Source organism: Bufo gargarizans, chromosome 6, assembly GCF_014858855.1.
Source record: "Bufo gargarizans isolate SCDJY-AF-19 chromosome 6, ASM1485885v1, whole genome shotgun sequence".
NCBI classification, from domain to species: Eukaryota; Metazoa; Chordata; class Amphibia; order Anura; family Bufonidae; genus Bufo; species Bufo gargarizans.
The window spans coordinates 321,710,254-321,782,342 of NC_058085.1; the positions used below are offsets into that span (position 1 = coordinate 321,710,254).

Here is a 72,089-nt window from a genome sequence, read left to right on the forward strand (position 1 = left end):
ATGATTGCATGTTATAGTTCCCTATGGGAACTATAAAAAAAAGTGTAAAAAAAAATGTGAAAAAAATTGAAAAATAAAAAATAAAAAAATTCAAATCACCCCCCACCCTTTTTCCCAAAATAAAAATAAATGAACTAAAAAAAATAAAAAAATACAAATCATGGGTGTCACGATGTGTCGAGAACGCCCATAGTATAAAAATATATTACCCATACAGCAAACAGTAAAATGGAAATAAGCATCCAAATGGCCTATTCGCCGTTTTTGGTCGCTTTATTTTCTACAAAAAATTAAATAAAAGTCATACACAAACCAAAATTGTGTCAATGAAAAGTTCAGATTGCCCTGCAAAAAATGAGCCCCCATACAGCTCCGTACACATAATTACAAAAAAGTTATAGGAGTCAAAATATGGCGACAAAAAAATAAAACAGATTTTTTTTCCCACTTTTTAATTTTTTTATTACTATCAAAATGCAAGAAAAACTATAATATATATATTATATAATATATCGCCGGATTCGTACTGACCTGTAGAATAAAAGTAACTGGTCAGTTTTATCGTACATGGAACATCGTAAATAAAACTATGGTGGAATAGCTTTTTTTTGCAATTTCACCCCATTTGGAATTTATTTCCCACTGCTCCCACTACATCATATGCAATATTAAATGGTGGCGTTGGGAAGTACAACTTGTCCCACAGAAATCAAGCCCTCATGTGGCTATGTGAACAGACAAATAAAAAAGTTATGGCTCTGGTAAGGCAGGGAGCGCAAAACAAACACGCTAATAAAAACACAACCCTCTGGGAGTGAAAGGGTTAAGCTACATTATTTTTATAAGAAAAGAATTGAGCTATAATAAGTGTTTATAAGGTCAGAGATAAGGAGCCCGTCAGCTCCCTGCCTGACGGAGCAGAAAGAAAATTTAGAACCAGCTACTAGAAAAACTTAAAGCAGTCCGGAGAAAATGGCTCAATATTTTTAATAAAGACCAATTGAAAAAATTATATTTAGCTCAAAATGAGTACAATGCAATAATAAAAAATATGCCACCAAAGGTGTACATAGCTCTTAAGTCCTGTAAGTTGTAAGGTTAAGCATCTATGGATCGGACTTGTTTTTCAGCACGTCCCACAGATTATTGATTGGATTGAGATCTGGGGAATCTGCAGGCGAAGTCCACACCTTGAACTCTGTAATGTTCTTCAAACCATTCCTGAACAATTATTGCAGTGTGGCAGGACGCATCCTGCTAAAAGAAGCCATTGCCAGTAGGGAAAACCACCGTCATGAAGCGTTCTACGCCATCAACTGCAGAATCTGAGTGCTTAAATCACTGCGTTTGGAGTAATCTCCAATCCCATTCATTGTGGCTGGGTGTCAGCTGTATTATACAGCCAGCACCTGCCACATATGGAGTGACCTTAGCTTGTGAGCCTGCCCTATACATTTACAGTGCACCAACGACGTAGAGTTATGTTGTAGTTAAAGGGCTGTCCCTTTGGACCCTGCCATTTCTCTGCCTCCCTTTGGCCTTTACTTAGGTGCAGCGATGATACGCCTGTATACACATATTGCACCCAGTCACTGGCTCTGTGTGGCATCTCCACTCTCAGTAAAACTGGTGGCATGGAAATGAAACATAAAGGGGAGATTTATCAAAACTGGTGTAAAGGAAAAAAGGCTTAGTTGCCCATAGCAACCAATCAGGTTCCACCTTTCATTTTCCAAAGGAGCTCTGAAAAATGAAAGGTGGAATCTGATTGGTTGCTGTGGGTAACTAAGCCAGTTTTCCTTTACACCAGTTTTGATAAATCTCCCCTTTATGTTTTATTTCCATGCCATATTTTCCTTGCCATTTTGGAAAGTTTGTCTTTAAATTAAGAGGCCGAAGAGGTTTACAGTTCAAACACTTCTCACAGCTGAGGGTTTAATCGTTTTGTATTCAGTGTAGCCATTGTCTGTGAGTTAGGGCTCATTCACACGAGTGTGTGCGCCCCGTGCCCATATTGCGGACCACAAACAGCAGGTCCGCAATATATGGGTACCGGCCATGTGCACTCCGTATCACGGATGCAGACCCATTGACTTAAATGGGTGCACAATCCTCAAAATACAGAGCGGTGCAGAGCAGAGGCACGGAGCGGAAGCCCACAGAAGCACTACGAAGCACTTCCGTGGGATTTCGGTCCGTGTCTCCACACCGCAAAAAATAGAACGGGGTGCGGTGCGGACCATATATTGTGGATCGTCGAACATTCAAGTCAATGGATCCGCATCCGCAAATGGCGTGCCCAAGGACAGTGCTCGTGCATTGCGGTCCTTTATATGCGGTCCACAGCATGGGCATGGGGCACACACTCTAGTGTGCATAAGCCCTTAATTAAACATCCTGGACTCCAGACTGATACATTTTTCCACCCTTTAAATTTAAAAAGATTGTTTCTGTTCACTGATGGCAAACAGAGATCTTGAAAACTGAGACATTGAAAGCTGCAGTGCCTTTTATTACACACTGAGGATCCTTGGAACAGTTCTGATTCTTGTTCTTCACTGCGGTGTCGGTCGTATTTAACCCTTTTCTTGCTCCAGCACTTTGGTTTACATTAGGTCATTCGTACAGTCCTGCTGCCGGTGGTACATGCAGGAGGTGTGGTTCTATCGCTAGGGAGCTGCTGCTTCATATAAAACACAGCTGTCCTATACTTGACAGCGAGAGAGTTGGACGCTGCAAGAGACATTCACATCCCAGAGGGAAAACCTCGTCGTCAGTGTCCTAGGACACGGTGGCTTCTCATATACTGGAGGATATTTCAGGGTGTTTACAGACCATCAGCAAGGCAAGAGAACGCTCAGGACCTAGCAGGAATCAGATTCGGAGTCCTCTTCGGGGCAGAGGTAAGACCTAAATCAACATGTGCTAGAACTACATGGCGAGTTTGGTCACACACCACCAAGATCGCATTGTGACATCCCAATTAATGATTGTGAACGCGGTCGGGTTACTACACGTGATGAGTCCGCGACCAGACCAAACCTGTTAAGATTTTGGTCGCAGGTCACAAATCATAAGCGACTTTTCCAATGTATGTACAAGCTGCATGCCACAGGTCAGCAATTTTTATGTTATGTCTAAATTTCATGGGACCCGCAGACAAATCCCACTTGTATTCAACTTGATGTCGCCATGTACGTTACAAGAAGAAGAGATCAGAGGAAGATGGGGGGTCGGGATTGGTGTAATTTGCGATAGACGTTCCTTTTCAATGTCATGTGAAACATTAACTTCAAAAGTGTGTCGCACTAGAGACAAAGCAATGTTCACATTACATTTATGGCGTGTTTAGATTGGCACTGTGTATATTTTGCCCAGTTGGCATAAAATGCATCAATAACTGCTAATGATCAATATATCGCGATCTTGCGACTGCCTAGACACGCCCCCTTTAAAAAATCTTGGAATCTAAAAATAAATAGGGCATAATTTCCATAGCTTGAAAAATAAAAGTCATGCCAGTGTGCCAGCTAATTAACAACTACAGGAGCTTTGACAACCGTGCCAGACGCAAACCGGTGCCATCGATGAGCAGGCAAACACAGGCGTATTTAGCGTATGCAGAACCGCAGGAGACCACTGCTGAGCGTTATTCAGTGTTTTGCAGCTCGGCATGTTACTTGACAACTCTCTTACTGTTCTACATGCTGTCAGAGCACCCTGAGAGTTGTAGTTTCACTAGAGTATCACTGGTGTGACACAATGGTGATAATTGCAATGACATGGAGATTAGAGTGCAAGCATCAGGGATCAGTAGCCAATGTGAATGTGTACGGCGCTGCAGCATGTGTCAGCTCTATATAAAGAATGATAAATATAGGGTAGGTTTATAGGGTGGAAAACGTAACCCAAGGATTTCCACTGTAGCGAATTCTCCAAAAGGGTGGTATTTTTTTTCCCTGTAGGCATAATGGCGGAACGACAGACATTTTTTCATTTCTGCTGGTCACGTGATCAGATGCAATGGATCCGATGTCTCCTCACCATGCCCTTGACCCAGATTTACTTTTGTGTCTGCACCTAGAATGTCTAAAAAGTTGTGCAATTTCGCTTGAAAAAGGGGCATGGATTAGCGGCAAAGGACATGGCTTACCTTGAAAGGGGGTGTGGAATAAGATGCAACATTTTGCCCCCAAATTGTCCCACAATGCTGGCGGAAAATCCTGTCTTAAAAAGTCAGAGAAGAGTGTCTGTGCCTGGAAAAAATACTAAAAGTGGCGCCGTCTTGTAGTTGGGTCCAAATTGAAGGAAGGCAGGGCCAGCAATACCATATTGTGGCACATCATATCACCCCAACAGAGCCAATTACCATAGTCCATCACAAAATACATCCCCAAAAACTTCCACTGGATGGCCATGAGGAGGGCCCAGGCATCGGCCCCTGGGCATAGAACCAGCGGGAAATTTCCCTGCAAGGTCTATGGCCAATCCGTCCCGGCCATCTATAGGATTAGTAAATCTGCCCCCTTATGCCCGTTACCTGGTATATTTGATACATTTGCTGTAAATGCCGAGTCTTACACCTACCTGGTTGCTCTGATTTGTGCCCAGTCCCTTACCATCCATCTGTAACAATGAGGCTGGCACTGGCGCATCTGACAGATGTAACTTGGCACAATAAAAATGATTTAAAGCGATAGTAATACGCGGAAAGGTCATCCAGCTGAAATCGTAGATACGTGGATGTCATGTGACTCCGGCATTGTTGCCATGATGCAGGACCACGTAGGGCCTCACAGTTCAGTGACTCACACATACTACCCTGCCATTTGATGGATGGTATAAATAATCACAGCCTTGTCGATAATTGACACCGTATCCTCCAGCCAGTCGCAATGCTCTGCCCGTCAGCCCACAACTAGGTCATTGCTCTGCACAGTATCCTATAACTAGGTTAAAAGGGTGGTTTCTGTAAATTAAGCTTAATCCTTGTATAATGGAAATTTGTGCAAATTTATGTTTAGGATCCTCCCCATTCTCAAGATCTCTGCTTTCGGTCAGTGAAGGGTGACTGTTTACCTTCAGAGGAGGCTAACCCATCCTGGTTATGTCCTGTTGACAGAGCTCAGTAGAGTATATTCTCACAGTGGGGGTCATTTACAAAGACCGACGATTTATGCCAGTTTTTGTTTCCCCTCTGCGCTGCCGGAGTATTTGGTCAATGTATGACAAGGCGCCGACATTTACACCTGCTTTCAGGTGTACATGTTAGAAAATTTGCCTTGGCCAATGCTCCTGCCCCGGCACGTCTCACCCATGCAAAAAACTATTGTCATGCGGATGTTTAAATATAGACGGAAAAAGGAACTTGCGACTATTTTAACACCAAAAACTGGCGTAAAAATGTCAGTAAATGACCCCCAATGTGTCTAATTTTAAGTATTATCTTGGTCTTGACATTTTTGAAGCTTTTTTTTTGCAAAAATTGTGTTAAAACCATGACGTGAAACAGGCTGTCGGCTTGGTCAACACTATACAGTGACTATTACAAATTACATTAAAACAAAAATGGAGAACTCCTTTAATTTACCTTCACTTCCACACTACATTGCAGAGTAGAATTGTTCAACACGTTCCTTATTCATAATGTATGTAATTAAAGGGGTTCTCTGGGCTTTTAACATTGAAGACCTATCCTCAGGATAGGTCATCAATATTAGATTGGTGGGGATCTGACACCCAGCACCCTCGCCGATCATTTGTATGAAGGAAAGGAGCGCGCAGTGTGCCAGCGCCGTCTCCCTTCTCGCTTCCTGTTCACCGCTGCTATGTCTATGGCGAGCAGAAAGAGAGGCAGGAGACGGCACGTGCGCACTGTGCGTGCCTTCCCTTCAAACAGCTAATCGGCAGATGTGCTGGGTGTGGGACCCCGGCCAATCTGATATTGACGACCTATCCTGAGGATAGGTCGTCAATATTAAAAGCCCGGAGAACCCCTTTAATGTTTAAAGGAATTTTCCAGAATGCACCTTAATTACACAAAACACGCATGTAGAAGGAAGTTTGTAATATACTTACCGTTTCAAAGATGCATGGATTGACCTCTCACTTAAAGGGGTTGTCCCATCTTGTCGTTTTCGCAGCAAGATGGGACTAAGCGCTGTCCCTAGGTGTCAGGCTTCCGGAAACAGCCGAGTTGGCATAGTGGTGAATGGGAGCTCTGCAAACAGTGTAGCTGAACAAGGAATGCTGCTTCCCTAATTTCTGGAGTTGGAAACGTAGAGATGTGATAACCCCTTTAATAACCCTTTTTTGAAAAGCCAGAATCCGCCGACATCTGATCCTTTACCAGGTTTCCAGTCTGGACTATAGATCAGACTCCACTTCTGCTGTGGATGGGGCCAGAACTATTCCTCTCCCTGGCGCATGCGCAGATGGGATGGATTCAGGAGAGGGATAGTTCTGGCCCCGTCCACAGTGGAAGTGACGTTGTGTCCATAGCCCATGCAGAAAACCATAAAGGACGTGATTTTAATGGAAGCTGGATTTTCAGAAGAGGTACGTCATGTGACCAGGTTCCCGATCCACAAAACTTCGGAAAGTTAAGTACGCTATATTACAAACTTTCTCCTATCCTCTAATCCGCCAATTTCTGGGCCTCTGTGCTTTCACACAGCTTCTCAGGCTGGAAAAGGGGGAGTGTCTCAGACTACCAATGCAAAGTGTGTACCAAGTAGTCTGAGAAGTACTGTGCCCATGTTTAAGGAAAGCAAAGGAGCCCTTGAACTGACAGACTGGTGACATGATGAATGATAGGACAACACCAGGAAGGCAATGTTAATTTTATATGCCAGACTGGAGGGTAGTTTTCGTAGAACAAGAATGTTTGTATTCACTGACGAAATGCAGAGATTTTGAAAGTGGTGAGGAACGGAAACATAAAGCAGCAGTTTTATGAAAGTGTCTAAAAACTGTTTGATAAATTGAACTAAAAAAGGTTAGTGACATATGACTAGACATACCCACTAACAATCTGAAAGTCATTTTCAGAGGAAGTCTATGGGGGAGATTTATCAAAACTTGTGTAAAGGAAAACTGGTTTAGTTGCCCATAGCAACCAATTAGATTCCACCTTTCATTTTTAAGAGCTCCTTTGGAAAATGAAACGTGGAATCTGATTGGTTGCTGTGGGCAACTAAGCCAGTTTTCCCTTACACCATTTTTAATAAATCTCCCCCTATATGCTTGTTGTATATGCCAACTAATGGTAATCCCAGATGTGGCAGGGGTTTTTCTGCTGCTGATTTTGACACCGCTCATTGGCAAATACAAGGCGAATCCATGACAAAATTCCCCTATGATTACAATGAATTTTGTTCGAAAATGCCTACTCAATACTCCAGATTTCTCAGTTTCCACCATCAGTATCTAAGAGGCTTCCATTGCCTATGGCCACCCATCCCAGGGAGACATATGTGAAGTGTATGATGAGTTCCTGTCTCTGCTCTTATTTAGATGTGTGCAGCTCGTGCCCCACTGAGGAGGAGAGCTAGCACACCCCTACCTTGCGCACACCAGAACCGTTCCCACGCCAACAACCCCATCATGGACATTTCTGCTTCCTGTCAGCATGCAGGAGAAACAGATGGAACAGATGGTCCTTCAGAATCACAGGGATCAGAGGGAACATCTGATGGACTCGTTAGGGTCATTCTGCTGGGAGATCCTGGTGTTGGGAAGTCAAGTCTGGTCGGCATATTCAGAAGAGATCAAGACAGGGAATCAGCAGAACAACAACAAGGTGAGCGAAAGTAGTGTCTGAGGCGCAGACTGGTTTGATTATCATTACAGTGCCCCCTATTGGTCATATCTTGTGAAAAGACTATCCAGGTTTTTACCATAACTAACTATAATAGAAATGAACGTGGTGGCCAGGTCTAACTACTGAATTTTAGACCCTAAATCTTGATGCCAGTGTTGTATGAACAGAAATGCCATGGTTGTGGACTCTCCCTGGTCAGAAATGTGGTGTGACGCTAATGGGCCTGATGCACAAATGCAAATAATGATGCTGGTCTGTTATAGAGCACTGGGGACCTATGCTAAAAGTAAGCCCTCCCTGGAGTGGAAGCCCAGTTGTGACTGATGCCTTTGTACCCTCTAGCTACACCACTGCCTCTTTTTGAGAAATCCACCTTTGCAGCCATTTTTATTGTTCAAACCAATATAAAAGCAATGCAACAACTGTGGAAATAGTGTATTTTAAAAAATCCACTATTTTTCTTTGGATACAGCTCCTATTCATACCCGACATATGTGTCTCCAAGATTACAGACTACAAGCAACCCATGTATTGTCTGATCCTGCAGTCATGTCTTCCTCCACTATTTCTGTTGATACAGACAGTAGAGATGTAAGAATATAGAACTGCAGGATCAGACTACACAGGGTTTGCTTGTAGTCTGTAACCATGGAGACACAAAATGATACAATCTTTCATGACACAACTACTTCTAAAGTCACTTAGTTTTGTAGATACAGTGGAGTAACTAAGGCTACTTTCACACTTGCGGCAGGACGGATCCGACAGGCTGTTCACCCTGTCGGATCCGTTCTGCCGCAAGTGTGAAAGTACCCCAACACATTGCTTGCAACAGTATATACACCCCTGAGAACTTGTCTACCTCATGACAATGCAGCTTGAATTTATGAATCAGATGTTGGTGAAATATATTTAAACACGACCTGTAACCTCTTTTGACATGTCTACTACTTACATTCATGATGTAATAAGAATTCTGGAGCATCTATTCTTATGACTCTATGATGTGCCATTTCTTTATTATTCCTCCTAGACATTATAAATGAATTGCTAGCAGTTTGCAATGAAGGTCCAAATGGGTGGTACTAGTTGGGTGTGTGTCCCTGCACAGTTTGACTCTATCCAATGAGTGCTGCAAGTTTTAGACTGTGCAGGGACACACTCTCAGTTGGTTACACCCACTTGGACCTTTATTGCAAACTGCTAGCAATTCCTGCATAACTTCTATCAGGAATAATAAAGTAATATCACAACATAGAGTCATGAGAATAAATGCTCCAGAATTGTTATTACATAAGGAATGCAAGTAGTTACTAAAACAGACATGTGAGAAGAGGTGACAAGTCCTCTTTAAGCCTGAGGGGGAAGGGGGGGTTGGCCATTGAATTAAAAGGCAAATCCACTTGTCAGAGCTTTACAATATTGTCTCTTTCAAAAAGTGTGTTATTGAGCAGGTTCTCAGTCACTAGCTGATTGCAGGGGTCCCTCACAGGCATACCTTGAAGCTCCAAGGCCTCAATGGAAAATCAATAAAGGCCTACCACCTTTCTCTGTGGCATAGGAGAATATGAGTCACCAAGGCTGACCTCTACCTCTGCAACCCCTTCTTTTGAGCATCTGGAGAGACCAGTGGTGCCCATTAAAACCAAAGGATGCCAGTGATCCTCCAGAGCATTATCCACTGGGAGGTTCTCTTACATCCATCATATGGAAAAGGATATGTCCATTTTTTTCATGGTCTTGCATTGTGGCAGGGAGATCCAGCATCAGTAACCACTGACCCTTTCATTCAGAGCTGTACCAGTGCACCCTGACGGTGGATGGAGAAGACACCAGCCTTCTCTTGATGGACATCTGCGAGATTCAGGTAAGCCGCTCCATTAACCAACTCAAATCTGTAGATGAGACACTCACCTTTCAGTTGTGTTCCTTATGGCGCTGGCCTGAGGTGGGTGGTCACATAAGAATCGCTGCAAGGTGCAGATTAATAAACTCTGTATATTCATTTGCCTTCAGAAGCGAACAGATGGATGTACTAGAGCTCTTCGAATGGGTCACGCTTACATCATTGTATACTCCGTCACAGACCGCTCCAGCTTTGAAAGCGCCTCGGAGTTACGGATTCAGCTCAGGCGCACACGTCAATATGAAAATATTCCAATAATCTTGGTAGGAAACAAGACAGACCTTGTCCGCAGTCGAGAAGTGTCTGTAGAAGGTGAGTGATTAAGAGAAAGTGAAACCTGTTTAAATATATGGCAGCTGACCAAGGGCTCCCTTTCCAGCTTCAGTCATGCTCTGCCAAAGTACGTTTCCTCCTACCTGCTCTTCCCACTCCAAGGATCTCCCCGATATCTACATCTACATAAAGCTTCTTTTTTCCTGCTTTGTAGCATTTTACTGTTTTCCGAATTAAGCATGCAATGTAAAGCATGGTGTTCTGGTTTCCCGTAGAAAGTTATTTCTATATGTATACATGAATATACACCTTCTGGGCTAGACTATGCTGATATAATGTAGATATACACTATAGTATCTTTCTTAGAGACAGCCCATGCCTTTGATATGCGGCTCTTGCACACCACCAGACTGCTCATGTGGGCCCTTCCTCAGCGGTTGAGGGTCAGACCAGGGGAGTACCAGAGGATCCTCAGGTGGACCCAAACTTTGATACCACAGGAAAAAAAACCTTTTGGCTGCCTTTAGAGCCAATCACTTGACTCTAGGGTCTATTTCTGTGATTCAAAGCCTATTAAACTTTATTGGTGATATGGGGGTTAGGCCTCAAGAATAATTTAGTTTAGTAGGCCCCAGGAACACCAGTCTGACACAGCAGAGGTTACATTACATTCAATACAGGTTGGATATGGCAGAGCAGGTGAACAAGCAGACCAAACACCCATTGAACATCATGGGTTTATTAAAAGCACTGAGAAAACACAGATGGCCTCAGTGTTCTGTCAGTGGTTTTTACTGGCCATTGGTAGGAGATTGGTAGGACCATTGGTAGATGATTAGTAGCACCATTGGCAGAAGATGTTCTGGAAATCCCTTTTCCAGCCTAGCAGTGTACGTGGAAGACTGATGACACACAGGGGGTAAAAAACAGACCAAAAACAGCTCCTTCAGGGACCTCTTTATGAATGAAACACTGACTATCTTGTCATGGACATCATCACTGATATGTGAAAGAGGTCTAAAAAACAATGAGTAGCTGAAACACAAAGTACATTAATAAATAGCAGAACTTGCTGTGATTAAAATCTGTATGGTAAACATCTCAAATGTTGGCAGTGACGTGTGATCTTCATTTACACAGAGGGCAGAGCCTGTGCCGTGGTGTTTGATTGTAAATTTATCGAGACTTCAGCTGTCCTGCAGCACAACGTCCAAGAGCTGTTTGAGGGGATGGTGCGTCAGATACGGCTACGGAGAGAAGGGGCTGATCCAGCCGAAAGCTTCCGCATACGAAGCCATCGCAAAGAAAGCCTCAGCAAGCGGGCACGCAGGTTCCTGGACCGGCTTGTAACCCGAAACAGCAAGACCGTTTTGAGAGTACATTCACGGTCGTGTCATGACCTGTCTGTCCTGTGAGAGGTTCTTTGATGGACAGTAGGAACCTAGAACACTTCAAGCAGAAGGTATAGGCCATGTGGATGCAACACCCACCCACCTGAGGTGGAATATCCCATTTGGGCCCAATTATGGCGGTTTCCGTCAACATTTCAAAGGATGTACATTTTTTTTCCAACTGTGTCTTTTTTCAGCACTTTTCACTCTCATTTACACTATAGTCATGTGATTAATAAACGACTATTCTCTTCTTTATTATTTACCTCTCTGTATACACAAAATCCACATCTCCGCTGCGCATGAACTTAAGTAAAGGAGCTGGAGTCACCCTGAGACTCACCTCTCCTCCACAATCTCTCCATCTTCTTCTTTTTCCTCCCCCTCTCTCCTCTTGCAAGATTTTATGGAATTTTGCCCAGCTCCCTTCTAATCCAACACTGACCAAACAGTGGAAAAACTGAGCTCAGTGTTTATGGAGAGAGGCCGGGAGAGACTGCACGGATAGAGGGGGTGAGAGAGGAGGAGGGATGGGAATGACTTGCAGATCCCATGTCTTAGGCTCAGTTTCCTTGAAGAGGATGTTAACCATTTAATGAGTGGAGCAGCGTGTCTTGCCAGCATCTGATTATCCAGAGCGTGTGAAAGAGGCAATTGTGGGTGCGGATGGTGAGGATGCTGAAACCTTATGGATGAAAGTTCAAACAGATATAAACCTGAAAAAATAATACTTGGTGTAATCGATAGACCCCCTAACATCACAGAGAAGATAGAAGCTCAACTGTATAACCAAATAGAGCGGGCTGCAGTGGTCATAATGGGAGATTTTAACTTCCCAGACATTGACTGGGGTCATGGTTCTGCCTCAACCGCAAAGGGGAGAAGATTCCTCAACTTGCTGCAGGACCACTTTATGGACCAGTTTGTAGAAGCTCCCACTAGGGCCAATGCTCTGTTGGATCTGGTAATTTCTAATGATGCAGAGCTTGTTGGAAATGTTACTGTTCAAGAAACACTAGGTAATAGTGACCACAATATGATTATATTACCCCTACACTATAAGAAGCAAACTCTGTCAGGCAGAGCACAGAATTTTAAAAAGGCTAATTTCCCTGGGTTGAGGGCAGCCTTTCAGGGCATAGACTGGGTGCAGCTACTGTCACATAATAATACTGAGGATAAATGGGAGAACTTTAAATCCAGATTGAGTAATTGCACAAAATGTTTTATTCCTTCAGGTAACCAGTATTCACAGCTAAAATTAAACCCCACATGGCTTACAGCTACTGTAAAAAGGGCAATAAATGACAAAAAAAAGGCATTTAAAAAAATACTAATCTGTGGTGTCAGATGTAGCTTTTGAAGTTTACAAAGGGCTTAAAAAAATCTGTAAAAAGGAGCTAATCGGCAAAAATACAAAATGAACTGCAGGTGGCAAAGGAGAGCAAAACAAATCCCAATTTTTTTAAAAAAATATATAAATGCTAAAAAACTAAGGTCTGAGCAGGCAGGTCCCTTAAATAATGTTAAAGGGGGGTAGTCACTGAAGATAAGTAAAAGGCAAAGTTACTAAATGGGTTTTTAGTTCTGTATATACAAAAGAAGAGAAAGGAGCTGATATCTGTGGTGCTGGGGCTGTTAGTACATCCAGTGATATACTCAATCGGCTAACTGTAGATATGTTCCAAGAGAAGTTAAATAAGGTAAATGTGAACAAGGCTCCGGGTCCAGATGGATTACACCCAAGAGTGCTTAAAGAGCTCAGTTCAATCATTGGTACAGTGCCAAGTGATTGGCGCAAGGAAAATGTGGTGCCCATATTCAAAAAAGATCTAGGTCGTCCACAGGTAATTATAGACCAGTTAGTTTAACTTCTGTCATGGAAAAAATGTTTGAAGGACTCTTAAAGGACTATGTACAGGAGTATGTGACTGTAAATAATGTCATGAAAGATAACCAGCCCAGGTTTACCAAGGACAGAAGTTGTCAGACTAACCTGATTTGTTTTTATGAGGAGGTGAGTAGAAGCCTGGACAGAGGGGTGGATGTAGTGTTTCTGGATTTTGCAAAGGCTTTTGATACTGTCTCATATGTTTAATAGGTAAAGTAAGGTCTATAGGCTTGGAAAGTATAGTTTGTATGGATTGAAAACTGGCTGAAGGACCGTGTCCAGAGAGTTGTGGTCAATGATTCCTATTCAGAATGGTCCAGTGTTATAAGTGGTGTACCCCAATGTTAAGTGCTCGGTTCTCTATTATTTAATTTATTTATTAATGATATCGAGGACGGGATTAATAGCACCATTTCTATTTTTGCAGATGACACTAAGCTATGTAGAACTGTACAGTCTATGAAAGATGTCCATAAAATACAAGCTGACCTGAACACTCTGAGTGATTGGGCATCAACTTGGCAAATGAGGTTCAATGTGGATAAATGTAAAGTTATGCATCTTGGTAGTAATAATCTCCATGCATCTGGGATAGTCACTTATAGAGAAGGATTTGGATGTCCTTGTAGATGGTAGATTAAATAACAGCATAGAATATCAATCAGCTGCTTCTAAGGCCACCAGGATATTGTCATGCATTAAACGAGGCATGGACTCGCGGGGCAGAGATGTAATACTACCACTTTACAAAGCGTTGGTGCGGCCGCATCTGAAATATGCAGTTCAGTTCTGGGCACCAGTACATAGAAAGGACGCACTACAACTGGAAAAAGTACAGAGGAGAGCAACTAAACTGATAAGGAGCATGGAGGGTCTTCATTATGAAGAAAGATTAAAAGGATTAAATGTATTTAGTCTTGAGAAGAGACGTCTAAGAGGGGACATGATTAACCTACACAAGTTTATAAATGGGCCATACAAAAAATACGGTGAAAAACTGTTCCATGTCAAATGCCTTCAAAAGACAAGGTGGCACTGCCTCCGATTGGAGAAGAAAAAGTTCAGTCTCCAGAAGCATCAAAACTACTGTAAGAGCTGTGAATCTGTGGAACAGACTTCCTCAGGACGTGGTCACAGCAGGAACAGTGGACAGTTTTAAAAAGGGTTTAGATGAATTCTTAAAAGTAAATGACATTAATGCTTATGAAAAATGTGTAGAAATCTGAGTCTCACTTCATTCTGGGATTCGCGTCCCCACCCATCCCTTGGTTGAACTCGATGGACTTATGTCTTTTTTCAACTGTATTAACTATATGTAACTATGTTTCCAACACAGAACTGCATTATAATGTGTAGTTTTGTAGAAGAAAGAAAATTCTGTATTGCCAAACTCTGTGTTAACAATTTGAGTTCAAACTTTCTTCCTCAAGGTTGTTCACACTTACTTGTAAGTTTTATATACTTTTTTTTACGACTGTCCAATAATCTAGAATTTCTGACAATCTGGCAGCTAGCAGGTCCCATTGATGGTGGATTAAAGGACTTTTACTGTATAAGACTGTATCAGTGTTCTGTGTTTGGGTGTACTGTTTCTATGGAGATTTGGACACTCTCTAGTGTAGTTATATGGAGGGGTGGAAAAAGAGAGTGATCTTACCTGCGTCCAGGTCCAAGTCCCAGAAAAGTGCGCTTCCTGGAGGAGAGGGGGGCTGCATATTTTTATTCGAGGAGATTTGGATTTCAGTATTTTGGTACAAGGGTAAGGGCAAGCAGGTTAGGATTGTTGGTGTGTCCAAAATACTAAAAGGTATTTTAATAATAGAATTGGACAGCATATCTGGACACTGTTTTAGGCCTAGTACCAAGCATTTCCTCAGATAAGCTCACTGCTTGAGAAAATTTGGGCCAGGACTAAAAAGTCTTAAAGGGAGTCTGAGACTAGGACATTCATTGTTAAACCAGGCACAATGCCTTACATGGCTAACTCAACTGAATGTAATGATATATTTTGCTTAGCGATCCATTGCTTCATTCTGTAGAAAAAGTACTTTTAAGCCATATGAAAATGAGCTATAACGTGCACCAAGGATGGGCCCAAGCCATTCTGTGCACCCTTGCTCCTCCTGCTTCCTCTGCCGGCCCCTCCCTCTTCTTGATTGAATGGTCCATATAAGACGACTATGCAGGTACCTGGCCTTGTCAATCAAAAAGAAGAGGGAGAAGCTGGCAGAGAAAGCAGGAGCATACTTACCAACATTTCAGTTGGTAAAATTGGGGCATTTAAGCCCCTACCCTGGGAACACCCCTGGTCAGCCCATAAACAACTATTTGTTTATTGGCCCTGACCATTGTCAGCCTGGGACAGCGTGAATTTGCCAGGACAGTCTAAAAAATAGGGACAGTCCTGACAAATTCGGGACAGTTGGCAGCAATGCAGGATGTGCATATGGGTTAAAAGAATAAAGCAATGGGTCACTAAGGGCTCATGCACAATGGTTCCGGGCATTATCCATGCGGTTTCCGCAGACGGATGCAGACTTATTTAACGTGAATGGGTCTGTGATCTGTCCGCACCACAAAAAAATAGAACATTCTATTTTTTGTGGTGCGAAGGCACGGAGAGAAACCCCACGGGGTCCGAGGGCCACGATACGGGCACGGCAGTGCAACAGCTGTCTGCATGAGCCCTAAGTGAAAGGTATCATTACATTCATGTGAGCTAGCCCTACAAGGCATTGGGGGAGATTTATAAAACTATTGTAAAGGAAAAATGGCTTAGTTGCCAATCGCAACCAATCAGATTCCACCTTTCATTTTTCAGAGCTCCTTTGGAGAATGAAAGGTGGAATATGATTGGTTGCTATGGACAACTAAACCAGTTTTTCTTTACAATAGTTTGATAAATCTCCCCCCCTTGTGCCTGGTTTATCAGTGGATTTATGTTGACAGGTAGGGGTGAGCGAATTGCGTTTCAGATCCAAGATCCAAAGTCGATTCGTTCCCGAACTTCGTTTTAATGCTGTAAAGTTTGCCTATGTGAAACCCATACATTTTAATGCTGTATGGACACAGGATTTTGGATCTGAAGTGTGGTTCACAGAGGGTTAACAATAAAAAAAGACGCCGTACTCCATCCTGTGACTGTAAGGAAGATTATTGCCTCAGCTCCCATAGCTTTGTGCGCCATACATGGGAATCCCATGGATCATCCTACAGTCCAGACAGTGATTGTATTATTATTAATGATATGTGGATGGACATGACCTCTGGAGGATCATTGTACAATACTTTATATTTATACACATACAGTACTGTGCAAAGGTTTTAGGGAAAAATGCTGCAAAGTAAGAACGCTTTCAAAAATCTAAGTGTTAATATCAATTAACAAAATCCAAAGTGAACAAACAAGAGAAATCTAAATCAAAACCATTATCTGGGGTGACCACCCTTTGCATCAACACAGCATTAGTTCTAGGTATACTGATTTTTGAAGGAACTTGGCACAGAGGTTTTTCCAAACATCTTTGAGAACTAACCTCAGATCTTCTGCAGATGTAGGCTTGCTCAAATATTTCTGTCTCTTTATGTAATCTCAGACAGACTGGATAATGTTGAGATCAGGGCTCTGTGGGGCCATAGCATCAATTCCAGGGCTCCTATTTTTTTTTACGCTGTCTTTTGCTGTTTTTTTCCATTCCCCTAGAAAGATTTACTAAAAGTTAATCAGTAAGTTATGTGGACCCGAAAATGGTGCCATTAAAAACATCTTGTCTCGCAAAAACAGGCCCTTATGTGGCTACATTGACGGGGAAAAAAAATGAATAGCTCTTGGAATGGGACAATGAAAAAAATTGCATGGCCATTTGTCAGCATTGAGGACACCATTAATCCTGACCAAATCCTAATCTCTATTTGTCATCTCCACACCTTTGGTGAACAAACAGCCGTCTCTTACAGCCAAATACTTCCTTTAGAAATCGGGAGATGCCCATCAGTGCCATCAGCTCAGAACTGGAAGAAACCAGTGGGACACAGGTACACCCATCTACTGTTTGGAGAAGCCTGGTCAGAAGTGGTCTTCAAGGAAGAATTGCGGCCAAAAGCAACTATGCACAAAAACATAGGAACTATGGTGCAAAAAATGTCAGCAGGTCCTCTGGACTGATCAAAAATAGAAATACTTGGCTAGGACAGGAGGCAGTTTGTTCGCCGAAGGGCTGGACAGCGGTACAATAATGAGTGTCTGCAGGCAACAGCAAAGCATGGTGGAAGTTTCTAACAAGTTTGAGGCTGCATTTCAGCAAACAGAGTTGGGAATTTGTTCAGGATTAAACGTGTCCTCAATACTGAGAAATACAGGCAGATACAATACCATCAGAGAGGCATCTGGCTCCAAATTTATTCTGCAGCAGGACAATGACCCCAAACATAATGCCAATGTCATTAAGAACTATCTTCAGAAGAAGAACAAGGAGTTCTGGAAGTGATGATATGGCCCTCACAGAGGTCTGATCTCAACATCATCCAGTCTGTCTGAGATTACATGAAGAAACAGAAGCATAGAAGATCCATGGTTAGTTCTCCAAGATGTTTGGAACAACCCCCCGGCAGAGTTCCTTCAAAATCTGTGTTCAGGTGTACCTTGAAGAATTGATGCTGAGTTGAAGGCAAAGGGTGGTCACACAAAATATTGATTTGATTTTTCTTTTGTTCATTCATTTTCATAATTGATAACATGAACTATTAACGCTTCTATTTTTTTTATTTATAATTTTTATTTTGCAGCATTTTTTTCCACTCCTACCTAAGATGTGCTATTTTGGGGACTGTAAACCAACAACCTTGCTGATTGTTAGACTAAATGGGGTGCTGTGCTTTATCTTTCACAGAGGAAGATCCCTTTAAATTAGGGTATGTCACATGTACTTGTAACTCCCCTAGAAGCGAAAGGAGGATTCTGGGAGTCTGTTTCGGAACAGCTGGAGTGCCGAAGGTTGCTGATCCCTGTCCTAGAGCCATGTTCTTCAACCTGTGGCTCTTCAGCTGTTGCAAATCTACAACTCCCATAATGGTAGTGATTGCCGTTCAGCCATTTACTTGCTGAGGTGGGTCACTACTACATGCCAGTAACTTGAATAGAACACCCCTTGAAATATTACACATACATATACTTGCTCAGCTGGTGATTCTCACTTTTCTATTGACCAACACCAGCAGTGAGTTACTATTTAACCTACTCCTACTGACCTTGTATAGGCTGATTCATCTAATACGCTGTGCTCCTCCATTACTGACATAATGACATCTGTCACTTACACGTTTTATAAGGGCTGCTTTCATCATAAAAGCAATTCTGTGTATTTGGTTTATCACACTGTCTTCCATCTGAAACTATGTGATGGTTGTGGTCTGCTGCATCTCTATCCACCATATGACACTTATCCTGGTCTCACCTGGCATTCCTTTACATGTAAGGGTTACTCCACTTTCTATAAAGGGTGTCAGATTTTTCCACAGGATCTTTTTGACATGTGAGTGATATATGTGGTTCCCCACTCAAGGTTGGTGGAAGGAACAGTTGGACACAGAGTTAATGTTGAACAAAGGCTTTTACTGGACACGCATGAGGCTACAATCAGTCCTACAAGAGGAAACAGTTGTTACAGTCTTATGAGGGGCAAAACGGTTATGGTTACAAAAGTCTCTCAATGAGGGCACAGGCTAGTCAGAGGCAGCATGTTAATACCTCTCCCTTGGCATGCATAGCACTTTCCTTGACATCATTACTCTGGATGGAGTCTCTAGCTTGGCAGCAAAAAAGATGGCTGTAGCTGCTCATAGGCCACGGTCTCTACTTGTGGCATCCCAGTGCACAAAATAAACAAAGGCCTCCATGTTTTTGCATCTCTATCCTCCCAACTCACTGTGCATACTTCATGGTATCTTTTTCTTTTCAACATATAGCAAGTTGCAGCTTATATTTTAGCAGGCTGATTGGTCTAGGTGAGCCTGGATTCTCCACAGGACTGTTGTCTGCAATCAGGATGTGATATCTAGGAAGTATAAGTAGACTTACTCTACTTCAGGTTACCCCCTTTCACCTCAGTGCTCAGCTATGTTCCGAGGTAGTTCACTCTTCTGATTAGTGCCACACACCTCAACTTGCTAGCTGAATATCACACAGGAGTATTGCTTTTCAGGAAGCAGTATTTTCCAAGCTTTTTGTCTAAGCTGGCTGTGTCTCTGATTGACCATAAGGCACTATCTGCACTTATATATAGACTCTCAGGAATGCCCTCTCAGTGTGAGTACAGTTGAGTGTGACCTCCGTTCTGACTCAGCTCACCATTGCCACTGTCAGTTAACATCCTCTGGTCACAGTTCACAGTGTAGTTTCTACAATAATCACAGTGCACTCAATAATCCTATTGACCTTCTGTCCTGGGTATTTGGCTTCCAATAGGGACAGAAAGCCAGGTCAGAGGCTACCTTTGACATCAGCACACAGCAAAATACATCTCTTTACCATGGCCACAATATATTGGGTGTTTTACCCACAATGATGCACTAACACTTAACCCTTTCCTCGCTGTCATCTCACAGGAAAGCTGGCATGCCCACAGCAATAGCAGTCACATAACAGTTCAAAAGTTTAACAGCGTCTATGGTAATCCAAAACAACAGGCGTAACTGTGAAGGATATATGATTTTCTTGTTGAGAGGGTCAAAACTGTTTTAAACCTTCTTACATGTCCACCCACAGCTGTACTCATAATGTTATGTCAATTTTTATCTCCCTTCAGTTTTTCTAAAGCAATGGCATCCAATTCTCTTCTCCATCTGTGTATATTGTATTGTAGTCTCTTATAATATCTGTCTGTATCCACATTGGGACTGTGATAAAGTACATTTGTATTTAATTTACACTCATGATCTTCTCCATCTGTATCAAATTTAGGGTCCTTCTCTATTCTATGTGCATTACAGTACTATACGATCTACAGAACTCAAACTGTATCCACCTATGGCTCATAATCTGGTCTATCTGTATCCACTTATAGCCCTGTCAGACTCATTTGTGTCACTCCATCGATATCTTCTATAGGGACATGTTCCACCCTATCTATATTGACACTAGAACCATGCTCTAAGCCCCCTGCATCAATCCTACAACGATGATCCACTCCATCTGCATATACCCTTGGATCATGCTCCACTCCATCTGCATCCACCCTAAGACCATTCTCCAATCCATCTGCATCCACCCTAGGACCATGCGTCACTCCATTTGTAATCACTTTAGTGCCCTGCCCTACTTGTATCTACTAAATCTGTACTCGTGATTTTGCCCTTCTCAATCTATATTAATTTTCTGCTCATTCTCTACTCCAGCTGTATGTACTTCAGACTCTTACTATATTTCATCCATATCAGCTCCATCTTTATTCACCTATAGCCAACCATACATACGACAACTAAGGCTACTTTGACACTTGCAGTTTGGGCGGATACATCATGGATCTGCAAAAACGGATCAGTTACAATAATACAACCGCATGCATCCGTCATGAACGGATGCGTTTGTATTTTCTGTAACATAGCCAAGATGGATCCGTCATGAACTCCATTGAAAGTCAATGGGAGACAGATCCGTTTTCTATTGTGCTAGATTCTGTCAGAGAAAACGGATCCGTCCCCTTTGACTTACATTGCGTGCCAGGGCGAATCCGTTTGGCTCAATTTCGTCAAGTGGACAGCAAAACGCTGCAGGCAGCGTTTTGATGTCCGCCTCTAGAGTGGAATGGAGACTGATCGGAGGCAAACTGATGGAATCTGAGTGGATCATTTTCCATTCAAAATGCATTAGGGCTAAACTGATCCATTTTGGACCGCTTGTGAGAGCCCTGAACGGATCTCACAAACGGAAAGCCAAAACGCGAGTGTGAAAGTAGCCTAAGACATTTCAATCAGTGTTCAAAGGTTTTAACATTCTGTAAAAGCATGGAAAACTCTATAAAATGGACACTGACTATATTCTGACTATTGGATGCCTGCCCAAATGAAAATGTAAAATTAGCCTCAGCTAAGAAAAATAATCCTGTAGAAATGAAACATTTAATAGTGATTCTTTGGTCTTCCCATGTTCTCCTTGAACGACTTTTCCACTACTTATTATCATATTTCTGATCTCCAAACTCTTGCTCTGCGTCTCTCTAGATATGGCAAAACCACATCTCCCAGCGAGCTCTGGCTGCAACAGTGTCAGAAATTTACTGACCAACAAACCAGCACACGGCTATTCTAGTAGAGTTGCCATGCCAGCCACCTATCAGTCTGTGTTATGAAGATAGTCTGTGCTCACTGCTGTTCTTCTCCTGCTATTGTGTACAGCCGTTGCCTTGCTCACCCACTTCATAGCTCCAATGCTCCAACACAGGGGAGTAGCTAAACACTCATGGACCCTGGTGCAAGAATTCAGCTTGAGGGCTCCCTTGCCTCAGTGCTTTGTGGCCAGGGGCAGGGAAACACATAGCCTTCATGCTGCTTGAGGCAAAAATTGAAACGGCAGAGGTGTAACTTGACCAGCATGCACTTTCTATAATGCTGGTGTCTTCTTATGTGGCAGAAGGTTTTTTGGGCCCCCTCAGGCTCCTGGGCCAGGTAGTGACTGCTACCTGTGCACCCCCTATAGCTATGCCCCTGCTCCAACAGCCCAGTCCCGCTAGCATCCTGTCTCCTAGCCTACAGAGGGGCCTCCTGCACGCATGTGGCTTTTAAAAAGCCTTCCCATGCACATCCGAATTTTCCCCAGCCAATGGATGGTTACCCTGAAGTACTTTAGGCACCTTCACACTGAGCAATAGGTTCTAGTTGGCTAGTTTCCTGAAAAGATGTGCTGTTTGTTCTTTTGCCTGTTCCATGTACTGACTTCTGCCTGACCTCTAGAACTGAGCCTTCTCTGCCTGACCTGGCTGTTGCTTGATCTCCGTCCTGACACAGAACTGCCTCCCTGACCTCCAACTGTTTATCGAATTGCACATACTCTGCCCGCCAGGACCTCAACCTGTCCCTTACTACTGTTCTGCCTGATCCCTCAGTGCTTCGACCAGTGACTCTTGAATCCTTTGGGTTAGGAATCACTTAAACAGAGACTACTCCAAGGGGTAGTGGCATGATGATTCCCCAGAAGTGGAATCTAGATTCCTGTACAGGGGTTAAAGGGTGAAAACCTGGGAGGCCACTAAGATAATTCTCTTAGGAGTAGCCTCAAGTCAAATCTGGAGGCCATGCCAATCAGGTTCCTGGCTCAGTGTCCAAACCAAGAACAAGGTGGGAGATTTAAAACTGGTATTTGCTGCTTGTCTTTCCTTGTGATTAATATGTGTCCTGGCTCCTGTTACTTTGTTTGTACACTATGCCACGTTCAACTTCTGCTTAGAACTCCTGTGTGAGGAATATGGATTAATATTTACTGTCAGCCATGTCCCCACACCCACCATTTGCTGAAAGTTAGCAGAGGTAGTGAGCTCCACAGGAGGGCCCTGCTTCAAAGCCACAGCCATATGGCAGAGAACTTCTTGCAGGCCACCTTTGTTTACAATTTCACACCCCATTCAGACAGCATGGATCCTGCCAGAAAACCTCCCTGCAGGGGGTCTAAGCCATTCCCCAGTTCAATCAAATCTAGCAGACAGCATGGAACTGTCGATTTATAAGGAATTATGAATCACCCGGCCATCGCAGGCACAAACCGGATACATATTTGAGTCCCGGTGGCCACGATGAACATGCCCATTGTCCTAGTGTGGTGGTGGGAGGCCAGGGAGGGGAGATATACATACCTCCCCACAGAAACTAAATAACGGTACCATGTTTGGACTCTACTTGTAGCCGGAACCTATTCTAGTCTGGAGCTATGAACCCTAAAGGGTTTTGTGGGTCATTTAATGCCAGCCCAGAAGAGAGGGAGTGGACCCTTCCCAGAGGAGGGGCCGACTACAGTTTAAAAGGCTTGTGCCAGCAAGCGGGCGTGTCTTTTCTCTGAAGGAGGGTCACATTGTGCCATGTGTTTAGAGGGACCAGCTGACATCACTGCTCTCCATGTGAATGCAGCAAAGGACTAACCATAACCCAAAGGAACATTCATCTATACGGTACCTGACTTGAACTCTGTGTAATCCTGTTTGTACCATATTACAACTATTTGTAACCTCAGGCCACTGTATATATTCATAGTGTATATTGTGTTACCTAGTGTGCCCTTAAGGCGATTAAATATATAATTTAATCTTGTACTGTCTTGTATCTCGATCACAAATCCCCACGTCCGGGTTTCGGCCTAGTTATAAGCTACTGCGGGTTTGTTTCTCACCCTAAATAATCCCGTTAGCGGACCGGGTTTATATCAAACGAGAAGCTGGTGGCAGATTATCCGGGCTGAGAAAGCGCTGTTTCACTGTGGCAGTGAAAAGGCTCTCTCAGCTTGTTGCCTCTGTGTGTCCGTGTGGACAGGAGGTGTCTGTGTAAACTGTACCAAGCTGACCTTACAGGCTCCTCCAGGAGGGCATAACATCACATCTTGGTAACCAGGGACCATACCGCGTCTCGTGAGCTTGACGTAGTTGACGTCAAGCGGGCACGAGGGGTGGTATCCCTCACATATTGGTGGCAGCAAAGTGGGATCAAGATACTAGTGTGAGTGTGAGACGCATACTCCCACACATTAAAGACTACCAGCAGTAGCTTTTGCCACTGGAGTCTTAAGATTAGCTCAACACTAGACAGTCTGAGTGCAAATACAATAAGATGTGTGCATCAGGTTGCAGTCTGTGTCAGTGCTCATCAGTTACAATGACTGCCAGTATCACAAGGAGCAAAGCTACCTCCCGACGAAGCAGAGGCGAAACGCGCGTCGAGGTTCCTATCCTGACTTGTGCTGCTGTCTTCACCCCCCATCATGTCTCGCGGTATACATTGATTTGATTATGACTTTCTGCTGGGCTCAGTTTACCCTTTACTATAGGGTCATGCATTGCTAGATTTAGCCTCTGCTGAATTCCTGTCTTTGGCTAGCGTCTCTATCATCTCTATTATTCTCATTGAGATTTTACTGTCCCTTCTGACAGTTATGTACTTAGGTGATGATCTAATGTCCTATATTGAGCTACAGTAGCATTATTATTATTATTATTGCTTTTTAGCAACTGGATTATTTTTATATATATTATCTGTATACCTGATATGTTTTACATCTTTTGGTGGGTGACAGTGGTATAGGCCAGTAGATTGTGGCATGTGCCTTTCTGCTGGTTCTCTCCCCTGTTATCTTTACTTTTATGTATATCACGATATGTTATATATTTTTTTACAATAAAATGAATTATATTTTTTTATTATTTTTTGTTGTTGCTTGTCGACTAACAACATTGTATGATGGCCAATGCTATGAATGGTGGCGGGGAGGACGCAGTCCAGCGGTTGATCAATGGACCACAAGATTGGAGCTCACCACCGTCCAGCAGCTAAAGGAGCTGATCGCCACAGAGCAGTTCTTGTGGAATTGCCCAGAGGACCTACAGCAGTACCTTCGCGACTGGAAGCCAAAAGGGGGCCTCCGTAATAGCAGCCCTGGTCGATAAATACTCCAACAACAGGACTTCAGAGGCCCGGAAACCTGTCGGCTGGAGAGGGGGTAAGACGTATGCTGCACCTTCTACCCCTGTTCTAGGCCCAAGTGGGCACCAGCCCCTGCTACATTTTCACATCAGTGGGGGAACCTCAACTTTGCCACCTGTGTAAGCAGCCAGGACACTTCAAAGCCATGTGTCCCCAGCGCCCGAGGGACCCATCCCAGTCATCAACCCGGAAACCGTCCACTGTGTTATGTGTGGGTGGGGGGGGGTGGGAGGTCCCTTGACAATTTTCATCCGGTCACCGTGGGCCAGGCCGTGGCCATGGGACTTAGAGACATCGGCGCTGAGATGACTCTGGTACGGCCTGAACTGGTGGCACCCCATAATTTATTGCCCGGGAGATCCCTCACTGTCTCCGGGATTGGAGGAGTAGAACTGTCGCTGCCCGTCGCCAAGGTCTATTTGGACTGGGGCGCCGGTCGATGAGTAAGGGAGGTGGGGGTATCCTCAAATATCCCTGCCAGTGTTTTGCTTGGGACGGACATGGGGCGGCTTGTGTCTAAGTACGTGGCCGCCGACACCTAGAGGTCACACACCAGGGTGTGGCCAGCAAGCATGCTGGGACCTGTTGTCCTCAGGTGTGGCTACTGAGGGGACAAGCAGGGGGCAGACAGCTCCAGGGAGGAGGATGCAAATTAGGTCCGGGCTGTCCCAGGAGAAGTAGGGCTCCCAGGTAAAGCCTCAGTGCAGGGTTTCTCCCCAACTGGGATGCAAGAGGGCCAGGTTAGTCCATCTGGACTGGCAACTTGGTCGGAAGCCAAAGGAAAGCAGGCACTACCAGTGGTGGAAGCGGCCATAGCTGCTGTCACGTGCAGTGAGAGTGCTGGGGCCCCTCAGGGGTCTGATGACTTTCCCCTTTCGACTCAGTGGCTGCCAAGTCAGATAGAAGCCAGGAGACAGGTCCCAGGGACCTGACAGAGGACGTGGCAGTCTTATCTATTCTGACCACATCCTACCAGGGGTTTCAGGTGGTGTTAGGGGCTAGCGACAGCTTGAAAGCTCTCACGGAGCAGGTGGCACGGCCTCCCTTGGACTCAGACTTCCAGAGGGTGGTCTGGGACCAAGGACGGTTGTGCCAGGAATTGGTCCAACAGGGCTTACTGGAGGCGTGGCCTAGGGACCAACAATTTGTGGTACATTATCCGTTCAGGGCGGAGTTTTTGTGGATTGCGCACGAGATTCCGATGGCCAGATACCCAGGGGCCGCTAAGTCAGAGGCCTGGACATGAGATGTAGTCACCCCTGGGGTGTCGGTCATCGAGTGTGTCGTGCGCTTCCAGGAAAAGGCGCAGGCCTTGTCGCGGTTAGTGCACGACAGTATGGGGCAGGCCCAGACCGTCCAGAAGCAGTGGTACGACCAGACGGCTTGTGAGAGGATCCATCAGGTGGGTCAGCAAGCGTGGATGCTGGTTCCCGTACCTCAGGACAAGCTTCAGGTGGCCTGGGAGGGCCCGTACCTCGCGCACCAGCGGCTCAATGCCAGGATGTACCTGGTCACTCTGGTCCACGCCCGGGGAAGGCAGAAGGCCTTCCCCGTGAAACTGATGCAGGTGCATCATGAGCAGAGGGCGGGTGCCCTCCCGGAATGCCGCCCCTTCTGGGAACTGTTCATCAAAACGCCCGGAAGGACGGCGTCCACCGAGATGCCGTTGGGCATGGAGTATGCCCCTGCCACTTCTATGCGGATGGTCAAGCTGCTTAAGGCACTTGAAGGGTACGCGGCCGTGTACTTGGAGGTCATTGCTGTCTTCGGTCCTACATGGGAGGATCCCCGAGAGCCTCTGGCGCAGATGCTCGGGCAGATCTGCCAGGCATGCTTGACCCTTACGCCAGGAAAGTGCCAGCTGGGCATGAGCGAGCGGCCCCGGGCAGGCGGGGAAGCTTTGGAACCAGGGCCCGGGAGAGTGGACACATCCTGGCTCACCCCCCCGGGACAAGCACCAGGTGACGTCCTTCCTGGTCAACGTCAGGTACTATCGGGGGTTCGCGCCCCACTATAGTCGCCTGGCAAGGTCCCTGACAGACCGCACCAGGGAAAAGCTGCCCTCTGCAGTCGATTGGACAAACAACTGCGAGACGGCCTTCCCAGCGCTGAAGGACACCCTTTCCAGCTTCCTGGTACTACAAGCAGCCGACTTCGTGCAGCCGTTTATAATACCGCCTGACACCAGTAATTGTGGCCTCGGTGTCATGCTCCGTCAGGATGACTCCATTGGCCAGTAACGAATGGGAGGTGGGTACGCGGAAGCCTTGCACTCCAGCCGTACCACTTTGCCATTAGCCACCAGAGAGGGTGCGGATGGGCGCACGGGGAAACACAGGAATGTGCTTCCCCTAGTGCCCTCTAAAAGGGGGAGGTGTGAGAAATATGGATTAATATTTACTATCAGCCATGTCTCCACACCCACCATTTGCTGAAAGGTAGCAGAGGTAGTGAGCTCTACAGGAGGGCCCTGCTTCAAAGCCCCAGCCATATGGCAGAGAACATCTTGCAGGCCACCTTTGTTTACAATTTCACCCCCCATTTAGACAGCATGGATCCTGCAGGAAAACCTCCCCGCAGGGGGTCTAAGCCATTCTCCAGTTGAATCAAATCTAGCAGACAGCATGGAACCGGCAATTTATAAGGAATTATGAATCGCCCAGCCATCGCAGGCGCAAACAGGATACATATTTGTGTCCTGGTGGCCACGATGAACATGCCCATGGTCCTAGTGTGGTGGTGGGAGGCCAGGGAGGGGAGATATACATACCTCCCCACAGAAACCAAATAAGAGTACCATGTTTGGACTCTACTTGTAGCCGGAACCCAGGCGGATCTGTTAGTCCCAGAACCATCCCCCTGTGACGTTCTGGTCTGGTTCTATGAACCCTAAAGGGTTTTGTGGGTCATTTAATGCCAGCCCAGAAGAGGGGGAGTGAACCCTTCCCAGAGGAGGTGTCGACTACAGTTTAAAAGGCTTGTGCCATCAAGCGGGCGTGTCTTTTCTCTGAAGGAGAGTCACATTGTGCCATGTGTTTAGAGGGACCTGCAACCAGCTGACATCACTGCCCTCCATGTGAATGCACCAAAGGACTAACAATAACCCAAAGGAACATTCATCTACCCGGTAACTGACTTGAACTGTTTGTACCATATTACCTGTATTTGTAACCTCAGACCACTGTATATTTTCTTAGTGTATATTGTGTTACCTAGTGTGCCCTTAAGGCAATTAAATATATAATTTAATCTTGTACTGTCTTGTATCTCGATCACGAATCCCCACGTCCGGGTTTCGGCCTAGTTATAAGCTACCGCGGGTTTGTTTCTCACCCTATATAATCCTGTTAGCAGACTGGGCTTATATCAAATGAGATATATTTTCACTGTGGCAGCTTGTTGCCTCTCTGTGCCCGCGTGGACAGGAAGTGTCTGTGTAAACTGTACCAAGCTGACCTTACGGGCTCCTCTAGGAGGGCGTAGCGTCACGTCCTGGTAACCAGGGACCATACCGCATCTCGTGAGCTCGACATAGTTGACATCAAGCGGGCACGAGGGGTGGTATCCCTCACATCCTGGTGACCTTACTTTGGTTTGTCTCTGGATTAACCTCCTATCTACTGTATTGGATTCAATTCTCACTCCTGGTGAATTGATTGTACTACAGCTTCTCTTCTCTACTGCTAATCTTTTGCATCTGATAGGTCTGCTACCTGTGAGCTAACATCTGTCTTCTGCCATCTGACTCCACAAATGTAACCTGAGTCCCTAACAGCCAAATCCAACCTGCCTTGCAAATGGCTCTGGTAAATACTTATGGGTAGCTTAAACGGAGTGGTGAAGAAGACAGGTAGCAAATTAAGAGTTTTCTGGCAGTGGACCAAGACAGTGACCTCTATATTCTTCCTCATCTTTGTCTCTTGCTGACCAATTGAATACAACTGCCTTACACCATTCATACTGACTATTACAAGAGACGGGTACTAATAAGCTGTATTTTGGCATTAGCAAGGAATGGTGTAGGCTCTACCACTTCCATCAAGAGGTACAAATGTCCTTTTATAATGCCCACAAACACTCGATAACTTTAAAACAATTATTATTTTACAGTTCCTAGTAGATAATGCTAATGCATTCTTATCAGTATATTGAGCTATAGACCTGTATAACTTGTAATCTTTATTATTCTTCATAGTTTTTGAATTTGTCCATAAAAAATGCTGGCTTGGATAAGATGTCCAGAAAAAATAATCTGGTTGGCAACCCTGACTCAACTGTCTCTGCTTTCCTCTAGAAACTGTCAAAATATTATACAGGTCAACCTCCAAACTTTTAGATCCTTGTTTCTCCCCAAAGTTCCATAGACCTTTGATTGTTTGCAGATCCTATGGAAGTGGTCAGGCTCTGTCATCTACCATCTTTGACCAACTTTGTATGTTTACGGGCATAAGCAAAGTCTATCTCCCATTCATGAAAACGTGTAAGAACTTCTACACTTTTTGTACCCTCTGATTGGTTTGCACCATAGGAGGCTGTTTGCTGAGTCCATGGTGCCCCAATCTACATTGGTCCATTGGATAGGTCCTACATAATATTGACCATACATAGGCAGTTGGGCCCCATAATTCCCTACTATCAAGATCCCTTCTATGCAACATAACTGCAATTCAATGTGTAAATTAGGAATTCTCCTAAGTAAACCCCAAAAATTTAATTTGGCATCCAAATTTCAACACAACATTTTACATGGAAGCTCCATTGGGTGGCCGTACTTCCATACTTGATGTGGCAGGTAATGGGGCTGCCATGTTTCCCCAGCTATTATTTTGTGGGGTCTCTGTTGGTGTTGCCAAATATAAGATACATTCACCCAGTGGAACATGTCTTGATAATTAGCCACAGCCCTCACAGATAGTGTCTTACAGCAGTATAGCTGTACGTGTATGTCCGCTGCTACATTGACATACCTTTTCTATATAAATCAGTGTCTCGCAGTGTTTATAGGGTATTTCTCAGTGTTTTAATGTAGAGTATAAATATCTCCCCCTGTAAGGTCGCAACGCAACGTCAAGCTGCTCTTAAACAATGCTCTTATTTCCAAGAAAAACCTACTGTATGCATACAAACACAGGGGGCCGGTGACGGGGGCTATGGAAAAATATTCTGTAGGGGAAAAAGTTGTATTGTTCATGACTTCTATGCCTGGCTACAGCGCGGCTGGATTCCTGCTATGTGTTTAATGACCTGGCACACATCTGATAAACACAGGGTGCTGCGTGTACTGTGAGGCTCTGCCTGTTATTGATTTGCTGGGACACAGAAAGGAGACTTGGAGCCTGGGGCCCCTCACCAACCCTCCCCCTCCTGGAGTTGAGGTGGGGGAATGAGAGATACTGCAGGTCCTATAAGAACACATAATGTAATGTATAAACTACAGATGGAAAGATAACTTTATAGGGCACTACATTTACATTCACTTAAAGGGAAATTGTCAGTTAGACTGAACCCTTTAAATGAGTGTCCAGGTCAGAATCTAGTGCCTGCTATTGCTAATGCCATCTCTAAATGAGGCTCTAAGTTGAACAGATGTATATCGGGTCTACAGGAAGAGAAGCCTGCCATTGGGTCCCAGTAAACTCCAGTCTTGGGACACCCATAATGTTTGTCAGAGCTCTGGACTGGTAAAGTCACTGATTTCTATCCTGAATTATCACAAACAAGAGAAGCGGCAATGAAGCTGAAACATATGGCTGACTGTTGTTGTCATAGTACAATATAGGGGGACCGTACATTCTCTTTTTACCAGATATGGCCTCTGAGTCCTAAAAACAATTGTCCGTGTGGCATTTCTAAATTACCAAAAATGTAATCAATGCAGGAGTGGCTGGAGCTCAGCAGTGGAGAGGAGAAGTGGTAAGGACTTGTAATGACATCATCAGTGCAGGAGGGGCCAGAGCTCAGCAGTGGAGAGGAGAAGTGATAAGGACCTGAAGGCCTGAATCCCCAAAAGAAGAAAGTGGCTGTGTTGAAGTCTAAAACACATACCAATATCAGTGAACTGAGGTCATTTTTAGGTATGATGAATTACTCACATAAGTTTATTGACAATTATGCTAAAATCAGTAAACCATTGTTGATCTTACTGAAACAAGGTGTACCATGGACATGGGGGAGGATCAGGAGCAAGCCATGATTGAGCTCAAACGAAAACTCACCCAAGCCCCATGTCTAGCTTATCCAGAGGGGGGTAAAACCCTTTTATCTGGAAACTGGGTTTACAGACCTCAGTATTAGTGCAGTACTATGTTAGAAACAGGATAAATTGCATAAAGTTATTGCTTATGCAAGTAAGTCTTTGTCACCTGTAGAATTAAAGTTTAATGACTGCGAAAAAGCTTTATTAGCCACAGTCTGGGCCCTGGAAAACTTTAGAAGTTATATTTAGGGTGAGAAAATCATCATTGAAACGGCACACCAACCCAATATTTACAAAGTGATAAAATTAGGGATGGAAATTTATCAAACAGTAGAATCACTGCTTGGACTTTGTCTGTGCAAGGGTGGCCCTTAGAAGTCCGGTATAAACAAAATAAAAAGTGTCCGGTAGCTCAAGGACTTGCAGAACTTCATGATTGTGCAGCTCCTTCTCAAAATGAAGAGCTAGAAGATGATTTCCTAGAGGAACAAAAATCTTCCCCTTATAAAACGTATGATGAAGATTATTGTACTCTACTTCCATGTGTATATATTGATGGTTGTGCTTATCACGCCACCGTAGAAAATGAAAGAAAACTAGTGGCAGGCATTGGAATTACTTGGACAGATGAATTCTCCAATGTCTCAGTAGGATACAGTATTGGTGCTAAAAGTAGCCAAGTAGCCAAGTTAGCCGCTCTATACCAGACTGTTCAGATTGCTTTAGAGCATAATATTAAAGAGTTTGTCATAGTCACTGATTCTAATTATGTACGGAACAGTTTGTTCAAATATATGCCCACATGGAAAATAAATAATATGTTGCGGTCCAATAACAAACCTGTGAAACATGCAAAGTTATTTTGTGCCATAGATGAGTTAGTCCGATGTAATGGTCTAATAATTTATTGGAAGAAATATTTATTGGAAGAAAATCAAAGGTCATTCTAAAACCCAGAACATGAATAAAGAAGGCGATGATCTAGCCAATACACTGGCCAAACAAGGTGCTATGAATGGTGACCACATAAACATAGATTATTTACTAGAGATGATCCCTATTAAAACTGTCATACGCCAAGCTAGGTCACAAATCGCAAATAACGTAACTCAATGGAGTCAAGAATCTACTAGTGAGGATCTAATTAAGAGCCAAAAGGAAGATCCTATACTTGGAATCTTTTATAGACACCTTGAAGATTCTGGTAATAATCCCATATCGGAGAATGATTATGCCCAAAAAGAAGATCTCAGAGTTTTGATGAATACCAAATTGCAATTTGTTATTCAAGATGGTTTATTGATGAGAACCTCTAAAAATGGTATTCGGCAGTGGCTAGTTCCCACTACATTCAGAGGCCTCATGTTACAGCATGCCCATGATGCGCCTACAGCTGGTCATCGGGGAGGGAAGATTACTTATAAATCACTATGTGATTATGCATATTGGCCTCATATGTTGAAAGATGTACAAATTTACTGTCAAGGTTGCTTGGTGTGTGCTCAATTTCAACCTCAATGTCCCATGCATCGAGCCCCACTTCAGAAAAAGGGGTTTTCATTACCGTGGTCCGATATCCAGCTTGATTTTATAGGTCCTGTTACCAGGTCATCCCAAGGAAACAAATACATGTTGAGAGTCACTTATGTATTTACCAAGTGGGTAGAGTGTTTACCAGCTCGTAATAACACTACCGAAACATGTGCTGCTTTACTTATTAACCATGTATTTTCCAGATTTGGGTTACGATTAAGAATCGATTCAGACCGTGGATCACACTTTGTAAGTGAGGTAATGTCCAAGATGTGAAAGATCTTGGGTGTAAAAAGGAAGTTACATATTGCCTATCGTCCAGCATCTAGTGGATCCATTGAGCGCTATAACCAGTCCATTGTCAATGTCCTGAAGAAGTATGTTAAAGAATCAGGTAAAGACCCGGACATGAAGTTACCGTTAGTACTCATGGCTATTAAAGCCACACCAAGTACAGCTACCAAGATTTCACCCTTTGAGCTGATGACGGGTAGGAGAATGGTACTCCCACAACATCTATTGTATCGTACGTCGGATCAGAATCTGATCAATGTGGCCACGACACATCAGTATGTGGAGAACCGTCACCATCTTCAACAAGCGTTTGCTTTCGCGCAGAAGAACCTTGAGAAAGCAGCAGTAAGTAACAAAACTTACTACGATCTTAAGACTACTAAAAGGGAGTATGAGGTAGGTGATAAGGTATATCTCTACAATTTTGCCCGGGATCAGGTAAAAGAAAGATAAAATATCACCTGTGGTAAACAAGGTGAAAATTTATACAAATGATGGGTTCATAGAGAAATGGGTCCATGTAAATCAGTTGCAAGTGTGTCATCCTAGGTCACAATTGAGAATATTGGAAGGTGAAACCGAAGAAGAGACGTAATCAGTATTTTAGAGACTATGATAGATGTTTGACCTTATGGTTTCTCTCAGCTCCCAGATCTTTTAGATGTGGTGTTGCTTTGCGAAGTATTTCTAAATAGCAAAGCTAAGAAACTATAAGTGTCAGTTAATGGGAATATGTATTTATACTCTCATTTTCTTTAATAGAAAAGTGACGGTCTGAACTAAGACATTGATCCGCCTAGACGATGATGACAACCCAAGATACAGATATCGTGCGAATGGTGGGGATCCGTGATGTCCAGTTCAAGACGGAACCTGTCAACGAAGCGGTTTTTAAGCAGGAATCATGCTACAGATGTTCTGGGATTCGTATTGACATAGGAGAAGAATTTAAAGAAGGAAATCTTTGTGAAGTTGCTCACAGAAATAATGACATAATTCATGTCGAGTGCCGCTATAACCTGCATACCAAAACCATGGTACACAGGATCTCTGTGATAATATACCTTTCCAGGATAACCTTTTGATACGAAGAAAAGACTAATATAGAAAATGTCATGAACGGAATTCCAGAAAAGATAATGCAGTTCCCCTATCGGGATTGACGGATAGGGTAGAATCCTCTGAAAATTTAAAATATATATTTTGATGGACTTTATATTTCTTCTGACCTTTTTCCCAGTTAAGTCTAAAGTTGACACTTAACTAACGTAGGAAAAGGGGGGGGGGGGGGGGGGGTTGGTTTGTCAGAACTATTGGATATAAAAAGTGTCCGTAGTATAAGGCCTATACAGATATATGGAAATGAACATTAGGAGAAGTCATCTTGTCTGATTTTGTCAAAAGGGCAATATGAGTTCAAACCCTTTGGACTTAGAATCCCTAACTCCGAGATAAAGGATTTGTGCAGAAATGTTTGTATAAGTATTCTCTTGATGAAGCAGAGGCGAAACGCGCGTCGAGATATTTTCGCTGACCTGCGCTGCTCTGTATACCCCCAATCATGTCTTGTGGTATGTATCGCATATAATCTTTTGGCCATTTGTGGCACATTTTTGTCACATTGGTATTGGCTTTCCTAACCAGGCTGTGGGTGTTTTTTTTTGGAGGGGAGTCTCTTTTCTTCGTTTTATTTGTTTTTTCTTCTTTTTTCTTTTTTATGTTTCCCTTTTCTCTGCTTTTTTTCTTTCTTATTTTGTTTTCCTCCATTTTCTCTGTCCCATTGTTTTTTCCCGGGTTCATGCTCTACCATTGTTTTGGGGAATATATATTAAGGAATGTTATTATACACGTCCTAAATGTAACATAGTAACATAGTACATAAGGCCGAAAAAAGACATTTGTCCATCTAGTTCGGCCTGTCATCCTGCAAGTTGATCCAGAGGAAGGCAAAAAAAAACCTGTGAGGTAGAAGCCAATTTTCCTCACTTTAGGGGAATAAAAAATTCCTTCCCGACTCCAATCAGGCAATCAGAATAACTCCCTGGATCAACGATCTCTCTCTAGTAGCTATAGCATGTAATGTTATTACGCTCCAGAAATACATCCAGGCCCCTCTTGAATTCCTTTATTGTACTCACCATCACCACCTCCTCAGGCAGAGAGTTCCATAGTCTCACTGCTCTTACCGTAAAGAATCCTCTTCTATGTTTGTGTACAAACCTTCTTTCCTCCAGACGCAGAGGATGTCCCCTCGTCACAGTCACCGTCCTGGGGATAAATAGATGATGGGAGAGATCTCTGTACTGACGCCTGATATATTTATACATATTAATTAGATCTCCCCTCAGTCGTCTTTTTTTAAAGTGAATAACCCTAATTTTGATAATCTTTCAGGGCACTGTAGTTTCCCCATTCCAGTTATTACTTTAGTTGCCCTCCTCTGGACCCTATCCAGCTCTGCTATGTCTGCCTTGTTTACAGGAGCCCAGACCTGTACACAGTACTCCATGTGTGGTCTGACTAGTGATTTGTAAAGTGGTAGGACTATGTTCTCATCACGGGCATCTATGCCCCTTTTGATGCAACCCATTATCTTATTGGCCTTGGCAGCAGCTTCCTGACACTGTTTTTTGTGGCTTAGGCTACTTTCACACTAGCGTTCGGGGCTCCGCTTGTGAGTTCCGTTTGAAGGCTCTCACAAGCGGCCCCGAACGCATCTGTCCAGCCCTAATGCATTCTGAGTGGATGCGGATCCGCTCAGAATGCATCAGTCTGGCACCGTTTGTCCTCCGCTCCGCTCAGCAGGCGGACACCCGAACGCTGCTTGCAGCATTCGGATGTCCGCCTGGTCGTGTTGAGGCAAACGGATCCATCCAGACTTACAATGTAAGTCAATGGGGACGGATCCGTTTGAAGTTGACACAATATGGCTCAATTTTCAAACGGATCCGTCCCCCATTGACTTTCAATGTAAAGTCTGGACGGATCTGTCTGAGCAACTTTCACACTTAGAATTTTTTCTAAACTATAATGCAGACAGATCCGTTCTGAACGGATCCCATCGTCTGCATTATAGGAGCGGATAACGCTGATATGGCGTTATTTGCTTATTTCCATTGAGATGCTCTAAGATAGCATCTCTTAGAAAACCTTCAAACAGTTTACCCACAACAGATGTTAAACTTACCGGCCTATAGTTTCCAGGCTCTGTTTTTGGACCCTTTTTGAATATGGGCACCACATATGCCATGCGCCAATCCTGTGGGACATTCCCTGTCAGTATAGAGTCCGCAAATATCAAAAATAAGGGTCTGGCTATGACATTACTTAATTCCTTTAGGATACGGGGGTGTATGTCATCCGGTCCTGGCGATTTGTCTATTTTAATCTTCTTAAGTTGCTGTTGTACTTCTTCCTGGGTCAGACAGGACACTTTTAATGGGGAATTTATTTTTACATTCTAAATAACAATATTTTTCACATAAGATACATATGCATAAAAGGTGATACATAGAATACATGAATAACTAAGTATCAATGGATGAACTATATAGTAACCAGTTTGACTGATGTGGGAATTACAATGTTTCAAATGCGCAGGATTAGATGCGCACTGCCTCTACTGGAAACTAGGCTTCTGGCCGTAGTTAATGATTCAACAGACAGTCCTGACTGAAGAATGTCTTCACAGCAGGTATAACGTAGTCAGCTGTTAAACCGCACGGTGTAGCCGATATTATATTGATTCTTACCGCACCTATGTAGCCGATAATTGTAAATACATGAACAGTCATATAGTTTGTTTCTTCACAGCGATTATGATTAGACTGCTGCTGGCCCGTACTGTGTGTGAACACACTACTCACTGTTACGATGTACTGCAATGACCGATCCCCCGTGCTTGGCGTGGCGTTCCACGTGTGTCAGCAGCGGTATTCTGGGTTCCGGTTCCTTCCTATTAACAGGTGAGTCTGTTGTGGACCGTTGATTAAGACGCCAGGGTCAAAGGAAATCCAGATCCAATGTGGAGTTCGGCGTTAGTTGATATCTTTAGTCCCGGACGCTTTGAAGCTTGTGTTTGATATTATCGGCTCCGTGAATAAGCGCTTCCAGGAATTCCAAAATGGTGCGCAGATATATCGGCTGCGTCAATTTTCTTTGTTTGAGACTTAATACCAGACGCGTTTCGGAGTTGGCAGTGACTCCTTCCTCAGTGGTCAAGTCTCAGATGTTGAATGAGGGTTTTTATAAGGCTAAGTCCCTCCTCTCATTGTGGGTTGTTTCATCATTACCGGGAAAAACTGAAAGTCTGGATATGGATTCCATGATTGTTTATCCTTTTATCGTAACGATACCAGTCTATATATATGTATATATGGAGTTCAACATTATGCATAATAATATTATTATTAAAACATGACACATGATATTAAACCACAAATATTGGCTGGGTAGACGATTGTAGTTTGTTTAAAAGATACATTTTACATAAATACATTCCTATATAGTTATGTGGATAATATAGTTTAGAGCGGCATACAATATCAAATTAATTGGTATATTGCTTCTGCATAACAGGACAATTATTCCATGTGTCACTATATGCGTTTTTTCTTTGGCATATTATTTAGCTGTGTTTGCATACCCATCATAGGCGATACCCATACGTTATATCAACATGGATGCTATTTCCATGTAATTATATATAGGGATGCATTCACATCAAAATATATAAGCGCACATATATTGCGATAAATTGATAAGAGTAGGAGAACTGAGTTCAAAAAAATTTAAGATAAAAAATATTTGTGAATATTTCTTAAAAATAAATATTATATAAGTTATATATATATAAATAACATAAAATACACTAAAATGCGCATTCAATTTTGTATTAAAATCGGATACCAATTAATCACATAATAAAAATATATGTATATATATATATATATATATAAACAATATTAAGATTTGTAAATGTTAAAATATTAGAATACTAGATTAGAAAACTCAAAATATTCAAATCTACTTATAATTGTTGTTATTATTATTCCTTCTTAGTTTTTCATAATAGATATAAGATCGGCACCAACAAAGAAAATAGTTTCATACTGATTATATGAGTATTATTGTGATAATGCCTTATTTCTCTAAAATTTAGGAGGCAGATCACATAGGTGTTTATAAAAAGCCCAAAATCTCCATTTCTGCATTTAAACCTCGAGGGAGGATAGAGTCGAATTCAAAAATTTTCCTGGATTCAACTCTAGACATTTGACTTATGTGATCTCCTCCTCTCCAATGTATATTTATTTTCTCCAAGGCTGCGAAAATCATTCCATGTGGGTCTTGATTGTGTGACATCTTAAAATGGTGTGATAGAGTATGTTTGTCATATCCTTTTTTAATATTTGAAATGTGTTCAGCAATACGTTTTTTCAATGTTCTTTTTGTTCTGCCCACGTATTGTTTCTTACATGGGCATTGGATAATGTATATGACACTTTCTGTGTTGCATGTCATGAACTTTTTAATTTTATGTGTATGGTTATTGCTGGTGGATTTGACTTCAATAGTTTTTTTAGGGAACGTGGTAGATTTACATCCCATACACGAGCCACATCTATAAAAACCAGTTAAATTTATCCATTTTTGAATGGATGGTTTTTTCACAGATTTGTTGCTGATAGTAGGAGCTACCAGTAGGCCCAAATTCGGAGCCTTGGAGAATGTGATTAGAGGTTTGTTTGGTAAAATATGGCCAATAGTCCTATCTTTGACAACATGGTGCCAATGTTTGTTAATTATATATCTAATCTTTTTGTATTGGGAATTAAATGGCAGTATTATTCTTATGTTATCATTTATATCAGTTTTTTCTGTTTCTACTTTATCTAAAAAGAAAGTGTTACGGTCTAATTTGCGCACTGTTTCCAAAGAGGAATCTAAAATTTGTGGTGGATATTTCTTCTGTAAAAATGGATTCCTTAAATTTAAAGCCTCTTCTTCAAAAGTTTCTTGTTTTGAGCAATTTCTTGTTCTTGAGCAAGAAACTTTTGAAGAAGAGGCTTTAAATTTAAGGAATCAATTTTTACAGAAGAAATCGATCTTATATCTATTATGAAAAACTAAGAAAGAATAATAATAACAACAATTATAAGTAGATTTGAATATTTTGAGTTTTCTAATCTAGTATTCTAATATTCAAATATTTTAACATTTACAAATCTTAATATTGTTTATATATATATATATATAAATATATATTGTTTATATATATATATATATATATATATACATACATATATTTTTATTATGTGATTAATTGGTATCCGATTTTAATACAAAATTGAATGCACATTTAGTGTATTTTATGTTATTTATATATATATAACTTATATAATATTTATTTATTTATTTTTAAGAAATATTCACAAATATTTTTTATCTTAAATTTTTTTTAACTCAGTTCTCCTACTCTTATCAATTTATCGCAATATATGTGCGCTTATACATTTTGATGTGAATGCATCCCTATATATAATTACATGGAAATAGCATCCATGTTGATATAACGTATGGGTATCGCCTATGATGGGTATGCAAACACAGCTAAATAATATGCCAAAGAAAAAACGCATATAGTGACACATGGAATAATTGTCCTGTTATGCAGAAGCAATATACCAATTAATTTGATATTGTATGCCGCTCTAAACTATATTATCCACATAACTATATAGGAATGTATTTATGTAAAATGTATCTTTTAAACAAACTACAATCGTCTACCCAGCCAATATTTGTGGTTTAATATCATGTGTCATGTTTTAATAATAATATTATTATGCATAATGTTGAACTCCATATATACATATATATAGACTGGTATCGTTACGATAAAAGGATAAACAAAGAAAAAGAAAATTGACGCAGCCGATATATCTGCGCACCATTTTGGAATTCCTGGAAGCGCTTATTCACGGAGCCGATAATATCAAACACAAGCTTCAAAGCGTCCGGGACTAAAGATATCAACTAACGCCGAACTCCACATTGGATCTGGATTTCCTTTGACCCTGGCGTCTTAATCAACGGTCCACAACAGACTCACCTGTTAATAGGAAGGAACCGGAACCCAGAATACCGCTGCTGACACACGTGGAACGCCACGCCAAGCACGGGGGATCGGTCATTGCAGTACATCGTAACAGTGAGTAGTGTGTTCACACACAGTACGGGCCAGCAGCAGTCTAATCATAATCGCTGTGAAGAAACAAACTATATGACTGTTCATGTATTTACAATTATCGGCTACATAGGTGCGGTAAGAATCAATATAATATCGGCTACACCGTGCGGTTTAACAGCTGACTACGTTATACCTGCTGTGAAGACATTCTTCAGTCAGGACTGTCTGTTGAATCATTAACTACGGCCAGAAGCCTAGTTTCCAGTAGAGGCAGTGCGCATCTAATCCTGCGCATTTGAAACATTGTAATTCCCACATCAGTCAAACTGGTTACTATATAGTTCATCCATTGATACTTAGTTATTCATGTATTCTATGTATCACCTTTTATGCATATGTATCTTATGTGAAAATTGAGGATCCTCATTCTTTTAGTGTATTTTAGTGTTTATTATAGTGTGGCATTTAATAAATTAATAATTGTTACACATATATTGGCTGGTTGTCCATGTGATTTCCATGTGTAGGTGTGCCCCTCACATCTTGTTATTTATATTTATTTACTTTGAAAGATTGGGGATATCTTTTTTGGGGGAGCACCCATCCTTGTAATTGATAGGGTGAGCCAGTCCATTCATTTAAAACTCACATTTTTACATTCTGCATGTCATCTGACAGTTTATTTTCCTCAGTGAATACATTGGAGAGAAAAATATTTTACAGCTTTGCTTTCTCCTCGTCGCTCTCTGCGACTCCACCCTTTATTACTCTTTAAAGGGCCGACACCTTCAGATTTATATTTTTTAACATTTATATAATTGAAGAACATTTTAGGGTTAGTTTTACTCTCTTTGGCAATGAATCTCTCGGTCTCTAGTTTGGCTGCTTTTATTTGTTTTTTACATGTTCTATTTTTTCCCTTATAGTTTTTCAGTGCTTCCGTGCTACCCTCCTGTTTTAGTGATGTATATGCTTTCTTTTTGTCATTTATTGCTTTCTTGGCAGTTCTATTTATCCACATTGGTTTATTTTTGTTCCTTAACATTTTATTCCCATACAGTATGTACTTCTCACAATGAGATTTTAGGATGCTTTTAAAGCTATCCCATTTTGTGACTGTATTTTCATTTTTGAGGACTTTGTCCTAGTTAGTTAGGCCTATGGCCTCTCTTAGTTGGCTAAATTTAGCTTTTTTGAAGTTTGGTATTTTTGTTCCTCCCTGTAGAAACGCTCTTTTGAATGATAATTGGATAATTACTTTATGGTCACTATTTCCCAGGTGTCCCCCAACCTGCATGTCTGTTGTTCTGTCAGGCCTATTGGTTAATACTAAGTCCAGTATGGCCTTCCCTCTAGTCGGGTCTGGAACCAGTTGTGAACTCAATATAGAGATCTACCCATACTAAGGGAAATACCCATGCATGTAGTAACAGGTAGGCCATTTTGCGATATTCATGTTTTATAATGCATATTTCTTGGACATGGCGAAACTTGACATGTGGAAGATCTTTTTGGGAGTAGTAGCAGCATAGGTCAGGTGATTCTGGCACCCTTATCTGTTGTTTTTCTTTTATCATTACCATTATATTGTTATATATTGTGTACATGAATTTTTATGCAATAAAGTGGATATATTTTTGACTATAGTGGGTATGTTATGTTGTTTGTGAGTTAGCAACATTATAGGTATATGTTTTGGTTAATATACATTCCCTGATTTGTTGTTGTATTGAGGCCTGTTTAGGTTTTGTATCATAAAATGCTGCTGTAGTTACACAGATAGGTAACTAAATTGAAATGTGCTGAGTTTTAGTTTATTTACAGTGAGTAAAAAGAATATAAAGTAGTATTCATTGTAATGTTTATATTAATCCTCATATGAAATGATTTTGGGATTTTATATGATATGTTCTAAAATTGGGTGTTTTATATAACTAGAAGTTTTATAAAGGGATATTCATTTAGTGTTAGAATTGAAGTGGAAATTCCAATGTAGTTTCAGAGTACTATATCAGAGACTGGTGTGAAGTTAATTATCTGTTTCTCAGAAGATTTCGGGAAGTGGGATTGTAAATACAAATGTCCATAAGTAAACAATGTCTTCATCAAGACAAAGGACAAAGTATCACTTGAATCCTGTTTTATCCCAATGAATAAGAAAGGTGTTTAGTCATGTCTAAGAGTTGTGTATTTACAAATTCTTGAGAATAGAGGTCAAATCCTGGATACACCTTTATGTTTACATAGTATTGTTCTAAAAGTCTAAAATCCCAGTTAAAGATTACCCCTTTCTTTAAATTAAAAAAGGAAAATATAGAAAATCGTTCTAATTGTCAAAACTTTTTACATAGAGCCCTAGTGCCATCTAGGGGTAGAGTAAAATCAAGACATGTATTACGAAATAGTTGGGGGATTAATGTTTATGATGTCACTAGTTAATGGTCAAACCAGACCAATCCCATTTTTGAATGGGATAAAAAGGTGGCATAAGCTTACAGAAGGGATCCCATCTGATCCATCTGATACACCAATCTGGAGAAACAAAGAAAGGACATGTTTACCTTGTCCAATGTATCCTGCTATGGCACAGAAGGCCCATGGGCCTACCCATCTGTCTAAAGGTGCTATGGTAAGTGTTGTAAATGCTCGTTGGATTGCACCAGGGTTTTCCACAGTAGCAGCTCGGTTTGTACAAGGGTGCATGATTTGTGCATTGAATAATCCCGGTCAAGTGGTGAAGATTCCTAGCAGGCACACCCCGAGGCCATTTTACGCATTTCATAGATTGCAGATAGACTATACACAGCTAGCTAAGGTAGGTGTGTATGAGTTTGTTCTTGTGTGTGTTGATCTCTTTTCAGGATGGCCGGAAGCCTTCCCAGTAGCAAAGGCAAATGCAAAGAATACCGCCAAGAAATTGGTCAGTGAACTGATATGCAGGTACGGTGTTCCTGAAGTCATTGAGTCAGATAGGGTCCCATTTCACAGGAGAAGTAATGAGGGAGGTTATGCAGGCGCTAGGAGTCACTCAATCGTTTCACACGGCCTACCATCCCCAAAGTAGCGGCCGAGTTGAACGCCTCAATGGCACATTGAAGTTAAAGATCCAGAAAGCCATGCAGGAAACCCAAAGACCTTGGCCAGAATGCCTGTCCCTCGCCCTATATTCTGTTAGGACCACTCCCAACCTAAAAACAGGACTGTCTCCTTTTGAGATTTTGTTTGGGTGCGCTCCCAGACTTGAGTTATACTTCCCCAAGCAGTTACAGATGAACAATGACAATCTCGCTGGGTATGCCCAGGCCCTCACAAAACAGCTTGAACATACACATAAACAAGTGTTTCACTTCCTGACTCAGTAAAAGGAACTCACAGCTTGCAGCCCGGAGACTGGGTGGTGATAAAGAGGCATGTGAGAAAAGGACTAGATCCAAGATTCGATGGTCCCTTTCAAGTAATGTTGACCGCCCACATCGCTGTAAAGGTTGAAGAAAAACCCAACTGGATACATGCTTCTCACTGCAAGAAAGTCTTGGAACCACAGGATAGAGATCCTCCTGCTGACAGTGCCTCTGACCCTGAGCGTGTCAGCAGTGCTTCGTCCACTGAATGATGAATGGGACAATGCTTTGATATGGTACCATCAGGTGACAGAGAGACCACCCGATTCACCCTGCAGAAGTCTGGTGGGAGCGGCGCGAACGACAGCGCATGTGCGCCGGGATAGATCCCCAGCAAGAAGCATACTCGGCGCTGTGTTGCCTCGATTGAGGCAAAAGAAATAGGGAGATGAGGCGAAGCGGGCTGAGAGAGAAAGGGGCGCGGGCGAGCAGGGCGCAGGAGATCTAGTGCACCCGCCGACTTTCCCACCAGTCAGCCATATTGCTAGCCACTGACCAGCACAAGAGAGGAGGCGGGAGCTCCCAAGCAGCACAGCACCCAGGCGCAGAGGAGACTCCAGAACCCCGTTGGGTATAAGAGGTAAATATTGCCAGCACTTTCTACTGTAAGGACCCCACAATCCTGAAACAGGGACTAAAAAGCAGCTCAGAACAACCCCTGCATGTCTCCCTGGCAGCTCACATTGCAGCAAGAAGGTCTATCAAGAGGCACAAATGTGGGGAATAACTCCAATTCAGATACATTAACCCCTCACATAACAGAATAATGGGGCCATAAAAAGCACAAAGTGCTGCAGATAGACTTAAAGAATTTGCCAGACAAACAGAAGAGGCATCGCGGTCCCCTCTATCGCAGCAAAATATTCACACTAGAGCTAGTACCGCACCAGACAATGCATCCCCTGCCACGGCATCTGGGGAGGCTCTGGAAGAATCTACTCTTAAACAAGGTCAGCACAGGTCCTGGAAGCTATCACGTCGTCTCTAACGGGAAAACTAGATGAAGTCAAAATCGACCTAGGCCTCCTGCGACAAGATATGCATAACCTGCGGGACAGAGTCCAACACACCGAAGAACGTATATCCTGAATAGAGGATGCCACGGCCAATGTTCCCAGGTCCTTGTCTGAGCTCAACACTAAAGCAGAACTCTGGAGACAAAAAGCAGACGACTTGGAAAATAGGCTCCGTAGAAACAACATATGAATTATTAGTTTACCCGAAAAAGCAGAGGGTCGTACACCGGACGAGTTCATAGAGAACTGGATAAAATAACTTTTCCCGGATGCAAACTTCTCTGCGGCTTTCGCGGTGGAAAGAGCTCATAGAGTACCAGAAAGACTGTCACCATCTGGAGCCCCACCTCAACCCATGCTCGCAAGGTTTCTCAATTGCAAAGATAAAAATAAGATTTTGGCTCTAGCCAGAAGACGACAGAAAATCAAATACGACAACACCAAAGTCTCCATCTTCTCAGATTTTTCCATGGAATTGCAGAAATAGCGTGCCACCTTCAAAGACGTCAAGCGGCGGCTGAGAGAGGCCAATGTACCCTACTCTATGGGCTACCCAGCGAAAAGTCTACGGAGAAGATCACCAAGATGATGCAGTTCCTGAAACCATCTGCAGAAGGGCCACCAGATGAGGCCAGTGGACTGGCTAGGCTAAGTTGATTTGCGTCAAACATTCCTATGTATAGCTTCTAGTCTAGGCCTATATAGGTTTCATTTAAGTATCTAGGGCCACATTCACTATAATTCTGTGCTTAGATAGAAATTTATGTCAGTTGCTGTAGCCAGCATGCCTCTGTCAAACCATCACCAAAGACAGAGGCATCCCGGTTTTACTGGCCCAGAGTCTGGAATGTGGGCAGCTACACCAGACATAACACCTAAATTACGAATATTACGTTGTTTAGACTTGTTTTCTTTGTCTAGTTGCTACTGTTAGCATGTTTATGGTTAACCAAACAAACCTGCTCAGACTTACCGCAGCCATTGCAGTATGCTCAACTCCTGATATTACCTACAGGCCAAGGATTCCATGGCTGAGTTGAAAATTCTCTCTTGGAATGTCAGGGGATTAGGCACTCCACAAAAAAGGTCAATGGTGCATACTTCAGAAATGCCAGCCCTCATACAGTATACTGTGTCTTCAAGAGACACACCTCACATCTAATATATCTCTGGGGCTAAATAAACCGTGGGTACAGTGGTCCGCACACTCCTATCACCCCTCCTCCTCAAGGGGGGTGTCCCTATTAGTACATAAACAGCTAAGATGGGAGGCATAAGAACTAGCTATTGATACAGAAGGCAGATATGTCTTTGTAAACGCTCTTATCGACAATGTACATTATGTTTTGCTAGGCGTTTATAATCCTCCCCCCGGATGCATGTGTAACATCCCGGAGTTATGTTACCAAACTCTTTTTCCCTTCTACCACATGTTAAGTGTAATTATATTGTCATTATTGTCATTGTATGCATTTTCTAGGACTGTTCTATACATTTGCTGTAGTTTTCCATGTACACCAGCAGCAGAATAGTTCATTCCAGTTTAGCTCCCCCTCTTTGAGGAGGTGTGGAATGCTTCCACATCCTGCCTCATGGGGCGGAAAGGAAGTTACAGTTAGTGTACCATCCACCCCTGCTGGGGGAAGGCTGTGTTAGTTGGAGCTCCCAGAAAATAGGGATCCCAAACAAGGACCCTGTCTCGGTTGAGACTAGAGGACATTCCCAGCCTGAGCCATCAGCCTCAGCTGGTTGACAAGCAAGCAGCCACCTCCAGCCTCCAGAAAGAAGCATTCCCTGTGAACATAGCTGTGAGTACTTATCCAGAGTCCAGGAGAAGCCAAATTCCTCCTCAGCTAGTCAGGCCCCCACCAAGCATAAGATAGACAGAGTAGAAGATAGATACCTGCCAGATTCTCCAGGCATATGATAAGAAGCAGAAGAGATATTGATCCCTGCCACATATTGCCAATACCTGCTGGGACCCAAGACTATTGCTGTAACTCGTATGGATTTATGCTGCATTAAGTAAAGACAAATTGGATTATATCACCAGTCTGGATCTCATTCCTTACTACCAAAGTTCCTCAGTTACTCCTACTAGCAACACTCATTTTATTGCAAGTGAGCCAGGATCCAGGAGTCCAGCCATACCCAGGTAGGAGACACCGTTGACATTACACAGAGACACTATCCCCACTCTGGCATTCCTCACCTGGTACGTGAGTTATTACATCTTAAAGGGCCCTGCAACAGTACCCTGCGCACATTGCAATTGGCGTCACAAACCATAGACTTATATACATCTATCCTGACCCACTGCATAGTTGGCCACTGTAACACGCCACGGCTCACTCCACATGCAGATTTTACATCTAGTGGTCACCTTTGCAGCTGCGTATAGACACGCCAAAATAATTTGCATGGGAGACTTAAATATGATGTTACATTCCTCGCTGGATCACTTGAATGATGTTGCAAGCCTACCGAATACAGGGAACCCCTTACAGCTCAGCAGATTCTTAACAGAGTTTAGGTGGTTCGATCTCTGTAGGTCTAGATATTCCAGGTCTAAAGTATTACTCATGTCACAGTAGCAGTCACAACTCCCTAACCAGGATAGACTATATACTATGTAATGAATCAGCACTGTTACACTTGAGGTCCATAAAAATACTTTCCCGGGGGAATCTCGGATCACTCGCCAATACTCGGCCCACTGATTGTATAAATTGAACATACACCCATTCTGGCTGAGCCTCATGGGCTCATCAGATGGGATAGCATATCATATACAGGAGTTCCTTAAAACGCACGAAAGTGAAACTAATATTGGACTGGTGTGGGACACTCTAAAAGCATTTCTGCGTGGGGCACTGCATTCTAATATTTCCTACATTAAAAGAGATACTAAAAGATCAGAGCTGGAGTCCAGGTGCACCACACTGGAACAACAATATATTAGTCGCTCGACTGACGCCAACAGAAATGAATGGCTGTAGGCAGGATGACAATATCTAACAATACTTAAAGATAAAGCGGACAGAAAACTGTTCTTTATGAAACAAACTGCCTTCGAGCTGGGAAATCAATCAGCTAAGCTACTAGCCCAGTTAATCCGAAATAATTTGCCATCTACAGCGATTTTAACAATTAGAGAGCACACAGGACAAGAACTTAGAACCCAAATAACCTTCTTCATGGCTTCACACACTTCTATTGTGACTTATACAGATCCAATATAACGGTTTCCTAAACGGAGATAGCCACATATCTAGAAGATATTTCCTTCCCCAAACTCACTACATCTCAAAGTACCCAATTAGATCAACCTATATGCTTGGAGGAGGTACTGTAAGCTATAGCAGATCTCAACAATGGGAAATCTCCAGGCCCTGACAGGCTCCCCAAAGAAGTTTATGCTAGGTATTCGGAGGTGTTAGCTCCCCAACTGCTGACCACTTTTTACTCGGCTTTGGAGACAGGACACCTACCGGAATAATTTAGGGAAGCCACAGTAGTACTTCTACTCAAACCCGACAAATATCCTCTGAACTGTGGATCCTATAGACCCATAGCACTGCTAAATGTGGATTATAAAATCCTAACCAGAATGTTAGCCACTCACCTTAACCTAGTAATCCTTTCATTGGTTCACGAGGACCAGACAGGCTTCATGCCAGGGAAATCCACCACAGAGAACATAAGAAGGGTACAGGTGGTGACACAGCTGGTACATTCTATGAACGCAGACTGGGCATTAGCCGTACTGGACTCAGCCAAAGCGTTCGATTCCATAGAATGGCGATATCTGATTGGCTGTCTTAGAGGCTTTGGATTTGAACCTCAGTTCCTCAGATAGGTCAGCATCCTGGACAATAATCCGATAAGTAAGCTATTGGTCAACGGAGAACTGTCGGACAGCTTCCCACTTCATAGAGGGACGAACAGGGATGCCCCTTATCGCCATTCTTATTCGCCCTGGCAATTAAAACCTTGGTCATTAGGGTGAGGAGCAGTAGTAATATAACCAGAGTAACCATGGGGGAGAGGGAGGTTCGTATAGGATTATACGCTGACAACATCATTCTATACCTGTCATCACCTGACTCATCTCTCGATAATGCGGTGAACCTGATAGATGAAATTGGGAATTACTCAGGCCTGAGAATTAATTGTATAAATCACAAAAAAAAATGCACCAAACGGATATGCCACTGACTATATTAGCTAGTCATACAAGCAGATATTAAAAGCTGAGACTTTTGCCAATATATTCCTGTCAGGAACACATCGGAGCCCATCATGCACCACGTCACGGTCTCTCAGCATGGCAAGGGTCCTACCACTATGCTAACTATGGTGTGAACACGGTCTGAAGGTGATGAAATCCAGCTCAAAGCCAAGCTTCTACACAACCGCATAGCAGGACAACTAATGCAAAGTGAATAAAGCAAGACTGTAAGCCACACCCATATCAGACCATGTGATGGAGGTTACCAGGTGCAAAAGAATGTTTAAATGCCAGGTAAAGGCACATTCAATACATATAAAACAAAATCACAGAAATATAGTGGCAAATATGGGGGAACTGCTCAAACCCCAAACACTGTAGCGTGTTTCTCATTGGGGGAGCAGTCCCACCGCATGTGGACCGCAGCAAACGACCATCCCCAGCAAAAAATGCGTACAATGGAGGATGCCAGCACGGTCCACATGCATCACAAAGGCATCCTACACAAAACGGAGCATTGTGCGGATGAAAGTATAATTATATAAATCACAGAAAAAAATGCACTAAATGGATATGCCACTGACTATACTAGCTAGTCATACAAGCAGATATTAAAAGCTGAGACTTTTGCCAATATATTCCTGTCAGGAACACATCGGAGCCCATCATGCACCATGTCATGGTCTCTCAGCATGGCAAGGGTCCTACCACTACGCTAACTATGGTGTGAACACGGTCTGAAGGTGATGAAATCCAGCTCAGGAACACATCGGAGCCCATCATGGACTGCTCCCCCAATGAGAAACACGCTACAGTGTTTGGGGTTTGAGCAGTTCCCCCATATTTGCCACTGATTCTGAGAATTAATTGGAGGAAATCGGTGTACATGCCGCTGGGCAGAGCAGAATGGAATGGACCCTCTCAAGTTTCTCAGTTGAAAGTGGTAGACTCCTTCAAATATGCATAGTAACTACGATACGTCGTTATATATTTCAGCGCTGAAGTCCAAACTGTGACGCGGGTAAGTCTCACACTATAAAAGCAATAAAATCAAACAGACTGCGCTGCTGTACACCAATATGAATCTCCTCGTCGCTCACAATGGGCTATTTTTCTCTGGACATTGAAAACACCATCCAGCTCCCCAGGAAAGTGTCTCTCCTCTTCCGGACACTCCTATAGGGATCAAGGATTCACCACAATAGTGAAGTATTGTCAGACTCTGTGAATATTAAAGGGTTTATTCTACTTACAAACGCATTCTTGGTAAAAGCATATCAAGTCATAAAACCGAATGTACATCCTTGTACATGAGCGTGGGCATAAGACATACAAGTGGTTGACCAGAAACGTCACTGTTAATGTACAATTGTCCGGCTTACTCCTGCAACCTTTATAATACCCCATTCCAACATAGATTATAAACGCTGTACCTAAACATACTCTGTATCGAAGGGCCAAGGACAATACACCCAGACCAAATGGTAAACAGTCACGTAGTACAGATGAGCATCTCCAATAAGATTTTCAGTACCTTGTTCTTGTACCCCATGGTAATGCAGATGTGGGACAAGCTAGCAGTGGCAACTGATTATTTTGATGATCAGATATAGGAGGTGTTGAGACTCATGAACACCTCTAACATTGTCCAGAACCAGATAATCATTGCCACCAATTAACACACCTTGGTTTTAGACTATCTGACAGCAAAGGAGGGAGGTATGTGTCAGGACCTTCTTGTTGCCATTATATAGATCCCCAAGGTAACCCCCCATCAGCACTTAACCCCCTCATATCCAATTTTATCGTTTTATCCCCTTTCTCAGGTTACTTGATAGCCTTTGCTGCTCTTATGCCTTTTAACCCTTTGGATTACAATTTACTCCTTTGCCCTGTGGATTGCAAGGAACTTTTATCAGATTCCAGAGGACTCTACAACTTAAAGCACTTTCAGGAAAAAGGACTCAAGTTATTTTTGAGCCTCACCTGGCATTGACATTTGCACTAATAAACTTGCACTATTTTATGTAAAAATGTTTTATTGCAACATAAAAGCTTGCATACAATTTTCATGCTATCTAATAATTTATGCACTAGTAACCAGGTTACAAACTTTGTAACGTTCAAGATAACTTGCCCATTGTGTATATTATCCTTTTAGATGCCGCAATGTGAATTTATGCACTGTTTGCCATGATTGCACTTAACCATTGCACTTAACAAAAATTGTAGCAACTTACTAAAGTATGCCTTTTTACAGCTCCTATTCTTTCCCCCCTTATACGGACTGTCATCATAGGGACGTTGAATACTAATGGCCTACACCCGATGATATATACCCATAGGTACCTAGGGTAGGACCAAGTGGTAAGTCCAGGCAGATCCAGTTACTACACAGGTACCCCTGCTGCTTCGGGAATCGTTAGAAGCCCTAGGCTGCTCCTTCCCGCTTGTTTTGCGTTCCTGATTGTTCCCATCCGGAGGTGTCTCATTTCCAGGAGCGTACAGGATTAAAGACCCTCCTCCTGTGACTAGCCAGAAGACATGGAGACGATAAATACCTCCCCTTCTGAGCCTTTTGCCTAAGGTACGGGCCTTCAAACCTTAGAGCCACTACTTAGCTTCCTCTTAGTCATCATAGTGATTGTGCTACAAGCCAAATTTCTGCAGGCTATGGTGCAGGGAAGGGAATACAGGATAAAGCCACCCTTCTATTTGCGGGCTTTGCATTACACAATGGTGGGATTACGGAGTAAAGACACCCCCATACTTTCTTTGGTGTCTACCAAGCTCAGAACATACGAAGTCAGTCAGTAATGTATGCTTTGTGCAGTATTAGGTTACCTGGTTATACCAAGATAAGAAAACTGTGTGTTGGACACCTTATTCTAGCGGGCAGGAACCTCGAGGAAACCGTTAAATGTTTTGTCTATGTACGTCATTACATGTATATTCATGCAGCACATTGTATTTATTGGGTACCCAGAGCTTATTCCTCACCCGCCTATCTTGCGCCAAGGACGGCTTATCTTAAAGTAACGGGGTATGTAACATCCTGAAGTATGTCACTAAGACTTCTGTCACCCTGCTACATGATGTTAAGTGTATATGTGTTATCATCCTGTGTAATCTTACATTGCATTTTCCATTATATGGATTTCCTATGACTGTTTTATGTAAATTGCTGTAATTCTTCATGTACACCAGTAGGTGGCGGCAATGTGCACGCAGTCTATAGAATAGTTTAGTATATCTAGACCGGAATAGTCCATTCCAGTCTAGGCTCCCCTGTATGAGCAGAAGTGGGACGTCCCCATGTCCTGTATCATGAGGAGGAGTAGGAAGTCTAGTGAGTGTACCAGCCACCCCCTGTTGGGGTAGGTTGTGTTAGTAGGAGCTCCCAGAACCAGGGATCCCAACCTTGGGATCCACCTCGGCTAAGGTGAGGATCCATCTTCCCAGCCTGAGCCGTCAGCCTGAGTTGGTCGACCAGAGAAGCAGCCATCTCCAGCATCCAGGAAGAAGCATACCCTGTGAGCCAAGCTGTGAGTACATATCCCAAGTCCAGGAGAAGCCAAATTCCTCCTCAGCTAGTCAGGCCCATTACAAGCAGACTACAGACAGAGCAAAAGACAGATACCTGCCAGATCTCGTAGGCATATGTACAAGAAGCAGAATATATAGATAAATTCCTGCCTCATATTGCCAAAACCTGCTGGGACCTAAAGACTAAAGCTGTAACTTGTACGGATTCAAGGCTGTCATTAAGTAAAGACGAGTTGGACTATATCTCCTGTCTGGATTTCAATTATTCCATCAAAACTCCTATTAACAACACTCATTTTATTGCAAGTGAGCCAGGATTCAGGAGTCCAGTCGTACCAAGGTAGGATACACCTTTGACACTGCATAGAGACATTATTCTCCCTCTGGCATTCCTCACCTGGTACGTGAGTTATAACATCTTAAAGGGCCCTGCTACAGTACCTGCGCAAGCTACAATTGGCGTCACAAACTATTACACATATATACTGACCCACTGCATAGCATTCCCACTGACCCAGTGTCCTGCTCATTGCAAATAGTGCAGACAAAGACTCAGGTTGGGGAGGCACCTTTTCCTTCTTCAACTCTGCCAACTGGCTCAAAACTTTGGGAGGGTGGTTCATGGGAATTCTTCAAACGATTGTCCAAGTCACCATAGTTATCCTCATAGCATATGTATTGCTCAGGCTACTGTTTCATCTTTCATAGATGACACAGGAGCAAACTTTGGCCCAGCCCTCTAGGATTTTTTCCCTGATGTAGGTATCACCCGTTATGTTTTCCCATTTATGGAAAATCTTAGATGGAAAAGCCTTCATGAAGATCCGTGACATGGCTCTGTAGAGTCCTGACAGGGAACCCATGTATGGGGTGTTCCCTACTGTAACGGATCTCCTGGCACCCCGACCGGGTACCTCCGTCGATAGATGCTCCTAGTGCTTCCCGAGGACTCCAAGCACTCCACTTGACACCGTAAGCGCTGCAGACCCCACGAACCGCCGAAGCTTGGTTGGGGTCTCACCGTCTCCTACCCACCCTGGACCTACAACAAGGCTCCAGTGGGTGAACCTCTCCTACACCCAGAGAGCAGGAACAGCTCTTACAAGAGCTAGTAGTTATGCCAGGGGAGTATAGCAAATCTCCAGCGTATAGCAATCCCCCAGTGTCTATCAGTTACCCAAACACCAGCCTCAACATGATGAAGGATAAAATAGGAACTCTTTATTGAGGGCTACCCGCCCATATTTATGCAGGTCCCCATCTGGTGGAAACGCCCCTAGGGGACTAGATGGAAGACTGTGACACAGGACAGATATGCAGCAATTCACACAGACACAATACATCCCCACAATGCATCATGGTTTCCTCCTCTCTGCCCTGGAGACACCCGAGGAGCAATTCAATTATCTCTCAGGACAAAGGGAAATCACCAATACACATGTGGAGACAACAGGACATAAATCACCATTTAACCCCTTAAGGACGCAGGGCGTACCGGTACGCCCTATTTTTCCGAGTCCTTACGTCCTAACGGAAATCATTCAGCCGGCATCCCGTAACAACGCAGGGAGGTCATTTGCCCCCCCCGTATCGGCGATCGCAGAAAACCGCAGGTCAATTCAGACCTGTGGTTTTCTGCGTTTCCGGTCCATTTGGGTGTCCTGTGACCCGATGAACCGGAAAAAGACTGCGATCGGTGGCGTGATTACACACCACCAATCGCAGTACGAAGATTTGGAGAGGCGGTGCTGGCCCTGGTGCTGAACACTGCTGTCCAGGGTGCTGACTGGTGCAGGGGAGAGAGGCGCGAGATTCAAACTTCCTGCGCTCCTCTCTCCCCTCCTTTTCCTGTTCTGCACGAGCACCCGGCAGCATCGTCCAGCACCAGCTCCTGCGTCCCCCTAATCGTAATCCATCACCCTCCTGCACCCATCGCCATCCAGGTAGGTTAGGGTCAGTGAGGGAGAGGCACCGTTAGGCAGGGAAAGAAGGGAAAAGTTAGTTAGGAAAAAAAAAAAAAAAAACTTTCTTTGATCCATCTATCAGACCCCAGACCCCAGACCCCAGACCCCCCCCCCCCCCCGCCACTTGTCCTCAAAATTGTTTCTCATCTGCCATTAACTCTTAACAAAGTTTGTAAGCCCAGTTTTGAATACCTTGAGGGGTGTACTTTCTTAGATGGAGTCACTTTTTAGAAATTTCTATTCTAGGGGTGCAACAGGGGGCTTCAAATGGGACATGGTATAAACAAAACTAGTCCTGCAAAATCTGCCTTCCAAAACCCATATGGTGTTCCCCTCCTTCTATGTGCTTCCGTTCGGCCAAACAGTAGTTTACGACCACATATGGGGTGTTTCTGCAAACTACAGAATCAGGGCAACCCATTTTCTGTTTTGTTTGGCAGTTAACCCTTGTTTTACTTCTGGAAAAAATTTATTATATTGGAAAATTTTCCAAAGAATAGAAATTTCGAAATTGTTTCTCAATCTGCCATTAACTCTTGTGGAAGACCTAAAGGGTTAATAAAGTTTGAAAAAACTGTTTTGAATACCTTGAGGGGTTTAGTTTCTAGAATGGGGTAATTTTGGGGAGGTTTCTATTATCTAAGCCTCACAATATGACTTCAAACCTGAACTGGTCCACAGATTTCTGAAAAATTTCAAAATTTGCTTCTAAACTTCTAAGCCTTGTAACATCCCCAAAAAATTTAATATCATTCCCAAAATGCTACAAACATGAAGTAGACATATGGGGAATGTAAAGTCATCACAATTTTTGGGGGTATTACTATGTATTACAGAAGTAGAGAAACTGAAACTTTGAAATTTGCTAATTTTTTAAAATTTTGGGTAAAAATGTTATTTTTTTAATGCAAAAAAATTAACTTTTTGGACCCAATTTTAGCAATGTCATGAAGTACAATATGTGACGAAAAATCAATCTCAGAAGGGCCTGGGTAAGTCAAAGCGTTTTAAAGTTATGAGCACTTAAAGTGACACTGGTCAGATTTGCAAAAAATGGCCAAGTCCTTAAGGTGAAATAGGGCTGAGTCCTTAAGGGGTTAAACACACAATGTCACAACCCTTACAGTAAACACAGACATTTAACATATCCCCAGATAGCTCAAGTCTGAGTGCATATTATTAGGTGAATGGCACTCAGACTACACGAATACACTAAAATTAGCTATCTGGGTACCCTCACATAACATACAATAAAATTCCAAAGACAGATTTAAGCCGTGCGGCCGGTCTGTCTTCTCCTTTAAAGTTAGTATGGGCCATAGTCCTGGGGCAAGAGGCTGGCAAGTAGTCCTCTCCAAGCACTCGTGGCAACCTCAAAAGAGGGGAGTTTGTCACACCTACTATGTCATCAAAGGTGTGTGTAATGGCTTCCTTAAAGAGGTCGCAGATCCTAGATCCACAAAATCTTGTTACTTGCATAATATGCAGAAAATGGGAACTTGGCAGTCAAATTTTTTCCTCATCTCCTTCGGGGACAGCCATCTCCTTTCCCCCACATGCATCAGATGTTCTGCCCTAGTTATCCCTTTCGATTTCCAGTTCTCGGAGAACGCGTTATGCCTGCCTTGGGGAAACTCCGGGTGGTCCCAAAGTGGCATCCATTTGGATATTGAGTAAGGGTGCCCAAATGCTTTCCTAATCACTTTCCACGCCACCACCGTGTCCCTTACTAGCACTGAGTGTTTTTACTCTCGGAGGTAGAGTAGCTAAATTGGAGTGAAGACATGATACTAGGCTCCAAGGAGCTACTAAATTCTGTTTTAAATCTCTACTGGAGAAATGATCTGTCTCATGTAACCAATCCAAGATATGTCTTATGAGGCAATTAATGTTGTAGCCCCTGATGTTTGGTAATTTTATGCCTCCTTCAGGCTTCCACAACATCAACTTATGTAAGGAAATTCGGGCGCGCTTTCCTGCCCATATGAATTTCGTGAAGATTTTGTTGAGGGTGTTCACATCTGTATGTTTCATCAAGATTGGGAGGGTTTGGAGAGCGTAAAGCAATTCGGAGAAGCTCATCATCTTGACCAGATGACAACGTCCCAGAAACGACAAGGGGAGTGAATGCCACCTGTTTAAGTCGGCCACTATGTTGTTGATAAGAGGCAGGTAGTTCAAATGGTATAGAGAGCTTGGCAGTTTGCCGATCTTTAGTCCCAAATATGTTATGTGCTGTTTGACCGAAGAAGGGGCAACCCCATTTGTCAGCCAAAGTTGAGGAGGATTTTTGGCTTGTAGTTCAAGAAATTCACTTTTAGAGGCGTTATTACGTTATCCTGAGAGGGAGCCAAATTTAAGCAGTAGGGCCATCAAAGGGCGCATATGTTGTGCCGGATTTGACATGAACAGTAGCAAGTCATCCGCATATAAGGCCAATTTGACTTTCTTCTTGCCAATTTTAATGCCAGAGTACACGTCCAACCCCGCTAAAAGGCGAACCAAAGGCTCTAGGGCTAAGTCGAAAAGTAGAGGGGATAAAGGGCACCCTTGTCGCGTGCCTTTGTGTAGAGAGAAGGCGGGGGAAAGGAAGCCCCCCAAATGAATTCTAGCTAAAGGATTCGTGTATAAGCCGTTTAGGAAGGTATGAAAGTGCCCCGTAACCTCGAACCTGTCCAGCACCACCCCCAACCATTCCCATCTAACCGCGTCGAAGGCTTTTTCCGCATCTAGCGCTAGCAGTATGGGGGTCTCCCCTGGGTGAGAGCATTGCCGGACCCAGTCCAGGTAGCCAGTACCTTCCTAACGTTTGCCACTGCGGATCGTCCTTTGATAAAACCTACCTGGGAAGGTCCTACCAATTCTGGCATCAGGGCCCCCAATCTATTAGCCAATATTTTCGTTAGGATTTTCAGGTCTTGGTTAATCAAAGATATGGGAAGGTAGGAGCTAGGGTCTAATGGATCCTTGCAAAGTTTCAGTATAAGTTTTATGTGAGCTACATTTGTATGTCTAGGGAAATCACCCGTTTGGAGAAGGTGATTAAGGTAGGTGGCTAGAGTGGGGGATAATTGGGCTTGCATCATCTTATAGAACTCTCCAGAATATCCATCTGGTCCTGGGGCCTTGCCATTGTGTAACGGCTTATTGGTTTCCAGAATTTCTCCCTCTGTTATTTTTTAACTCAGACTTTCCCGTTGGTCTGGAATTAAGGACGGCATGTAATGGATGACAAGAAGACTTTGCCCGTCTCAATATCATTGTATATTCTAGCATAAAATTCCCCTAGGAGTCTGTTTATAGTCTTGGGGTTTATATGTGTCGTTCCCTTGGTATCACTCAAGGATGTGATATTTGTAGGGGCAAATCTGCCTTTAGCTAAGTTGGTGAACATACGTCCTGACTTATTGCCAAAACGAAAAATATCCTTTTGAAATGCTGACCTATACATTGCCTCTCTCCTATCCACCCACCATTCATAGTCTTCCAGCCTTGACCCAGTTGTCTTTATCTTTAAGCGAGGCTGTCTGTAGGAATGTTGTAAAGCTTCTCTCAGGGACTTACTAGCCACCAAATATTGTTTGGATATCGTTTTGTGCAGATTACTGATATACCCTATCATCTGGGTGAAGTGCTTTCCATATGTCAGTAATACCAGATGAAGACATAAAGGGCTGTAGAACCATGTCAGTGGGACGTGGATGGGGTACTAGTCTATCTGCTCTCAGATGGTCCTCGTGCACCGAAACAACCGTATTAAAATCCCCTCCTACAATTGGGTTGGGGATTTCATCTGAAAGTGACCCATTTTCTAGGCTGATGAAAAAGGTTTTGTTTTCCCCAATGGGTGCGTATGTGTTATGTATGCTATATTTGACACGTTCAAATTCTAGGGTTAATCTAAGCCATCTGCCCTCCTTGTCGTGTGTCTCAGAGAGAACCACTCCTGGGAAGGTTTTGTGGAGTAGGATCATCACTCCTGCCTTGCGGCCTATTGCCCGGAGACCCATAGACTCGCCCAACCCAGAACTTCTGCATCTGAAAAAAATCATCTTTTGCTAAATGAGTTTCCTGGAGGAGGACGATGTCAGGGGATAAGCGCTTCAAATGGCGCAAGATTTTAGAGCGCAATGAGGAACGTAGCCCTTTCACATTCCAGGAAAGTATGTACATCACTGTTCTTTTTATCAACTATGTTTTTATTGACAAAAGTTTTTTTGGCTGCGTCTAATGAATCAAACTGAGAGGGTCAAGAAAATATGGAAAGAAGGAATAGGGAGAGGAGGGAGAGAGGAGTAAGGGTGGGTGGGGGGAATGGGGGGTCAATAAGCAACAAAGTAAACTCTTATATGATAACTGAGTTAAACCTGATGCTACACGTATGTGGAAATCAGAATTGTAAATTAACTTCCCAGGTGTCAAGCTAGAGACTTCTCTTTTTTCTGCCAGAAATAGCTCTAATCTGCAACACTGAAACATTTTTGCATTTCTCATCCCTCATTACCCCTTCCTGACTTTTCAGAAACCTAGCTAGTATCACAATATACAAACTGAGGGAACATGAAAGTCCTGATCTGCGGAAGTCCTACTCTCATGGCCTCGGCAGAGTTAAGGTCTTTAGCATTTCCTTCCATAGGATTGGATGATCAGCGTCTGTCCGACCTCTCCAGCGACTTTGAGGTCAGTCGTCGGAAGCTCCTTGATCTCCCTGCCGATTGCCTCTCTGATTGTCCCCTGGTTGGCAGCCATTGACCTTCTCTTGCGGATACCCGTGGGAGCGTGGCGGGGAGGATGCTGGAGTTGAAGCGCTCCTGGAGATGATAGGATTCAGGGCTGTCTCTGCTTCCACAGCGGTCTCATAGGTCAGAACCTCTTCCTGATGGAAAACCTTTAAAACAGCCGGGTAAAGGAGCTGAAACCGGATGTTTCCGCGGAAAAGCTTAGTGCAGATGGGACTGAAAGTTTTGCTCTTTTTCGCCACCTCCGCCGAGAAATCTTTGAACAGCATGACGGTGTGCCCTCGGATAGAAATTGGGCGGCGTCTTCTCCTGAAGGTGCGCATCATGGCCGCTTTATCATTAAATTCTAGCAGGCGCATTATCACTTGGCGAGGTCTCTCACGGAGGGGGGGGGGGGGGTCGGGGCAGATTGTGGGTTATGTTTCGCCATGGTATCTAGCCCCACTCTGTGTGCTTTTTCCACCCGACAGAAAAAATGTAGGCCTAGAGCCTCCTGCAGTTCCTTTTCACATATATCCAGCCGTTCTGAAGGCCGAATGGATTCTGGCAATCCCACCACCCGCAGGTTATTTCGGCGGGACCTATTCTCAAGGTCCTCCATCTTACTGCGCATTTGGTCAATGACCCGCTGCTGGGCTTGTATGGTGGCAGTCACTTCGGTTGAGGTGGCGTGGAGCGATTGTACCTCTTGTTCCAGCTCCCCCACCTTGTGGTTTGTTTTGCCTACCTCCTCCTGTACTGTTGTTAGGGAGGACTGGATGGCTATTTCCAGGGTCCTTCAGATGTCAGGGGTTATGCGTAAAGCCACTTCGATGGCTAAGCGCTTGTAATCCAGTATGTCTGGGTCTCCGGTTAGAGGCAGAGGATCCTGAGAGCAGTCCTCCTGGAGCAGCAGGGGTGAAGACGCCACCATTTTAGTAGGCTGTGAACTGAGGGGGGAATCAGAATGTTTTTTTCTGTTTCAAGCCTAATTATTGTGAGCTTGTCTTTGAATAAAGAGAAATATTATACAACTACATCCAATGCATATGTCAGTTTCCCCGAGTGCTCGCATCCCTTTTCATTTGGATTCCAACAATTATAGGTGAAGGGATATTTCCCTAACACTGCTCTAATACTGGAAGTGGGCACATAGGCGCATGCCGAAGTCACCACCATGGTGACATTGAGCATAAGAGGATTTTCTTTAGTATATGGCGTATTTCCCCCCTGTTTTGCTGCTTTCTCCCTGTTTTTCCCGCCTTTTTTCCATAATTACCTGAGGTGAAGTGGAAGAGCTCAGCTGATTGGTTCCTGGTTACTTACCTGTTGCTGGGTACCTGAGTTGTGCCCAGCGCTGATTGGTCAAGCAATGCCAGAAGGCGGGAATCTGGTCTATTTAAGCAGGTGTCAGTAGGTCCGGAGCTTGTCTGCCCTGGAACACCTGAAGAAGAGATGTCGTCCCACCCACCCGCCCTTAATATTGTCTAGTAGCGGTCCTGAGTTAGAGGGGGGTTAGTCACCCAGCTTTTCTGGGGGGACAGGAACATTTTAATGGTTATTTATTGAGTGAATTTTTAATTATTTTAATTGAATATTTATTGGTTTGGACATTAACCCTTCATAAAGGAGCGCGGCCATTATTTCACCACTTAAAAAATTGTGTTTATTTATTTATTTTGGTTTAATTTAAATGTTAAGGTTATTGCTCATATAGCACCATGCCCTTATGGACAAAAATATAACTACAATGATACTGTCTCCTGAGTAAAATAATAGTACTATAATACAGAAGGAGGTGGGGAAAATTCGGCAGTCAGACAGTAAGCCCCTCCCCCTGGATACAGTCGCGCCTTGTAGTTAAGGAAGTCGGGACTCGCTATCGGTCGCCGGAGTTATACGTCACTTCCGTTAGGTTTGGTAACGTGTCCTTACCGGTTCCATCGCTGTGACTTGTTAGGAAGCAGCGACATCCCGGACATGGCGGAGCTGGAACCCGCGGCTCTGCACAATGAGAGCGATGCCGCCGTCAATGGCACGGGGAGGCTGGGGAGCTCTCCGGAGGGGACGGCGCTGGCGTACGGCAGCCTGCTGGGGATGGCTCTACTGCCCATCTTTTTCGGGGCGCTGAAGAGCGTCAGCTGTGCTCGGGGCAAGGTGAGGGAGCCTACTGCTCAGCCGATCACAATAGCTGTACAGTTAGGCGGTGCCTGGTGACAGGACGCAGCTATTGCCCATTGCTTTCTGTTCTGTAATGGACATTTGTTAGATATTGGGCGCTGCCAGGTTCTGTATGCCCATTGTGCTGCCCTCCAGCATCCTGAATGTCAATGATGGTGGTTGTTCTTCCTGCAGAACTCATCGGACATGCCGGAGACCATCACCAGCCGGGATGCCGCCAGGTTCCCCATCATTGCCAGCTGCACCCTCTTTGGGCTGTACCTGTTTTTTAAAGTGAGTATCCCGTGCTGCTCTGCTATGTGGGTGTTCAGACTATACAGAGGTGTGGGGTATGCCATCACTCTGTGATTGATGGGGGTCTTACTGCTGGGACCCCACCACTCCTGAAAATGAAGGGGGAGCCATTGGGCTGATTGAGCGCTGTGTTCCTGCCCCCGCTGTGTGTTGTGTAGGGAACTGCGTCACAGCTGTGCTGTAGTGAACGGGATGGCTGCAGTGCCCATGGGCAGCAAAAGGTTTGAAGGGCACCCCCTTGCTTACAGTAAACTCCTGATGTCATAGGGACATATCAAAAGTTTAGATTGGTGGGGGTCTGAGCGCTGAGACCCCCTAGTCTCTGGAGTAAGAGAAGCTCACTTAGCGTGTGCGATCTCTCCTTGCCGCGTGAGACAGGCTCATAGACTCTCTTTTGAGTCCGTCTTTGCTTCCTGTCCTGCCGTGAGGAGAGAGATTGTGCTAAGTGATCACTTCTCTCCCCTCATTCTAGAGATTGGTGGGGGTCTGAGCGCTGAGACCCTGATAATCTAAACTTTTCATATATCCCTATGACAGCGAATGCCTACTGAAAGTACAGTGCCACTTTAAAGGGGTTCTCCAGAAATAATCCATTGCCTGCCTCTCCACACTGAAGATTCATCCTGTCCTCCACGCTGCCTCCGCTGTGTTCGTGTTCCGATCCCCGGAGTATTGACATCCGCCACGGCGTGGGAGTCGTCACACGCTCCACTGCTGCCAATGACTGGGTTCAGCAGTGATGCGCTGCTTGTAGTTCTGACATCAGAACTACTTCTCAACAGCCAATCAGTGGGGTGTCTGACCTGAGGATAGGCCGTCAATATAATAATCCTGAACAACCCATTTAATAGCTATTCTCCTGTCGTGACAACCCCTTTAACATAGTGATGACTTTCCAGTGGCAAGTATTTTGCTATAAAAAAAAATTCTATTCTTTTTTTCCTTGGTTTCTTTGGGACTCTCCGTGTATTAGGGTACTTTCACACTAGTGTTGTAGAAATATTAATAGTTGTAATCAGCTCGCATCAAAGTTTGTGTAAAGAAAAAGGTAAATCCCTATTCCCTCAGCAGCAGTCAGAGACAGACCCAGTTGTTACCATCTTGCTTGAAATTCTGAGCAACTCCTCCCCTCCCTGCTCAACCTGTTCCTTTTATTTACTCAAAAGGTGTAAAAAGGGGCTGGCCCAAGACAAGGATACAGGAAGTGATGACATATCAAAGGACAGGGATGGGCAATCAATGTGGCTGGACAGACAATGCACAAACCCCATCCCTGTATAAGGCAGGATGAGTCATGTCCATTGTCTGACCAGCCAGGTGGCCGCCCTCCCCCTTCACAGTCGGCATGGACCTCATTCAATACTGCTCAAGAGTGATCAGTATCTAATCAAGATCATTATACTGGTTCTTATAGGTTTGAGATTATCTGCGAGACATTGCTACGGCTATTGTCAGTATACGGTACGAGTATACCGACAAGGCAGATATGCATGTCTTAAAAGCAGATAAGTATCCAGCTCCAAACCCATGAGAAGGTTTTCATACTGACGGTTTTACCACTGGTCCCGATTCAGCCAAAGTACCCTCTGCTAGAGCGCTCTTTGGCTAAATCCAACACAGGGAGACAGATGACAATCTATAAAAACACGCACACACATCCTAAAATAAAATGTCCGACTAATAAAATTTCCACAACACTAGCGTTTTTGTTTTCCGGTATTAAGTTCCGTCACAGGAGCTCAATACCGGAAAAAAACAAATTTTATCCTAATGCATTCTGAATGGAGAGCAATCCGTTCAGGATGCATCAGTTCAGTCCCTCTTACATTTTTTTGGACGGAGAAAATACCGCAACATGCTGCAGTTTTCTCTCCGGCCAAAAATACTGAACACTTGCCGGATCCGTCATTAATGTACATTGAAGTGTATTAATGCCGGATCCGGCATTAAGTGTTCCGGCAAAACGGAACTGGCTTTTCGGTCTGTGCATGTGCAGACCTTTAAAAATGCAACAAAAAAAAAATGATCTAATACCAGATCCGTTTTTCCGGATCCGGTATTGCAATGCATTTGTCAGATGGATCCACATCTGGATCCGTCTGAAAAAAATGCCATCAGTTTGCATACGTTTTGACGGATCTGCCGGAATCCTCTGCCGCACGTGTGAAAGTACCCTTAGGCTACTTTCACCCTAGCGTTCGGGCGGATCCGTTCTGAACGGATCCGCTCATAATAATGCAGACGGAGGCTCCGTTCAGAACGGATCCGTCTGCATTATATTAGCAAAAAAAAGCTAAGTGTGAAAATAGCCTGGGACGGATCCGTCCAGACTTTCAATGTAAAGTCAATGGGGGACGGATCCGCTTGAAGATTGAGCCACATTGTGGCATCTTCAAACGGATCCGTCCCCATTGACTTACATTGAAAGTCTGGACGGATCCGCACGCCTCCGAACGGCCAGGCGGACACCCGAACGCTGCAAGCAGCGTTCAGCTGTCCGCCTGTCCGTGCGGAGGCGAGCGGAGCGGAGGCTGAACGCCGCCAGACTGATGCAGTCTGAGCGGATCCGCCTCCATTCAGACTGCATCAGGGCTGGACGGCTGCGTTCGGGTCCGCTCGTGAGCTCCTTCAAACGGAGCTCACGAACGGAAACCCGAACGCTAGTGTGAAAGTAGCCTTACCTGGTCTGTCATTCACTTGATTGGTCATGTAATACTACTTTTCCCCTGTAGTGGCCACTGCCGTTAGAATAGTTGGGCAAACAAATTTACCCCCACCAAGTATAGCTGATCTTCAGAGCGGCTGTCTTGGGGCTTGTTCCCATCACCTTTTAAGTCTGTTCTAGATGTAACAATGTGATATTGATATGAACCCCTGGATTAATCTCAATATCAAAATTTTTTATTTTTTTTTCATTTTTTCCTTACGTTTCCGGAGCCATAACGTTCTTATTTTTGTGTTCACATAGCCGTATGAGGGTTTGTTTTTTGTACAACAAGTTGCACTTTTTTAATGCCACCATTTAAAGGGGTTATCCCATCATAATGATCAATGTTAAATCTGTTAATGATTTGACAGTGATCATTTTTGTAAATATATTTGATTAACCCATTCCCACCGTTTAGGAGAAAATTCATCCCCACTTACCTCATTGTTGTCATTCGGTCTCCCCTGGTTACGGCCACCGCTCTTCTCCGGAATCCCGGTGGCCGCGCTTGCGCAGAAGACTCCTTCTTTTCTCCGGGCCGCTCGCTGTCCTGAACACGCATGCGCGATGGTGACTTCTTCCCGGTCAGGATAGTACAGAGCCGCGAACGCGCACGCTGGCTCTGTACTATACTGGCCAGGAATAAGTCACCATGGCGCATGCGCGGCGTGCACGTTCAGTCCAGCGCGCGGCCCGGTCGGGAGAAGACTTCAATCAAGATGAAGCCCGTCTCCCAGCCAGAATCCAGGAAGTGAATGGCGCGCTGGCAGCACGTAAGTATGAAAATGCAAAGTGGGATAACCCCTTTAATATTGCATAGGATGTAGTGGGAAATGGGGGGGGAAAAAATTCCAAATGGGGTGAAATTGGAAAAAAAATTAGATTCCACCACAGTTTTACAGGTTTTATCTCTATGGCGTTGTGGTGAAACTGACCTGTGCCCTTCATTGTCTGGGTCAGTACGATTACATAGTTATATAGTTTGCATGTGTTTTAATATTGGGGGAAAAAAAGTTTTCTTTCAATTGTCATATTCTAACCCCTCAATTTTTTTTCTTTTTTTTTCTTTGTCTATGGAGCTTTGCGATGGCTTTTTATTTTTCATTTTTTGCGGGGCAATCTTTAGTTGTAAGGCCTCATGCACACGACCGTTGTGTGTTTTGCGTAACAGCACAGCCAGCCATTAATAAAACTGCCTATTCTTGTCCGCCAAACGGACAAGAATAGGACAGGTTATGTATTATTATTTTATTTTGAGGACCAAGGAACGGAGCAACGGATACGGACAGCACACTGAGTGCTGTCCGAATCTTTTGCGGCCCAATTGAAGTGAATAGGTCCGCATCCGAGCCACAAGAACTGAGGCTCGGATGCCGACTAAAACAACGTTCGTGTGCATGCGGCCTTATTGATACCATTGTAGAGTGTGTGTGACTTTTTGACTGCTTGTTATTGCATTCATTTATTTTTTTTGTAAGTAAAGTGATGAAAATATGGAGAATCTGACATTTGAGTGCAAAGGAACGGCTCCCCCCCAATCGCTACATGGCGGGAGCTGTTCCTGACCCAAAAGGGTTTTTCCACATTTAGATGCCATGATTAAATGTCTGCATTATCGTCGGTTGCAGACATTACCCCCGGGCCCCTGCAGTTTAAAACTATAAATATGGCGCTGACGAGTGGCGCCTTATTTCAAGCCCCTCCTGGGATGAAAGGAACAATTCTCCATTGTTAATGCTTCCTCTTAACTTCTTTGCTTAGTCCCTCATATACGTTTATGTTGTTTGACATTTTCTTTTTCCTCTTTCACCCATAGATCTTCTCCCAGGAATATATTAACCTCTTACTATCCATCTACTTCTTTATCCTGGGAGTCCTCGCTCTGGCGCACACTATAAGGTGAGCAGGGATGTCTCCAGGCACAGCTTTAAAGGGGGGTTCCAACTTTGTGCACTTTTAAAAGTTCAAGCCCAGCCGCGGCTGTACCTGTTGAAAGAAATAAATCCTACTCTCTATTCCGGCTCCTAATGCTGCATGCTAATCCCCGTCCTGTAATCTTCAAGTCTGATGGGGTCGCGTGCGCTGCTGCAGCCAGTGACTGGCCTAAGCAGTGACACATGACCCACCATGGATCAGTCTAATTGGATTGATCAGGGCTGGCCCCAGCATGTCCATCCAGCTAGTCTTCGTGAGGAGTACATTGTATCCCATCATGGCATGTCATTTTAACCCTGGAGGGTGTTTCGTTTTTGACTTCCTGCCTTTCCAGGGCCATAACTTTATTTTTCCGTTCACATAGCCATAGGAGGGCGCTTTTTATTTTTTATTTTTTTTATTTTTTTTTATTTGGCAGGACAAGTTGTGCTTTCTAATGGCACCATTTAATATTGCATTCAATGTAGTCGAGAGCTGGAGTAAAATTCCAAATAGGGTGAAATTTTATGGGTCTTGTTTTTACAGCATTCATACAGGGTCAGTACGATTAGAGCGATACCACATTTGTATAGTTTTTTCTTGTGTTTTAATCGTGAAAAAAATAAAATAAAAACCTTGAAAACATTTTTTTTTCTTTTAATTGTCATATTCTGACCCCTGTGTTTTGTTTTTTTTTTTTGTTTTTTTATAGTCATTTGTACAGAGCTGCATGAGGGCTCATTTGTAATGTAGTTTTCATTCATACCATTTTGTGGTGTGTGTGACTTTTTGATCACTTTTTAATCAATTATATTTTTTATTTTTTTTTGTGGAAGGAGTAGCGACCAAAAAATGTTGAATCGACCATTTAGACTTTTTTTTTTTTTTTTTTTTTTTCCCCAAGTCACCATTTGCCATATGGGATAAATATTTTTATATTTTAATAGTGACGGCATTTTTGTTTTTTGTTATTTATGTATCTTGATTTTGCTGAAAGGGAAGTGATTTAAATTGTGATAGATATATATATATATATATCTATCATCAGATTATATTATGTTCCTATGGAGCCCTTTCACAGGCAGAGTCACAACCTATGTGATGCAGCGTTGAATCATTCAGGAGGACTGAGGCTGCTGCACTCACAATCCGGCTCCCCCGATCTCGCTAGGGGGAGCCAGTGTACACCTGTAAGTGCGGGCTTTCTGTCTTTTGGCGCCCCCAGGTGCTGTGGTTATGTTTGACCACGGCCTCTGAGAGTTAAATGTATGGGACCAATGTTATCGTCGATCACATACATCAGCCCCGGGTGTTTGCTGTTTAAAACAGCAGGCTCCCGACAGCTATGGCGCCTGCTGCTCTTGCGAGGAAAAGTTTTAAAGAGGTTTTTGTAAATAATAATGTAGAATCCCTGTATTCTTCGAAGATCTCTGCTTGCTGTCAAACTGGAATCCTAAACTGAAAAAAAATACTTAACAGCTAAGGGTGTGTTACAGTTGCAGCTGGTCTAGACAATCTTTTGTGAGATTAACAGTCTGGACACCAGACTGATACACATTTCCTGATCTGATGCATTGTAACAAACCAACCTTTCTGGATGGGGTGATCGGGACTCTCACTGTCTCCTCTTTAAAGGGGTTATCTCATAACTAATGTGAAAAATGAAAATTGGACATCATATAGTACATGACAATCTCTCTCTAACAAAGCTAGAACCAGCCCTGTACCTCACATGGATCCAGAGATCTCCACATTCATTGCTCTGCTAGATTTATATCACGCTGAAAGCTCAGGGGAGTGTCTGTTCTGCTGCAGCTCAGGGGGCGTGCCCATGCTCTCCCTATCACAGCTCAGGAGGCGTGTCCATGCTCTCCCTACCACAGCTCAGGAGGCTGTTGAAGGATGAAACTGAGCATGTGCGGCCTTCTCAGTGAGCAGAGGTCAAAGAAATAAGAAAAAGAACAAACAGCAGGTGGCGCTACACAGATAACTCTTATTGAATAACTTGGTGGCTATGCTACATTTTTAATTACATGCAGTCACATAAATATTTAGATCCAGGGCCTGGTTTAAAAACTAGAATATTTTTTGGTGGGGCAACTCCTTTAAGTCCTTTCAGGATTTACTACCTAGAAATGAACTAAGCATACTGGGAGTTGGCGTTGCACAACGGCTGGTGTGCTGGAGGTTATTTACCCCTTCTGTATCATATCCTGCTCCTCCTTTTATTCATTTCTCCCTCTTCTTCTCTTGGTTTGGTCGCAGACTATTAACACGCGTCTTGTCTGTGTCACACGCTTTTCCTTCTTCAGCCCTGCCATGAATAGACTGTTCCCAGAAAACCTCCCCAACAAACAGTATCAGCTGCTCTTTACGCAAGGATCTGGGGACAGTAAAGAAGGTCAGTGCGCGTGGACAGCCAGGGGGCGCTCTTTGTGCTTGTTTTATGGGGAGATGTGCGGGATTGATTGACCTTTTCACTTTACATATATTCTTCTTGTAGAGATTGTAAATTACGAGTTTGATACCCGGGACTTGGTCTGTCTGATTATCAGTGGAGTGGTCGGGGTCTGGTACCTCCTGAAGAAGGTGAGAAGCTCCTCATGCAGCATAGGACCACTTGTGCTGTCATTTATTTGCATTTCTCCTGTGTGACTACAAATATCCATGTTTTCTCCTCAGCACTGGATTGCCAATAACCTATTCGGTTTGGCATTTGCCCTTAATGGGGTGGAGCTTCTGCACCTGAACAACGTCAGTACCGGCTGCATCCTGCTGGGGGGGCTATTCATTTACGACATTTTCTGGGTAAGTCGAGGAGAACCCATGGATACAAAGTGAGCGACTTATTAGACCTTAAGTAATTTTTTTTTATTATTTCATGAATTTTTTTTAAAGGTTTTTGGGACCAATGTCATGGTGACTGTGGCCAAATCCTTTGAAGCACCGATAAAATGTGAGTAGCAGCCCCTTCCTCTTCTGAGGCGTCCCAAACATGCACACACTCCTCCTTTATTTTTATTTTTATTTAGGATGCTACTATTGCTCGTTTCACATCTCTTCATCCCATCATCTTGTCTTCTTTTTCTTAGTGGTTTTTCCTCAGGACTTGTTGGAGAGGGGACTTGAAGCCAACAACTTTGCTATGTTGGGATTGGGTGATATTGTCATTCCAGGTGAGTCCACTAGAGGGTGCCAAACTGCTATCACATAAATAAATCTATACAACTGAAGGAGCCCTGAAGCTTGCTCTTATGGGTTACTCTGGCCTATCTACAGGATAGGTCATCAGTATATGACTGGCGCCAGGCATCCTGCTGACTAGCCGCTCGAGTGAGCGGTGCGGTGCATTGTATAGCGGCTGTGCAGCCTAGTCTAATTCACCTAGGCCATGTGACTGATATATCTAACGTCACCGGTGTCCAGTGAGTGCTCGGAGGAGGTTCCAGGAGTTGGACCCACAATGATCAGATACTGATGACCTATCCTGAGGATAGGCCATCAACATTAAAATCACAGAAACCCCCCTTAAAAAAAAAGTTGCTGCTAATTTATTAGGAGGCACAGACCTGTTAATTCATTTGCTGCATTTACTGGCAGTTCATGTGCAAGAGAATAAACACTACTATCAAAAACTACAAAACTGAGCCAGGTAATGGAATACATTTTTGGTAAATCTGTGAGGCTGCGAGAGGCTACACCATATGAGAGGCAAATCCGGCCCAAAAAAAATGAAAATGGAAGAAGAAAAAAATGAAAATAGTTTTGACGTTTCTTTTGCCACTTAAGTGTAAATATTTCATACCAAAATTTAAAAATAAAATGCTATCACTTAATTTTTCGGACGCACCTAGAATTTGGAGGAGGCGCAGTCCCGCACACAGCCTCTTGCATACTAATGACTGCTTCCATAATAGAAGCGGTCATTAACATTCGGACTAAGACGCACTGCCGTTTTTCCCTCGCTTTTAGGTGGGGAGAAAAGTGCATCTTATAGTCTGAAAAATACGGTTATTTTTCATTCAAGTATAGGTAATACAAATAAAATTCAAAAACCTTTTATCACTTCGTTTTCATTACTCGTACTGATATTTCATGGTCAGATTTTAAAGCAAAAAAAAAGAAAAGAAAGCTGAATGGGAAAAGAAAACCTTCCCTTTGCATTTTCTATTCCTTCATGGACTGGCTGCATGAAAATGGTTATGCATTTTTAGTTTTTTTTTTTTTTTGCTGTGATGTACTACAAATGTGACAAAATGGGAGCCAAATGCAAAATGGATAAATTAAAGGCATAGTGACAATTTAAGGGCCCGTTCACACATTGTTTTTTTTTTTTTTTGGTACTGTTTTTCACGCATTTTCCCGCTACAAAATCGCCCCTAAAAGGCCTCCCATTCATTTCAGTGGGAGGCAGAGCTTGCTTTTTTTCCATAACGTACAAAAATGGGTTAGGGTCCGCGCTGAAATAAAGGAAAGCTTAGGGGTAACACAAAGATCGCTTGGATTGGAGGAAGCGGCATAAAAAGAACCACAAATTTTTGTGTTACCCCTAAGCTTTCCTTTTATTGCAGCGTGGACCCTAACCCCTTTTTATACGTTTTGGACTGAAAGTAGTGGGGACCTACTTCTACAAAGGGACTGCAGCTCATATCTGCATGTAATCTAATACACAAAACTTATGTATCTTTGCTTTTTTTCCATGCAAAAACGGCATGGGGGAAAAAAACTGCATGCTCTATCTTGGAAGGGAATCCTCACTGATTCTGCCATTGTGAATGGGAAGCTGAAAAAAAAGTGCTAAAAAACCACACCAAAGAAGTGCATTTTCAAAATCCATCTTGTGACTATACCCTAAAGTGTTCATGCACACGACTGTATGTATTTTGCAGTCTGCAAAAAACTGATCCGCCAAAAATACGGATGACGTCCATGTGCATTCCGTATTTTGCAGAACAGCTGGCCCATAATAGAACAGTCCTATCTTTGTCCATAATGTGAACAATAATAGGACATGTTCTATTCTTTTGAAAACAGAATGCACACTAAGTCATTTCCGTGTTTTTTGCGGCCCCATTGAAGTGAATGGTTCCACATAGGGGCTGCAAAAATGGAACCTACACGGAGACAAAATACGTTCATGTGCATGAGCCCTAAGGTTCAGTTTTCATCCTTGAAGGCGGTTTCACTGCCAAAATTAAAATGAGTAGTGCCCCCTACTGCTAATTTTATGTTTCATTTAACACTTTTTCTTTTTCAGCTTGAAAACGAAAATGTAAACTTTTAATTTTGACCATAATTATGCAGTCCATAAAGAAATAGAAAAGGGAAGTTCGGCTTTTCCAATTCAGCTTTTTTTTATTTTATTTTATTTTATTTTAGGGGCTATGAAATACATGTATGGGTAATGAGAATGAAATGTAAATGACAAAAAGCTATTTTTTTTTTCTTTTGTCACATATTACCCATTATGAAACTGAAATTCCAAATTAAAGGAAACCTGTCACCGGGATTTTGTGTATAGAGCTGAGGACATGGGTTGCTAGATCGCCGCCAGCACATCTGCAATACCTAGTCCCCATAGCTCTGTGTGCCTATATTGTGTACATTTTTTTTTATACATATGCAAATTAAACTGAGATGTGTCCTGTCCCTGACTCATCTCACTTACAGGACTCATCTCAGGGTAATTTGCGTATGTATTAAATCGTTTTTTAAGTACACAGAGCTATGGGGACTGGGTATTGCAGATGTGCTAGCGGCCATCTAACAGCTCATGTCCCCAGCTCTATGGCCAAAATCCCAGTGACGGGTTCCCTTTAAGTCATTGCGTTTTCATTTTCATTTTGGCATGAGACTTTCATACATAGATGGCATGAGAAATGTCAGAAAGGTATTAGCATTTTCGTTTTATTTTTGGTCGGACTTGCCTCCCACGAAGGCCTA

General features: G+C 43.3%; 2 protein-coding genes across 3 annotated transcripts in view; both read left to right on the forward strand.

The window, feature by feature from the left end:
* The first annotated feature begins 1,778 nt into the window (after positions 1-1,778).
* LOC122942367 (GTP-binding protein REM 1-like) lies at positions 1,779-12,224 on the forward strand. The gene is made up of 5 exons (XM_044299942.1): positions 1,779-2,903; positions 7,516-7,801; positions 9,616-9,689; positions 9,839-10,040; positions 11,142-12,224. Exons 2-5 carry the CDS (start codon positions 7,516-7,518, stop codon positions 11,414-11,416), a joined length of 837 nt encoding a protein of 278 aa, XP_044155877.1. The 5' UTR covers positions 1,779-2,903; the 3' UTR covers positions 11,417-12,224.
* A 48,721-nt stretch (positions 12,225-60,945) lies between these two features.
* HM13 (histocompatibility minor 13) overlaps positions 60,946-72,089 on the forward strand; it is a 17,557-nt gene continuing 6,413 nt past the window's right edge. The window contains exons 1-8 of one of the 2 annotated variants that reach the window (XM_044297917.1): positions 60,946-61,207; positions 61,406-61,504; positions 66,049-66,131; positions 68,459-68,547; positions 68,650-68,735; positions 68,829-68,954; positions 69,045-69,102; positions 69,239-69,322. In XM_044297917.1, the coding sequence (XP_044153852.1) occupies positions 61,031-61,207; positions 61,406-61,504; positions 66,049-66,131; positions 68,459-68,547; positions 68,650-68,735; positions 68,829-68,954; positions 69,045-69,102; positions 69,239-69,322 (802 nt within the window). In that variant the 5' untranslated portion in view covers positions 60,946-61,030. The remainder of the gene's footprint in view (positions 61,208-61,405; positions 61,505-66,048; positions 66,132-68,458; positions 68,548-68,649; positions 68,736-68,828; positions 68,955-69,044; positions 69,103-69,238; positions 69,323-72,089) is intronic. The other variant, XM_044297918.1, reaches the window with a different exon arrangement.

Bases quoted from the DNA above. Each gene is read 5' to 3' on its own strand.
- LOC122942367 (XM_044299942.1), top strand. From the start codon at position 7,516: ATGTGTGCAGCTCGTGCCCCACTGAGGAGGAGAGCTAGCACACCCCTA. The intron at 7,802-9,615 runs GTGAGCGAAAGT...CCTTTCATTCAG, and splicing joins ATCAGCAGAACAACAACAAG to AGCTGTACCAGTGCACCCTG. The intron at 10,041-11,141 runs GTGAGTGATTAA...TCATTTACACAG, and splicing joins TCGAGAAGTGTCTGTAGAAG to AGGGCAGAGCCTGTGCCGTG.